This window comes from Rhinolophus hipposideros (genome assembly GCF_964194185.1).
Source record: "Rhinolophus hipposideros genome assembly, chromosome: 2".
In the NCBI taxonomy this organism is placed as follows: Eukaryota; Metazoa; Chordata; class Mammalia; order Chiroptera; family Rhinolophidae; genus Rhinolophus; species Rhinolophus hipposideros.
In genome coordinates, this window is record NC_138048.1 from 81,044,279 (window position 1) to 81,116,367 (window position 72,089).

At 39.8% G+C, this 72,089-nt stretch overlaps 1 pseudogene across 1 annotated transcript; it reads right to left on the reverse strand.

The window, feature by feature from the left end:
* Window positions 1-19,948: 19,948 nt before the first annotated feature.
* LOC308510207 (G2/mitotic-specific cyclin-B2-like) lies at window positions 19,949-29,318 on the reverse strand (annotated as a pseudogene). The gene is made up of 3 exons: window positions 29,219-29,318; window positions 21,562-22,139; window positions 19,949-20,542 (listed from the first exon to the last, which is right to left on the reverse strand). The product of its transcript is annotated as a G2/mitotic-specific cyclin-B2-like (transcript).
* Between the last annotated feature and the right edge of the window lie 42,771 nt (window positions 29,319-72,089).

Consider the following 72,089-nt stretch of genomic DNA (forward strand, 5'->3'; position numbering starts at 1 on the left):
CCTTATAACCAGTGTTTTGAACTCTGCATCTGGTAGATTGTTTGTCTCCATTTTGTTTAGTTCTTTTTCTGGAGCTTTGTTCTCATCTTTTATTTAGGACATGTTTCTTTGACTCATCATTTTGGCTGCCTCCCTGTGTTTATTTCTATGTAGTAGGTACAGCTGCTATGTCTTGTAGTCTTAGTAGAGTAGGGTGGTCTTATGTAGTAGGTGTCCTGTGGGGCCCAGTGGTGCAGTCTTCCTGGTCACCTGAGCTGGGTGTTCCAGGTGTGTTCCTTGTGTGGGTTGTATGTGCCCTTCTATTGTAGTTGAGCCTTGATTGCTTTTGGCATGTCAATGGGAGGGATTAAATCTTGGGCTGATTGGTTGTGAGGACGGGCCATGACTACAGTGGAGGAACTGTTGTGCAGGGGCTGACTTTAGGGAGCAGGATTCACTTTAGTGGGGTTCTGGTGCCTGCCAAGTCCGCCCTTGGTTGTGTCATTTGTGGAGGTGGTGGCTGGTGCTCTGGTGTAGTCTGAAACTGGCCACTGGGTGTGTTGGTTCTGGAGTCTCTTGGGAGGGGCTCTGCTTCAGGCCAAGGTCAGCTCTGTCTGTGCCCTGCCTGGGGCTACTTAGTAGGAGCTACAAAGTGATGGTTGCCACTTGTGTTTGGAGGTGCCTGGGAGAGGCTAAGCTGTGAACTGAGGCCTGCTGCTGGTGCCAGGCTTGGGGCTACTTAGCAAGAGGTACGGGCATGCTGAGGCCAGTTACTGCTTATTTGGGGTTTGTGAATCTTTGAGAGGTTTTAGGAAAATCCACAGCATGAACCAAAATAGGCTGTTTGTATGGAAAAAGCACTGGAAACAGCTTGGGTGGACCCACAAGTTGGATGGGGCGGGCAAATGGTGTTACAGTTAGCCAGGTCCACGGAGACTCAGATATGGCACCCGCTTGCATCTGCATGCTGGGTGGGGGAAGGGCTCAAGAAAGAAACAATGGTTTCTACTAGCACATCTGTCTGGGAATAAGCTGCCCCTTCAGGCCTCACCCTAGAGCCAGACAATTCAGTTCCTTCCGGTATGTCCCTGGCACCTTTCAAGCTGCTGCCCCAATGCTGGAGCTTAGAGTGAGTGAGTCCATTAGTGAGTAAGTCCGTGTGTGAACCCTTTAGGAGGAATGCTTGGGACTCGAGTTGCCCTCCCTCTCATCAGCTATCATCTCCTCTCGTTTTCACAGCCTGAAATTATGGGGACTTCTCTTCCTGGCACTAGAACCCTGGGCTGGGGAGCCTGGTGTGGGCTGGGACCCCTTGTTCCTTAAGGGGAACCTCTTCAGATGAGATATCCCTCCCAATTTTTAACCACCACATGTGTGGGACCATCTTGTTCTACGTCTCTGCCCTTCCTACCAGTCTTGATGTAGCTTCTTCTGTATATCCTTACTTGTAGGACTTCTGTTTAGCTAGACTTCAGGCAATTCTCAATGACAATTGTTCTGTAGTTTAGTTGTAATTTTCAGGTGGTCGTGTGAGGAGGCAAGCACAGTGTTTTCCTACTCTGCCATCTCGACCCTTAGATAATCTCTTTTAACTATTATGTGCACTAACATTATTTCATTGGCTGGAACATTTATAGCCTGTGGCCTGGTAGAGTGCAAAGACCATGGGCTTTGCAGTATTGGGTTAAAATCCAGCCCCTGTCACTTTCTCATTGTGCAATCTTAACTTTTCCTTAACTTTTCCGAACCTACCTATTGTGTTTGTTGGGGAGATTTATTGGGATAATGTATACACAGTGAAACAGGGTAGAGCCCTGTAACACAGCAGCATTGCCCTTAGCCGGTTGCTAGTTTCCTTTTGTGGCATTGCTTTCTAAATAGTGACTAATGAAGTTTTAACAACCCCTGAAGGGCCCATCACATGTCCTTTTCTTCAGTGAGTAGAATGGTTGGGGTTAGTATAATATGATTATACTATATGGCCCATAATATGGAAGGAATCAGAATATTCCTAGTCAAGATTACTCTTTTTCGCTTTTTAATAAACAATGAAAATTTCTCAACATATGAGACCTGAAAGGCAGACTGGCTGATGCTTGCTTTGTAGTCTCCAAACAGATATTTTTTATATAGTCACTATTCATTAATGTTTAGTTTCCAGTGTTTTCCATTCCTCCACATGTACATGCTCTTCTATCAGAGATCATGTTCCTTCTGCCTGAAGAACTTCTTTTAGTCTATTTTTAAAGCACTGGTCTGCTGGCAACAAATTCTTTCACCTTTTGTTTGTCTTAAATGTCTTTATTTTGGATTAATTTTAAAAATATATTTTTGCTTAGCAGTTGTTTTCTTTCAGTACTTTAAGACAGTTGCTGTTTTTTTGTTGTTTTTTAGTTGTTGCTCCTCTGAAGGTAATTTGTTTGGGAAGATAGTCTGGCTGTTTAGGATTTTCTTTTTTTTTTTCTTGGAAATTTGGTTATGACATTCCTATGTATGTTTTTCTTTGTATTTATCTGATTGAGGTTTGTAGTACTTCTTGAATTTGTAGCTTGACCCCTTTAAATTGGTTTTGAAAAATTTTCAGTCATTACCTCTTCAAATATTGTTCCTATTGCTTCCAACTCAATCTCCCTCTGGAACCCTTCTGAAACTAATTACACATATGTTAGACCTTTTCACAATGTCCTTTATGTTTTTAATGCTATCTTCTATCTTTTTTGGGGGGTTGGGAGGTCTGGGTGTTTCCATTTGTATATTTTCTGGCAGCCAATCTTCCAGGATATTAATATTTTCACCACCTGTGTCTAAAACTATTGTTAAATTCATTTATTGAATTTTTAATTTCAGTTATTGCAGCTTTAACATTTCCTCTTGGCTTACTTTATAGATTTCAGTTCTCTGATGAAATTCTCTATCTTGTCATCTCATTTCTTGAACACATTAATCACAGTTATTTTGTATTCTGTGCCTGATAATTCCAGTATCTGGATCATCTGTGTGTCTGTTTCTATTATATATTATTTCTCTTGTCCCTGTCCTTTGTATGCCTCATAATTTTTGATTGAATGCCAGATATTGCATATCCAAAGCTGTAGAATCTCTTAATGATGTTATCTCTGACAGGCAGTCAGATTAGAAGCAGAACACCCTAAACCAATTAGGGAATAAGCTGATTTGAGGCTGGATTTCAATACTTACAAAGGCTGGTTTATATATATTTACCCTTATTTCTAGGAGGTAGTTCCATGAGTTCCAAATGAAAGTAAGAGGTGTTTACCAAGGCCACTCTGATTTGGTAGGTTCTGAACATTAATGTTTATTTATCCAACACTATGGTACTGTCATGCATTCTGTTTAATTTCTCAGTCTCTTAACAGCCACTTTTTGTTCTGCCTTTCTAACTCTTAGCTTATTCTGTTTACTAATCAAATATGGAGAGGCAAAAAGCAGCTCATTCTATTTGAATCACTTCTCTGCACTTTCTTTCACTCTAGAATCTTGGCATTTCAAGTCCTGGTTACTCTGGTGGCCCTGAACTTCAATATTTGTCTCTTCAATGAGTCTGCCAAAACCTCTATTCACCTTCTCTACTTTTTAACAGACACTTTATGCTCAGCTTCTCATTCCTGTATTCATTATGCTTCTGAGTCAGCAAATGACTCAGTCGGGAGTGTAGACTATCAGACTTACCTCAGTCAGTTTTCCTTCTTTCAGGGATCTTGATCCTTCCAGTCCTGGCTTACTTCTTGGTCACTCTTTAATGTTTTCAAACTTTTTTTTAAATTTTATTTTGCTCTGGTAGTTCTCATAAGAGAACTCATAAGAGGATGTTCTCATAAGAGGATTTTCCTGCTACAAACTAGCCTGTCATGGTTGGAAATAGAAACCAAATCACCATTTTAAAAACCGGGTCTGCTCAGAAGTCCAAAGTTGAAACTCAACTTCATAGTGATTATGACAACTGATGGTGTCCTTTTTTTTCAAGTTGAAATTTATTGGGATGACAATGGTCAACAAAACTACAATTCTATAAACATCATCTATATATTGTATTATGTGTTCACCACCTCTAGTCAGTTCTCCTTCCATCACCATATATTTGACCCCCTTTTCCCTCTTCTACTATTTCCCCTCCCCCCACAATGGTGTCCTTTAAAAAAATATATATATATACACACATATATATATTATACATATAATATAATATACATAATATATATTATACATATATATTATATATATGTGTGTATATATATATATATATATATAGTTCTCGGTACTAGAAGAGCTGTGATGGAAACAAAATAATAATAATTATTAGTAGGTTATTGCTATTATCCTCCCCATTTTTCCAGAAGAAAAATGAGGAAACTGAGGAACAGGGACTCTAAGTCAATCACTGAAAGTCATATAACAAGTAAGTAGCTCTGCTGGGATTTGAATCCGTGTTGTCTGACTCTTGAGGTCACCTTAACAGAAGGGTAGACTTTCAAATAGTTCTTCTTATTGAGAAAGTAATATGACAGCTTTTCTCTTTTCCTATCCCCAAAGCTTATACAAGCAATGAGAAATGTACAGAGATTTTTATACCATCATCATCCTTCAGAAAGTAGTAGAATCCTTCTTCTCCCCATTGCAGCTCTTCTCCTATGTGCAGATTCACAATAAAAACATTTTGGTTTCTGGATTAGAACTGAGGTCTGAAATTATATTTTGTCATTTGTCCCTGCTACTTTTCTTATGTTATTATAGGAATTCAGCAATATACATAGCATTTGTGAGAATGAAATTTAGGGTGCAGAGTATGATTATGTGGGCCAAAGAGGCAGTTTTTGGCAAAATCTAGCTTGTGCTTTGCTTGTCAAGCTGTGACCCTACTGCAGCATGGAGGAAGGAGTGCCTTTTTTTCTTATTCAGGTTTCTTATTCTGAGCATCTTTAAGTAAGAATTTTTCCCTCCCTCACAGGAGGAATTACGCATCTTTTCTGGCCAAAATAGTTGGACAAGAAGACATCTAAACCCAACTGTTTGTTATCATAAAGCTCTGTTTATTTGGTGACTCACTGGATGGGAAATTTACAGGTCTGATAACACTGATCTCAGAATAAGGAGAAGGAAAATAGGACAGGAAAACACTGGGCATATTTGTACTTCAGAAAGGGAAGAGTTGAATCAGTTTTCTGTTCCCAAATGCTACTTTTGGCGTCAGATCAAAGCTTTTTTATTTAGTAGATTTCCAGAGAAGAAACTCCAGGTGAAAGCAGCAGCAATTTCATTTCCTCTGTTTTTATAGCATGAAATGCCCCAGTGTTTCTTTCCTAAATAATGACGCAAATTTACCCAATATCAAGGAACTCCAAAGAATGTAGAACATGTTCTGTATATTTATCTCACTGATGGTAATATCCCTTTAGACAATGGATACAGAATTGTTTTGAGTAGTTTCTCTCTAGAAGCTGAATACTAATGTTTCCACACCTAATAAATATCTAGCTTTACAAAAAGATTAAGTGAATGTATTTTCATAAAGCAATCGAAAATGATCTATTTTGGATTTAAATAGAACTAAACTGATTTCAAATAACAGTTTTAGGGCATCCATCTGATAAACAACCTTTTGCAAGTGTTTTCTTTTATCTTGGGATCATCTCAACCAAAAATTCTGGGGCAAGCCAACCCAAAACCTCACTGAATTCTACACAAAGTTCCAACAGACCTTTCAAATTAATTGGAATGGCTTTTTGTTAGTTAAGTTGCTTAGGGACATTAAATAAAAATTGATCTCTTTTGAGAGGCTATGATCAAAATGTAGTAGATACCCAGGAGGCCCATTTATGATGATGAATTAGGAAGCTATTTACGCTGAGTTCCTCTCTTTTTGGAAAAAAAAATATTTTCCAAGTTGAAGCCACTGCCCCTTAAAAAATTTGTTTCCCTTGAAATAATAAAGAACAATATATCGTTGTTAAGATAATGTATAATGGACAGAAAAACACCTTTTGGAAGATCCTCTTTGTCTCCAGATGGTAATCAAATAGGCTATTATTTTTAGAATATGAGGCTTTGTGTGTGGATGCCATAATTGAATGATTTCAGCTATTGAATAATTTTGTTGAATCGGGAAGGTTGGTACTTTTTCCGACTATGGTTAGGGGATTTTGCACCCATATATTACTCTGGATAGGCGAGACTTGGGGAAGAGTGATTTTACTGGTTACTGGTAGCAGTTGCTGACATTTATTGACTACACGTGGTGTGCCAGGGACTGTACTAGGCAACTTTATGTTATCATTGCATTTAATTCTCATAACAACCCTGTGAGCTAGATACCATTACCAACCCCATTTTACAGATGAGGAAACTGAGCTTTAGTGAAATTAAATAACTTTCACCTAAGATAGTGAAGCTGGGATTTGAACCCAGCATATCTTTGTTACTCTCTTAAAATGGGGAAAAGGAGATGGTTGAGGGTAGTAGGAGGGGAGTGTAAATTAATACAACCTTTTTGGAAAGCAGTTTGAAATACTTATCAAAAACCCTTTGAAAATGCCATATATTTTTGACCAAATAACTACACTTCTGAGATGCTCATTTAGGGCATTTATCAGATATTTGGACAATGATTATCTACAAAAAGGTTCACTGCAACACGGTTCACAAGAGTTTATAATATAGGTTGAAAATAACTAATTGTCCACAATAGGCACATAATGTAAATGGTGACAAAGATAAAGTTGGAATATTACATATCTTTTAGTAATAATATTAAAAGACATATTAGGAAAATGTTCAGAATTTGTTGTCAGGTGAAAAAGAAAGATATAAAACTATACTTCTATGGTATGATCATAATTATGTTTAAAATGGAAGGAAATACAGCCAAATGTCAACAATGGCTATGTATGGATAATGGATTATGGGTAATTTTTATGTTTTACTTTATGCTTTTCGGTATTTAACATTTTTTCTATAATGAGTACAAATTAATTTTACAGCCCAAAGAAAATATTATGAACTTTTTAAAACTAAAGAATAGTAAATTAAACAACGTTACAATTTCCATTGTTAGCAAAATCACCTTTCTTCCTGGGGTTAATTTTTTTTGTTCTTAGTCTTATTATTTATTTATTTATTCTGTGCAACTTCTAAAATGTCACTGTAGAGGAAATTGTCATCTCAGGCAGATATCTTGGGACAGAGTGAAGCACTGTGTTTACTCAAACTTGTGCTCTAAATGCTGTTTGTAGGTACTCTCATTTGGCACATTTAAATTCCCTAGACCTTCCCAGCAGATGGATAAGAAGACACCCAAAGGCCTGGCTCTGGGACCTATAATCAAAGAGCCTTAAAATCAGAGAACACAGTCAGAATGTGTTCTCTGAAACTGATGCTAATCAAATTAACAGAAGAGAGCACCTACTAAGTAAAGCGACCATGAGAGGAAATTTGTGAATGCAGTTTTGTTTATCCAGCAGATATTTATAGAACACTTTTCATATTAAAGATTCTGTGTCAAATGGCTTGGGGAAAGTTCATACATCAGCTCTGATGAGCCCAGGTTACTGCCTGTTTTTATTAAGACACTGGGTTTCCAACCAGGGTAGCAGTCTCTCAGTTTAGTTAACAGGCAGGCAAGAGGAGCTTTCAAATCCAATTGCAGTTAGGAAGTATAATAAAACCTCACAATAATACGTGCAACAAAAGTTGACATCACCTCTAGATAGTTTTACCTGTGTTCCATCCTTGCCAGACCCCAGGTATAAGTGAGGAAGGGAGTGGAGGAATACAGACATCCATTAAACAGTGTCTAATACATAGAAGAGAAGACCGAGATGTGGTGATTAAACAAATAAAAGCAGAACTGGTTCCATCTTTCTCCTTCTCCTTTTAATATCTTAAGACTAGAATCTCAGATTCCTTTGGCTAACATCACAGTGAATCCAAACACTGTGCAAATTGTGTCCCTCTGCAAATTGCCATGAAACCGCTCATGGACATGCTGGGCTCTAACGTGCACCCTCTGGTCTGACCTGGCTACCTCTCCACCTCCATTTCTCAAGACTTCCTCTTGTTTGAGTCTCTCCAGAGACACTGCCCTTCTGACCATGAAACATGCCAGGCCTTGTTCCCATGTCAGATTTTTTGCACTTCCTGTTCCTTCTCTCTGTACCCCTGTGCCCCTAGGTCATTCACGTGTCTTATCCTATGTCTCTTCCTCATAGTCCCCTCAACCTTATATAAAACACACTATTCCTTTTCCCTTCCCTGTCATTCCTCTGCCCCTACTCAGTTTTATTTTGCTTTCCTAACCCTGACCATCACTTGACAATATATTATATGTTTAGTTTTTTGTTTATTGTCTGTTGTCTTGCATTAGAATGTACACTCCGTGAGGGAAGGGACTTGTCTATTTTATTCACTATTATATTCCCAACATATAGAACAGTGCTTGGTACATAGTAGATGCTTGAGAAAAAGTTATTGTGTAAGAAAATGAATGGATGTACTTTTCTGGAAAGCAGTTTGGAAGTATGTATCAAAACATAAAGTGATGCATACTTTTGACCTAGCTAATTCAGCTTCTTAGGTTTGTACTAAGGAGATAATTATGCAGGTGAGAAATGATATGCATAATAAGGTTAATCACAGGATTGTTTATGGTAACGCACGCAGAGAGGATCTAAATATGCGTTAATGGATCATTGTGATATAGGCAAACTCACTGACATTATGATATGTAAATCAATGTCTATCAACATGGAAAAATGTTTACAACATATTAGGGGGTAAAGAAAATTGATTCTGGAACAGCATTTATGGGATGATTACATTTTAACAAGATTCTACTATGTATGTATTTCTGCATACAAGAAAGGTATTCACCAAAAATAATAACAGTAATATTGGTGGGTGAGAGTGAATTTGGTGGTGATTTTTACTTGTTTCTGTATACTACTATATATTTTTTAAAAAATAAATGAACTTGTTTCTTTCTGAAAAAGATTTTAAACTAACAGAGTTATTTTAAAAGGGAAAAATGCTTTTTTTTTTTTCTACTTTAGAATTTAATCTAGTCCACCTTATGTCAAAGCAGCCCACAGTTAACTGACTTGCTTCCTGCAATTCCAGCGAAAGGTATTGTAGGTTTACCTCACAACTCCCACAGGGGCTGTTCACTGTGCTTCTTGATGTTGTTATTCCTTTTCTCCGTTGCCCCTGCCTGCCCTAATTTAGACTCTGACTTGGTCATGTGGCCCAGATAGCAGCTGCCTTCTGTCTGGTCTTCTGGCCCCTTCCTACCTATCTGCTCCAATGGCACAAAGCATAATGGCTGCCTGCCTGTGACCTGAGGGAGAATCCAAGCTCTCAGCTGACTGTCTCGCACTTCTGTACAGAGCCCCAGCTTCTTTTTCTAACCTCATTTTCAACCACTCCGTTTTCCTGCCATTTCACCTGCCCAGTGTCTTTGGCTGTACCTTACACATTAATGCCTGTCTTTCTCTTTCTCTGGAATTCTTTCTTCTCTGCCCCTCCTTCTCCTAAGACTCATCTCACCTGTGACTTTTGCATCTGTGTCCTAGAGAGCTAACTTCCAGAATAGCTACAGTACTTACAATCTGTACTAATCCTTTGCTTCTTAGAAAACTGGTTTCTTTTAATTTATGGATTATGCTTGTATGACTGGTAAACTCTTTGAGGGCAGGAAATATTTCTTATGCTTCTTTGCATTATCCAGAGAATGCATTTATTTGTTTATTCAACAAATGCTTGTTTAGCACCTGCTCTGCACCTGACCCTGTGCTAGGTCCTTGCATAAAGCAACGAATACACCAGAGCTTCTAGTCCAGGAAGCCACTAATGAAGGGCCTTGCTCATTCGAGATCTCTTGCTTGATAGTTTTCATTCCACCTGCACATCTACTGGTAAATTTTTCTCTGTCCTTTCAGCAAGGGAATGATTTGTAAGGAAGAGGGATCAGGAACTAACACTTGATTCTCTCTATTATCAATACAGACTTACCAAAGGGTTTTGAAAGGAACTGGTCTCTTCTCTTGGTCCTTCAGGGACCGCAAGCCCTAGGCTTCCTAAAAGGAAGCCTCCCCTAATTTCTTGAAGAAAAGAATGTATTGAATCAGATAAGCTTCCTGCTGAAGAGAGGATAGTTATAATACCTAGAGGTGAGGTCTTGAACATTCCTGGGCCTTTGTGAACCTGTCAAATGGATCATTCTAGGATATCATTTCCTCTATAAAGTGCAGCAAAATATATGATCATGTCATATCATACACTTCCCAAGTTTTTCATGGATGTTAGAGCCCATGAAGTTAAATCTAAGAATGCTAAGACTACTGTTTTTTTTTAAATACAAAATATGAAGTTATTATCAATAAGTTTGAAAAGTTGATAAATATGAGTAAGCAATTAAAGTTCTCAACTGCTAAATTAATGAAATGCACATTATCTCAGTACTTGCCCTAAGTGTGTTAGGGGGATTCTTGGCCAATAATTCCTTTCACTTTGCCCGGCCATAAAGTAAGTGTATGTTCTTTTTATTGAGAAGTGAATGAAAGATTCAGAACTCTGAGAGACAAACGTAATTCAAAAGTCTTTCTCAATAGAATCCCTTTTGCTATCTTCTCAAGGTAATATTAAATAATAATCAGTAATGTTATTACTGGATTTTTTTCTTTTTCCCCAAAAGTCCAAATGGGGACAGTCTCTTAAACCCTTACTCATAACCAAGATGATTCTCAGTGGTCATCCGATTACAACTTTTCCTTTCTAATTTAGCTACTGGAAACTCAATATACTCTATTTTTAATAGAAATATCACAAAGTAGCAAACATCCATAAATCTCAAGACGGAGCAAGATATAAAATTTTTGCAAAAATGTCTTATTTTGCATTAATTCCCTTGTGGTAACACACATTGTCCCTTGGGAATGAGATATCTTGCACCCAATGCCCATACCATTCTCTTCTGGAGGATTCCAGATAAAAGAAGTATTGTCATATGGTAAGTGAAACAAATGTAAAAAAAAAAAGTTTTGGTCTGTGGGTGTAGGATTTTTCAAAAAGCACCTTCATCCTTTTTTTCCCCCTATTGCGAAAAATGGCCATAAAGATCGCCATGCATTGTATCATTAAGGATGTAAATATTTGTGTTATTTTAAAGACAAAAGTAGCAGTAGCTCAAATAAAATAGACATTTCTCTAGCTCACTTTCCTAACAATGTGGGTAGAAGCAGTCAGGGTGGGCTTGGTTAGGGATCTAAGTTTGTTCATCTTCTTGCAGCTTCCACAGTGCGGGCCAGTATGACTGCTCTGGCTCCAGCCATCACATCTGCATTTCAGCCGTTGGGAAGGGGATGAGTGGAAGGGGAGCACACAGTTCTTTCCCTCAAGGATATGACCCCACAGTTGCAGGCATTGTCTACTTACATCCCACTGGCCAAAACTTAGTCACATGACTACACCCAGCTGCAAGGGTGGCTAAGAAATATCAACTTTACCTAGGCGGTCATATGACAAGCTAAAAACTGTATTTATGTGTAAGAAGATGAGAATGGACATGAAGGGACAAATATGTACAAACAGGAAGGAAAAATAAAGGAGAACGAAGAATTTGGGAAGTTAAGAAAGGGAGAAAGGGAATGGGAGAAGAAAAAGTCAAGGGTTATGTTAATAAGGGTAGACTATATTTTAAGGTATTTTCCTATTTTCTGTTGTTCAGTTGATCCTAGACTTGAGTTTATTTTTTTATCACTGCAATTTGTAGTGTTATATAACCAATTCAAACTTCTGTTTATCTCTTCTCAGTTGCTAATTATTGAACTCCATTCAAGGAATACATATTTGTGAGTGCTTTCTGCAAACCTGAAACTGTGGTAGTAGGTGTGAGACATAATGGAGAAGAAGAAAGATCAGTTCCCGCCCTCAAAGAATCATATGAAAACATTCGTATGGTGGGGGAAGAGATACTGACCAAGTTATTAGAAAGTGATTAATGGTATAAAATAAGGAGTACAGGGAGCTATAACAGCATAGAGGTGAGCACCTAGGCTATGCTGGAGAGAGAATAATTTCCCTTATTAAATTTCTGTCTGAGTAAGATACCCACAGAAGCCCATTAGAAAGAGAATTATTTTTCTGGATTGCATTGATTCCAAGAATGTCACACTAGAGGCTAAAGAGTCAAGCCCATTTAATTTAATCTAATGAAACTACCATATCCTGAGTATCTACTGTGTCTGAGGTCTGGGCCAGACATTGTGAGAGCTACAAAAGAGAATAAGAGATGGTCTCGCATCTTAAGCAGCTTATGCGCTAGTGAAGGAGACAACAGTGTAGCCCAGGGCATCCGTCACCAGAGCTACAGCAGAGATGTCCACAAAACCTAAGGGGAAAGGGAGATGAATTCTGAGCCTTGACTAATGTGATTGGGTAGATGGGTCTTTTAGGGGGACAGCGGGAACAAAAGGCAGAAAATGCAGGGTGTTTTTATGCATTGACTTCTAGTCAAATCTAGCTGATGGAGTATAGGGCGAAGACGGGTATTGTGTGACACTAGAGGCATGCATAATAGATACTTCTGGAAGGACAGGGGGTAGACAACGAAAGGCCTTGATCATAATACCAAGGACTTTCTTTTGTAGGCCACAGGGAGTTGAATGATCAGTTGTTCTCTGCTTTTAGAAGCTAACTATGGAGTGAGGGAATCTGAGGGCAAGGAAACTAGAGAGGAGGCTTTATAAATTGGCTGGACAGAAAGGATCGAAGAGGAGGCATCTTTAGGCTGAGTAGCTGACTGGGTGTTTAGGGGTATGGGTGGGAAGGAGATGTACAGAGGTGAGAAAACTGAGGTTTTAAGCCTGAGTGGTTGGGAGGGTAATGATGACAGTTAGTGGTTTCGGGAAGAAAAGGAGAAAAGAAGCACTACTGGTCGTGTACCCAAAAGACATGTTCCTGTTCTTCATAGAGCTCTGATTTCCTCAAATGTCTAACCCATCCTTAGCCCCTGTGGGGTGTCCTGATTGGTGTACGCCAATTAACTCAGTGATCCTCTACCCCTGACTGGTATTGATCTGGGGTGGGGGGAACATGGCACTTAAATGGGTCCTATCAGATTGAGTGCATAGTTCATGGTATAGGGAATGTGTACTCCACATTGTAGGATGAATACAGCAGAGTGGGGTAACTAAACACCCAGGCTGAAAAGAGAAGTCACCCAGGGAATTGAAAAGCATCAAGGAGATCACGGAGAGAGCAGATCTCAGGAGATCATTACATTTAAAGACAAATCAATGGAAATTATCCAAACTGAAGCACAGAGAGAAAAAAAGATTTGGTCAGAGTAGGAATTGCATGACTTCTCTCCCTGAGGGAGAATACCAAAAGGTCTAACATTTGTGCCATCAGAGACCCAGAAAGAGAGTAGAAGGAGGAAACGTCAGAAAAATTTGAAAGAATAATGACCGTAAATCCCCCAAAATTTGAAAACAAGCAATAAAGATACGGGATAAGAATTAGGAACAAGGCAAACAAAATGTCATAGAAGACAACTGAGGATTGAAAAGGTTTTAAACATATGAATGTCCAATACTGCCCCTTACTTATTGAGTGACCTTGGGGAATTTTGCTTATCTCTCTAAGTCTCAGTTTCTTTATCTGTAAAATGGGTTGCATAGAATCTACCTAAGATAAGGCTGTCATGATGGTTGAATGAGATAGTCTAGGTAAAGCACTTAGCACAATTCCTGACTCACAAGAAGTGTTGCATAAGTAATAGCTTTTTAAAAAGGAGAAGGAGAGTAGTTAGCAAAGATGTCAAGGTCAATGAGGACCGAAGAGACACCACAGGGTTTTGCAAAAATGAGATGCTCTTCTGCCATGATTTTGGCCAGAGTAGCAGCCAGGCTATTATGAATTGAGGAGTAAATGAGGGCAGAGGAAGTCGGTGTAAACAGTTTTTGACAAAGTTTGGTGGTGAAAGGAAAGCGAGAGAGAAAATACTTGCTTGAGAATACAAAGCTGCTGGAATATACCCTTCCTTTTTAAGATGGAGAATTTTATCCTATTTTTTATGCTGAAGGGAAGGAGCCCAGGAAAAGAAGAGATTAATGTTCCAGAAGAGAAATAGGATGGTTGACAGCACATGGCCTTGGAGAACACAGGAAGTGAATGGGGAAAACCCATGTTTTTTTTTTTTTTTTAATTCTTGTTGATGCAGTGGCTTAAAGCAAAAATAAAACGTCTATTATAAAAGAAGGTGCATGATTATCACGATTTGCAGATGATATGTTTCCTGTTCTAAAATATTCTCAACTTTGTTCCGCATTATGGCCCACAGAGAAAATGATAATATCTGTAAGATATATTGAAGTAAACCGTAGGGGATTTGGAGTCAATTTTCAGTGCTTGGTGAAATATATAGTGTTTTTTTTTAAATATTATGTGATAATAAAAATAAAATATAAAATATTAGGGAAGATATTAAATATTGAATTTTTGTAAAACTTCCATGTAAAATATTCTCAGATGATTTACTTAGAAACTTAGGCTTCCTTCTGGGACATAACTTTAACATAAGATTATATGCCTGAAAGGGCTATTAAACATTTCTTGGTGTTGCCTTTTTAATTATCATCTCTTGCTAGTCAACATGAATGAGAAACTTTGTTCACATAAGTGGCTGATGTAAAATATTTAATTTTTTTAATCTTTAAAACTTATATTAGTTGCCAAGAGCATCTACCAACTCTTTCGTTCTTTCATAGACAGCTGTGATATTGAAGTTTGTGGTGATGATTTTTCTAAACAATAGAGATTTTTCATATCATGTACTTCAGAATAGTGACGAAGCTCTAATATAAAGGAAAGGCCAGTGTTATTGGAGCAATCACCTTGAATGTCACTAAAAGAATCCATCAGCCACAAAGAAGTGGCAGCATCTGCTGTGTGCCAGGACCAAGATTCCAGGTTCCCTGGTGGAGTGTCTGCCCTGAGCCCCCAACCTAGTGCACTGTGGGCTGTGATCTGGGCACAGTGGGTACCTGGGACCCACAGTCCTCCAGCAGCTCCTTAGGCCCATGAGCACGAGACAGAGACGTGCTCTGCAGCTGGTGCTGGAGGATTGTACTGGCTGGAGGGTGCCCCTTCGGCTGGGTTTAGTGCGATGCCACAAAGCAGGGCAAGTCGGATGAGGCAGTTGTGTGCATTGCACACCATGAGAGCCACTCCGCTTGGGGCATTCTCTCAAGCCCTCAAGGAGCTTCATGATTGTCAGTGACCAGTCCCAAGTGGCTGCACAAGCCCTCCCTTGAGCACCAGGAGCCAGTCCCATTCTCAGCACACTGGTGAGCCGCAAGCAGCACCCCAACTGGCAAGCTCCGGGCTAGAACAACCTAGGCAGAAAGTCTTGCAATTATACAAGAGTGAAAAGAGAAACTTAATATAGGAAAGATACACACACATAGGTAAATATCTGAAAGTTACTGGGTTTTCTATATACTAACTATAGTGAGCAAACATGATGGAAAAACATAGCGCATTCCCAATAGTAACAAAAGAGATGAACTACCTAGGAATAACTTAACAAGAAACGTGACAGATTTATATGAATAAATGACACAATTTTACTACAAGATATAAAAGAAGGCTTCAATAAATAGAACCGTACCATGCTCTTGGATGGGAGAACTGAATATTATAAAGATGTCAATTTCTACGAAATTAATTTATAGTTATAATATAACTCCAATCAAAACCCCAACAGGAATATGACAGAATCGTTCTAAAGTGCATCTAGAGGACAACAGGCCATAGTAAGTAATACATTTTGAGGAAAAAAAAAAGAGGGGGCAGGGGGGGCGGAGAGGAATTAGCTTTCCCAGAAAGTAAAAGACAACAGAAAAGAACAATAATGTTATCAATATGCTTCTACCATGAGTATAGTTTAGTGAAACAGAAGAGATAGGCCAGAAATAGCCCATAGAATATTTATGACGATGATTAAAAAAAAGATATCATAAAACAGGATGGAAGTGAAGGATTCTCTAGTGAATGGTGCTAGATATTGGTGGGGGTGGGAGTGGGGTGGGAGGAAGGAATGGAGAGAAAATGTTTTCCCGAGTGTGTGTTTTTTTGTACAGTGTCTTCAGCTGGACTCACGCTTCCCACTTCTTTCCCAAAGCCCTCGTTTTCTCCTTCTACTCTCTGCCCTATGGCCCTTAATGAGGAAGTCCCTGCCCCTGTCCTTCCAGGATTTGTTGGAAGGCCAGCAGGTCCTCGGTTTGGGTGGCTGAGGCAGCTTAATCCAGAGGTGAGGTGTGTTAGCAGACTATTTTGGCTGTTTATCTAAAATTACAGGTTCTAATCGAATTCTTAGAAATAAGACACCATCTTCCCACATTGTGTCTTTATCTTTTAATTGGTTTCTAACTAATGAGGGGGAAAGGATGTTATTTGTTGGTCCAGCTAACGCTCCAAAACTGAAACAAGTGGATGGCTAGTTGGTGGGAAAATTTATATCCTAACACATGCCAATATAGGAAGAATAACTTTTATAAATGTCAAACTGTTGAAAATAAAACCTAGAAGACAACATTAAATTTCTAGATCAGGGAAGACTCTTTAAGGCTGAAGGTAAACATACATTGCTTTAACAAGATTTAAAAACTGTGTGTACACGTTAAAAAGCAAAAATGAATGAAAAGGGAATTATCACACTGGAAAATTATTTCCAGTAAATGTTACACATAATTACTACATGAAATCTATCAAGTACACACAAAAAAATGATCAAGAACATGAATACCTCAATAGATGAATGGGGGAAAAACAATAATTGGCAGTTCACAAAAAGAAAAGTACAAATAGCTAATGAATATGTGAAAAATGTCATGTACATGAATGATCAGAGAGATGCAGTTGAAAGAAAACACCATTGTTTACCTCTACGGTTTGAAAAAAAAAAAAAAGATATAACAAGAATACCTAGTCCTGTTGAAGGTATAATGGAATGATCTTTGTGACTTGTAGTAACTAAATCAGTACAACCTTTCCAAAAAGAAACTTGGCAAAATTTATCATGAATCTTAAAATCTTACGCCTTTTAAAAAAAACGTACCTTTTTTTAGCCTTTTTTTTCCCCTAAAGATTTTATTGGAGAAGGGGAACCGGACCCCATTGGGGAACAGTGTGTACTTCCAGGACTATTTTTTCCGAGTCAAGTGTTGTCCCCTCAATCCTAGTTGTGGAGGGAGCAGCTCAGCTCCAGGTCCAGTTGCCGCTGTCAGCCACAGGGGGTACGGCCCACCATCCCTTGCGGGACTTGAGGAGTTGAACTGGCAACCTTGTGGTTGAGAGCCCACTGCCCCATGTTGGAATCGAACCAGCAGCCTTTGGAGTTAGGAGCACGGAGCTCCAACCGCCTGAGCCACCGGGCCGGCCCAAATCTTATGCCTTTTGACCTAAATAAATCTAGGTACATACCATAAGGAATTTGCCGAAATGCAAAGTAAAAATTTCTGTCCCTAGGTTTTTAAAACAAAATGAATGGAAAAATATATGTATGTCCAACATCAATAAATGTTAAGTACATACCATATAATGGAATATTATGTGGCCATTAAAATTAAGTGAGAAAGAGTTTTTAAAAATCACCTTAGAACATTAAAAAGAAAACATAAAGCCATCTCTGTTAAAATGATTTAAGGCAGCTTGTGAATAGACTTAAACTTCAGCAAGATTGTCTGAGTTAGAAATAGGTGGGGGAAAGAAGCCAACAAAACTAGGGACAAAATGAGAACTGAAAAGAACCTACTGCAGAAATGAAAACCAGTTGCTCAAGTCTGAAGATTGGCTATGGGTGGACAGCAAATCTTACTCCATGCAAATTCAAAGAGGAAAGTTGTTTTAAAACATCACAGCATGGAATTTGCTAGGGAGGCAACATGAGATAAAAAGATTGTATTAGGCAGTATGATTTTGTGGTGGATCCACTTGGCAGAAGTCTGTGATTTTCTCCAGCAACTCTCAGCAGCCTGAAAATAGAAGCCACGGCATCAGAGACTGAGAGAATGAGTGTTGGGTAAATTCAAGTTTAAAAATTGACACAATGAAGGTGGGAGAAATCTGAGGTGATAGATGTGTCTCAGGTGTTTGTTGAACAATTATTTATTCATTCAACAAAAAATTATTGACATCAGGCACTATCCTAGTCATTTATGGGATACATCAGTGAACATAACAAAGATCTCTAAATTTGGGGGTTTGGTGGGTAGGGAACACAGAATAAATAATAAACTCAATACATTTGTGTAGTTAACAACAACACAAATTATTGAGCAGGGTATTGAGAGTGTGGACTCTGCGTGTGTGTGTGTGTGTGTGTGTGTGTGTGTGTGTTTGTAACTGGTCAGTAAAGACTTAAAGGAGTCGAGAGAATGAGTCACAAAGATATCTTGGGGAAGAAGGTCAAAGGATGAGGGCATCTGGGATCTCAGAATCCTTTCTTTCCAAAGAAAGATTACCTCACCTTTCTTACCTTTCTTTCCAAACTGCCCCACGATCTAGAATGGGCAGTTTGGAAAGAAACGTGAGGTAAGGAGTTCCGTCTTAGATGGAGCGTAGTGAGGGCCTAGGCACAGTTCGTGAGAGAAGAAGACACAGAAAAATCAGGAAGCTATCCCAAGAGTGGGGATAGCTTGGAATCTTAGAGTTTCACAACTTTTACCAACTGAGGCCAACTGAGTGGCCTTAAACTCATTTCCTTTCCTCACAGAATTATGTTAAAAAATTTCAATTCCACATGTCTTCCACAAGATCCTTTCTCTGCCTTGATTTCAGAGCAAGTGTTATGTGAGCATAGTGAAAATTAGGGTATTACAGTAGAGAACTACTTGCTAATTTTTTTTTTTTTACATTGAGTGGCTCACATTCAAATGTGCCTTCTTTAGAGGTTTAAAAATAAAGATAGAATTGTAAGGCACATAATTGTATAAACAGGATGAATTCAACTTTATCAGACAACAACACAGTCCAAAATCAATTACATAGAAAGAAAAAAAAGAGGAAGAAAGAAAAGGAAGATGGAAGAAAACAGCAAAATATCTACTGTGGCTAGCTGTCTTTGGGTGATGAGACTATACAAGTTCTTTTCTTTCTTTGTTTCTTCTTGTTTTACTTTTATAATGGCTGAAGAATCTTTTATTTAAAAACAGGATAAGTTTTTCTCTCAATTTTGGCTTCAGTATCGTCCTGCTAGCAAGGAAGGGAATGCAATGGACAAAGGATATGAAAAGATAATTAACATAAGAAATACAAATAATAAAGATAGTATGAAAGATACTCAACATCACTAGTAACCAAAGAAATGAAAACTGAACCCTTTAAAATTTATAATTCTTTGCTCATTACATTGGCAATAAAAAGAAAAAGATTTATAATGTAGAAGAAATGGCAGCAAAGGAATCATCAAGGAAATGGTTCAACAAAATTGCCTAGAATTAAAGAAAATCAAAAGAGCCAACTGAGTGGCCATGAATATAGGTGAAAATAGGCTCACATAAAGGCATAGTCTCATGAAATTTCACAACACAAGGGACATAATCCTACAAGTTTCTAGAGAGAATAGAAAACAGCTTATGTATAAAGGGATCATGAATCAGAACAGTTCTGGATTTTTCAAAAGCAAAACTGGAAACTAAAAAGAAGTGAAGAAATATCCTCAACTATGTCACAAGCAAAATGGTTTCCAACCTCTAATTTTATACCCACCAAACTATCAATCAAATGAAGATACAACAAAGACATTTTCTTTTTTTTTTTTTTAAGAAAAATCAATAGCCTTATTTTTCCTCAATATACATTTAGAAAATAGGCTTGAGAAGAGGTTTCATGAAATAGATCAGAGGATTATGAACAAACTCAAGAGTTTCAAATCAGCGAGACAAAGTGCACAGACAAATCATTTTTCCCTGAGGGCCCTGGCAAGCAGATAGGATTGTCCCATCAGAGGTGAGGGAAGCTTTTGAATGGCTTTTCAGTTCAGATGAGAATTCGTGCTGATCTTCAGGAGTTTGTGGCTTGCACATTTATTCTTGATGGCGATGAATTTCCTTAAGTTTTCGTTCACTTTCACTCATTTTTGGCCACTTTCTCTCATTTTCGCTGCAGGATTTCCAATACTTCATTCTCTGTGTATCCAGTGTAGCGTTGCTGCTTTAGTTCCATTTTTCTTGGCCTAGAACCTTCTGGGAGAGGCGGGTAGCAGCCACTGCCACCTTAGGAGGGTGATAATGCACCATGGCATAGTCAGTGAGAGACAGCTCCATCAAATATTTGGATAAGTGTGCTGTTCAACATCAGCCTTCCGGCTTAAGAAATGTAGTGGCAAAGATCGACCCAACTCAAATTTCAGTTCTTTGAAAATTAGAGTTTCCATTTCTCGGATTTGGGAACTGGTGTACAAATTGTCTGTGATGTAAACAAAGTCTTCAATATTAGGAGAAAACATCTCCTCATACTTGGAAGCCAAGAACAGAGCCATAATCTCAACCAGCTGAAGCTTCTTTTTTTTTTTAAGGTTTTTATTAAAAATATAGCTAACATACAATATTATATTAGTTTCAGGGGTACACCATAGTTTTTCAACATTTCTATACCTAAAGAAGTGATCACCGTAAGTCCATCAACCATGTGACATTGTACCATGCTACCACAATATTATTGACTATATTCCCTATGCTTTACTTTACATCTCCATGACTATTTTGTAACTGCACATTTGTACTTTTTAATCCCTTCACCTTTTTCATCCTGCCCCCAACCCCCTCTCATTTATCATCCCAACAAATTTAGTACTCATTTGACACCATACATAGCTTCTATAATATTATTGACTATATTCCCCATAACTACTTTGTAACAACCAAATTGTACTTCTTAATCCCTTCCCCCTTTTCACCCACCCCTTCAACCCCCCTCTCATCTGAGAACCATTATAATATTTTCGGTATCTATCAGTTTGTTTCTGTTTTGTTTGTTAATTTTGTTCTTTAGACCAGGTGGCCTTATGTAATGGGTGCCCTGTGGGGCCCCTGGCACAGTCTCCCTGGTCACCTGCTCTAGGTGCTCTAGGAGTGTCCCTCGTGTATGTGCCCTCCTGTTATAGTTGAGCCTTGATTACTATTGGCATGTCAGTGGAAGGGATTGACACTCAGGCTGATTGGCTGTGGGGTTTGGCTACATTCACAGCTTATAGGCTGCTGTGTGGTGTCTTACCCCACTGAGTTGGATTTGTCCCACTGGGTGTCTGTTGAGACTGCCCTTTGTGTATGCTGCTTGTAGTGCTAATTGAGTGGGGATCTGTTGTGGTCTGAAGCCAACCTCCAAGTATGTTAGTTCTGGGTCTTGATGTGGCTTCTTTATATTTTCAGTTGTGGGACTTCTGCTCGGGTAGACTTCAGATGATTCTCCAGATTGATTGTTCTATAATTTAGTTGTAATTTTAATGTGCTCACGGAAGGATGCAGCCACTGTGTTTATCTACTCTGCCATCTTGGATCTCCTCTAAACTAGCTGAATCTTCTTATGAGAGACTGGCTGAACCTGTAAAAGTCGATCCACAATGGCAATGCACGAGTACAATTTCCTGTAGCAGCCTAAACTCGGAGTGGACTTGCACTAGACAATCCACCAGGATGGCATGCATATGTCTGTTTATATCTCTTCCATCTAAGAAATGTGTACTTATGGATTGCAGAACTTCAAGCTGCCTTGGATACTGGTAGATATTCTTAACGTCGTCACTGCAGAGCTGGGGGTTCTCCAAATTTTCATTATCAATATCCTTGATTTTGCAGAGTAAGGCATCAGAGAAAGCTTGGCAGAAGATCTCTTCCTTCCTGGATATCCTCGGTATGGGAGAAGGATTTTTTGGAGCCAACATTTTCACCAGTTCTGATTTCACAGAAGCCGTAAGTTTTAGCTGTTTGTTGACATTTGTTTTGGAGTGTTGAACAGGTACTTTGGTGTTTGAGCTTTCTTAGCTGTTTGCGTAGCTCCAGTTGTAACTCTATTTCCAATTTCTTCTAACACTGCCTGCTGGAGTGTCACATGAGTCTCTGCTTTAGAATTGAGTAAACCAAGAAAGAGAACTGTGAAAGAAGAGACAGGGAAAGAGAACATCGAGAGCGGTGTTAAAGAAAGATTCCTGAATGAATCTGTCAGAACAGGTCAGAAGTCTCCAAGAGAAAATTCTTCAGGAATATAATTTGATAAACACTCAATGTTTCCAAACATCTTGAGGGGAATTTAGATGATTAACAAGGAATTTGTGGTTGAAACAGTAGTAAATATGTTGAAAAATAAGCAAATACCATAGATAATTAATAACTCCAGGGAAAACATGAAGTTGTAGAGGAAAGGCACTATAAATCATAGTATATCTTCTGATTCAGTTCGAATAATGTCTAAATAGCCCTCGGAATGTAAATATTGATCATCTCTCTCATCAAAATTGCGATGTGAGTCTTCTGGGAGGATAGAGGACGGGGAAGGGGCTGGTATGTCGTGGGGGGAAGAAAGCTAAATCCTTTTTCTTCATAGAGGGAAGTTAAAAAATAATGCATAAGCCAGACACCTCTCATCCCTATGTCTGCATGGGACACCTCTCATCCCTATGTCTGCATGGGACACCTCTCATCCCTATGTCTGCATGGGACACCTCTCATCCCTTTGTCTTCATCACCTCTCACTCTTTGGTCTGCATGGGAAGTTATCAGAAAGCCAAACAGCCCAAGGATAAAGGTAGCATACTGAAGATAGCCGGATGGAAAGATAGAATCTCGATCCTTGGTTATCTAGCTCTGAATTCACCAGTCCTGGAATCTACTGCAATCTACTTGGTGTGCAAAGACCTCAGTGATGACACTGTGAGCAGCTGTGGTTTCCACTTTCAAGTACTTTGCACTGCTACCCCTACAAGTTGGCTCATCTTCTATGTAAGATTTTCGATAGAACTCTAAAAGCAAAGACAAAGTCTATGTTAGTGATAAGATACATCATTATTAAGCACTGACAATGTGCCATGTCCTTCAGGCTACCTGAAGATTAATAGTCATTTCAGACTATGAATTTTACTGCCTGTGGTCTTAAATCTTTGCATACACAGAATTATTTAAGAAAAAAAACACGACTTTACTTAAAATAGCCCCTAATGTTTGTATAGTAGTTTATACTGTTAAAGAATAACTTTACACATGACAAGTTACTATTGTAAAGAAACACATTATGTGCTAACTACTCCAGAAGTGCTAAACTAAAAAAATGAGTAAGACCATGTAAATTTCTACAAGGACTTTCAAATATATGGAATTACAAAAAACAAAAACAAAAAAACTTCACCAGATGAAAGGAAGGAAGGAAGGAAGGAAGGAAAAAAGGAAGGAAGGAAGGAAGGAAGGAAGGAAGGAAGGTAGGAAGGAAGGAAGGAAAGAAGAAAGAAAGAAGATAGCTGGAATTTTTAAAGAAATCATGAAGTTCACCTTTAAAATAAACATATTATAATCACAACTGTTGCAATTAATCTTATCAACATGTTTGCTGGTATTGGTGGCGATCAAGGAAAATGACTCAATCTCTTTTTCACAAATAGCCAAAAAGGAATTCACCTATAGCCTAATATACAATGACAATAGTTAATAATTATTTAGTTCTCTGGATGTGGTAGGCAGTATATTCAGTACTTTATGTGCATCTTTTCATTTAATTTTTGCAATTATCTTAGGAAGGGGGTATTATTATTGCTACCATTTGGCTTGAGAAAAGTATCGTTCTTGGAGGCAGGATTTGAATCCTGATATGCTTGGTTCCAGACCGAGTCCTTAACCCTGTGCTATCTGCTCTTTTATTAAATGTGAAAAAAACCTGATATCAAATGCAAGAATAATGCCTCAACAAGTTTTGAATAGATTTCTATATTAAATATTCAGTGTCAGTATGTTAACGTGGGCAGTGTTCTCTGACTTCAGGTACACACCTGGTATTCCTCTCAGCTCTAAAGTACTTGACCTTGGACTGGATATACCATGGAAATACTGCTTTCTTATTTGTTTGGGGTTTTAGTATTCTGTTTGTAGGCCTTCCACTTATTCACCATAGTGCAATGTCTGGTTTTGATTGCATGCTCCCCTAGACCAATGAGCATGTCTGTCTCACCTGCTTATTAAAGAGTTCTGTCACGGTCCTGAGTTTGCCGATCATTCATGCAACCTGCAAGTCAGAAAAATGAGGGAGTAAGAAGTGCTGAGTAAGGAGGAGGCAATGATCAGGCCCCACTCAGGCACGGAGCCCAGGAACTGTGTGGACCAAGTGCACAGAGGAGCACAGGTCCTCTCGGCACCAAACAGAGAATTAGAGTCTGAGTTCTCCTGACGTAGCCCCCGTTGGCCTGCCACCCTCCAGAGGTATTTCATTTACTTGCCAAGGTATTGGTACAAAATGGCTTGTGAACAATGTCCCAGCATGTGCCTGATAAATCCCGGAATGGCACTGGAAAGCATTAAACAGGATTGGATTATCAATAAGTGATATATAAGAACATCAACATAAAAAGCTTTTATGTCTGTCTCAATTATTTAATCTCTGCCAGTTCAGAGGTGTATCTTCTCTGCCCTGCTATTAATAAACACTGTCATCTGAAGTGAAGCGAGCTGTTTCCATATCTTTTGGAAATGCAAATGGAGGTGTCCAGGGAGCTCAGAGAATAGAAAGGGGAAACGCTGTTTATCATAATAGTCGCTAATTAAAAATGCACAATAATACCGCCAGGGTCATGAATTTGTACAGCAGGTCTTTCTGATGATAAAAGTGTTTGTCAGCTTAGGCCTTTTGCATTGTGGTGCCAACAGCCCAGCTGCAGAGACTGTTTCTGTAGGTATTTTTTATTTTTTAACGCTGGATGTTTTCCCAAATTTCCCTTTTATGGCAGTTTTAAGAATATGGATATTCCATACTGGAAGGGATGTTAGAAACGACCATGTCCAAAGGAGGGAATGTAACTAAAAGAGAGGGGGCAGCTTGCCAAGGTCAAAGTGATGGTGACATCAGTGTCCAGAATAAAACTCAGACATTCTGAGTTCCCACAGGAGTTCTTTCCTCTGTTCTACAAGGCCTCCCCTGGTAAAGTACCTTGTTGTTTGTTAACTCCCTGACAAGAATGGTGCAGACAAGCACATGGTTAGTTGAGGGAGACACACGAGTACCTATCCTGTGAAAGACAGGTCCAGTCTTTCTCCCAGACTCCTGGGGACAGACGTGCACAGCCATGTTTTGTTATTTCTGGAGGATGGGACCATGGGTAATTTTAATTTTCTTTTTGTCTCTTTCTTTTTAAAAGAAGTTAATAGTATTTACATTTTTTTCTCCTCTGGTGCGTCTGTATTGTGTTTGTGCTTTCAAAATCAGATAAAGTATTTAAAAAAGGATGTCAGGATTCAGGGAATGGGTTGCTGGATCAGAGCAAAGAGTGTTGAAACTGGGAGTGGGGGTGGTGGCAACAATTTAAGGCCAGCTTGTCGGTCTGGCTATGTAGATGTTGAAGTCATTCATGATGATGGTGTGAGTTGGGTCAGAGAGAAAGCTGGGAGTCAGGGGCCAATGTCTTCACTAATGAGCAGAGGTGGCATGGGGCGGAGGGGCCGTGTAGAAATCATGAAGGACAGTAGGTGACTTAGCATGGACTTCAGTGGAAAATAAAAGACCGATGCTCTGAAAGTAACAATAAGACCCTAAAAGGGGAGAAGGGATGTGAATGAGAGCCAGAGCACCACCAAGACAAGGAGACTGAGTGAATATTTTGTGAAGAGCTTGAAGGTGTAGGGGAGTTTCTTTTTTCATTTTTTTTCATTATCAAATATAACACACATAGAAAAAAGTACATCAAAACCTACAGGTACGGAGTCACACATAATTATACAGCATATGGTCATGTAACAACCAACTTGCTGAAGACATAGATCATTGCCAGCACTCTAAAAGTGCCCTACTCATTGCATCTTCTTCCCTTACCCCTGGAGTTAACTACTATCCTGACTTTTAGGGCAATTCCTTCCTTCCTTTTTGTATAATTATTGAGTATTTTTTTATTCCACTTTTTTCCTTCTACTTGTTTGGAAATTATATGCTACCTTAGATATGACAATTTATATTCTTAATGTATTAAAGTCTGGATGTTTCCCTCCCCAAGGACAATAAAAAAGAGTAGGATACTTTCATTCCATTTGCCTGACCTATATGTTATTGTTATGATATATTTTAATTCTACATGTTTTAAAAGCATTAAGACATTATCATTATTGTTTTATACTGTCAATTTTCATTTAGCTTTATGCATTTACCACTTTCTTTACTTTTCTTTGGTTCTAGTAGCTTAGAACTTTTATTTGCAATCATTCTCCTACTGTGCAAAGCATATCCTTTGGAATTACCTTTAACTTCAGTGTGGTGATGGTAATATCTCTTGGTTTTTGTTAGTCTAGAATGTCTTAATTTCACCTTCTTTCTTGTAGGATATATTTTTTGGGTATAGAATTCAAATGGCAGTACTCTTTTAACACTTTGGAGACAGCGGTCCAATGCGTTTTGATTTCCATTATAGCTCTTGAGAAATTATCTGTTTATTTAATTGATGATCCTTTGAGGTTAACGTCTTTTTTCTTCTGGATGTTTTTAAGGTTTTACATATCTTTGTCTCTAGTTTTCTGTACTCTCAATATAACTTGTTTAACATTTTTAGTTATATTGCTTGGGGATTGTAGTGATTCTTGAATCTTTGGATTGTTATCTTTCACCAAATCTGGAACATTTACAGCCATTGTATCTTCAGATATATTATCTCTATCCCATTGTATCTAGCTTCTTCTGCCACCAATTAAATATAGATTACACCTTTTCACTCTATTCTTCTATGTTTCTTACCTTCTCTTCTGTGATTTCCTTTTGTGTGTGTGTGTGTCTTTCTGTGCTGTATTGTGGATAATTTTTTCTGACCCATATTTCAGTTCACTAATTCTCTCTTCAGTTGTGTCTTAATCCACCCACTGAATTTTTATTTGTTATTGCATTTTTCTTTCATAGAAGTTCTATTTTTCTTTTCCAAATATTTTATGTTGCTTGTTATGTGTTTCTATTCCTTGCAGGTATCTTCAAGCTTTCTTTCGTTACTTTAAATATCATAAACATAATTATTATTATACAGTCCTTATCTGATAATTTCAGTATCTGAAGTCAGACATGTGAGCTTTTGTTTATTTTATTGCTATTGCTCTGGAGTTGTTAGCTGTGATTATATGCATGCCATTGTATTTGAAAAAAAATTTGTATAACAATTCAAGGCCTAGGATGAATCCTCCAGAGATTTTGTTTTATTTTATTTTGCTTCTGCTTGGGTTCTTAGACAACTAATAGTCTAGGACCACCTTATCAAATCAAGGATTGAGGTTCCCAGTGTGGGCCAGTTTAGCCTCACCCTGAGGCTCACCGTAGCTTACTATGGAGCATGTCTTTGTGTCCCCTGTGAGACCCTCTGCCTTGTGCAGGTCCTGAGTTGGTAAATGTGCCCTTCACCCCACAAAGCCGTTAAAACCAAAGTTTAAACTTTTCAGAATGGACAAACGCTCCTAGTAGCTTTTCTGCTTATTTAACTCACTGGCTTATCATTTTCAGTTTTAAAATTCCTTGTTGCCTTTTCAGGCCTTTGATTCTTTTAAGAAGATTTAAATTCTCAGGAGAATAGAATTAAGAATATGTGAGTTACCAGAAACCCAGGGAGGCTTGCCTTTTGTACTATGGTTTAGGGATTAAAGGAATTATGGGATTAACTGGCTTCTAGTTTCCAGAGAGTAAAGGCAAAGACTCCAGTGACGTCAGTGCAGTAACTGGTTAAACTTGGAGACTGGGGCTATGGGCATCACCTTTGCTGGGAATACAACAAAACTCTAAAAATCCGTTGTTCTGGGGATCCTGGAGATTTCTCTTCTTGGATGGTTGGAAAAGGAACTCTTTATTTCCAAGAATGCTCACCTCTTGAAAAAGTTGGCAGTGGTGCTCTGTGGCTTGGAAGCCTCAGTGTACTCACTGTAATTCGAGATAGTCTCTAGGGTAGGAATTGTGCACATTTTAGAAGACTGAGTAATCATTTTATGATTTTAAATTGTTATAGAAGTTTGTCGTTGTAGCTATGTTTTATGGCACATCATTTGTGGCCATTTCATTTCAGCATTTCATACATCACAGTGATGTATGAAATCATATAGTATGATATATGAAATGCTAAAATCCAGATCAGAAGGCAACCCCAACTGTAACGTTTCCTATGGGAAAATAGACCATGCTTCTTAATATTGTAATTACAGGTATGTTCATATATGTACAGAAAAAAAATCCCTAAGAAAACACATCAAATATTGACAGAGGATTTTAAATGTTTTGTTTAGACTTTTCTTTGTTTTCTAAAATTTATACAATAAGCATATATAATTTGTTTAATCAAAAAAAATAACAGAGGTCATTTGGGAACAGAAACAAGGTGCTGTCTACTCTTCAGCTGAATCAGAACAATCCACAAATCCTCTGCAACATGGAGTACAATTATACCATAATTTAAGTAGAAGACACTACAGAATAAGTACTGGGGATATGGGAGATGTCTTCAGTTTTAGGTGTAGGAACTAAAGTCAAGAGCCAGCAGCTCCCAGAGAAGTATGTCTTTTCCACTGGGATTTTAGTTTAGGTGGAGTCATCCTTTCCCCTGGGATCGTTTATGGAATCCAGGAAGACCTCTGATAGCTTCACTCACTCGCTCCGGAAGGTTCTGGACAGAAATCTGACCTTGTCTCAGTAATGAAAGTAAGAGAGAGAGAGAGAGTCTGAGTGAACATGAGAGGTTAACTTGCTCCTTGACTCAGTCTTTCTTTATAGCAACACTTAATAGAAACATCTGTTTTCAGATAAAAGATAAGTATTTTAGCTACTCATGCGTCTAACTCTATCAATACTTTTGGTTTAGCTTTTAGAAATGAAAATTTCAAAGTCTCATTTGGCAAGTTAGAGGGTTCCACTATGGTTCCTTCCAGCAAGTCAGTGAGCAGCAGTTGTGTCAGGAGCTTTGTTGTGGAAAGACTTCGCTAGAGTTTTGCTTTGACTTGCCTCACCCCAATGATTCTGAAAAAGTCACCTCTCCTGGTCTCTGTTTCTGACATCTGCTGTAAGAGCTCCACGCTCTTCTCCCCAGCACACTTCATTACTTCCTCTGTTACAGTTGTTAGCAACTGCATGGTCAGTTACGAGGTCAGTTGCACGCCTGTTCCTGGTGGCCACAAGGGATAACAAGGCAGGGACACTTGTCTTTGGTTTCTGTTTACTTAGCCTAGAAACAAGGAGCTAGCAAGCCAAAAGAAGACATGCTTTGAATTCTGTTCTGAAATTAGCCAGAGAAAATATTTTTGTTTTGCATTTTCATTTTGTACCAACCACAAGCCATAAACTCCCCATTGTCACTGCATCATTGCAAGCTTCCTCGTTGGGTGACTATCAAGCAACAAAACTAATTTAAAAAATAGTAAGTAGTTAACATTGCTCTTTAAAATCCTGCCCTGAATCATCATGTAGTTGGTTGTTGTCCTTCCAAGGCGTCCCCCAGGTGGCTATACATTTATTCTCAAGATCTTATAGTTGGCTAAATCATTTTGAGATGACCTCTTTTTGAACTGGATTTTACCACACATGAGATAAATCAATCTCTATTCCACAGTCATATGTTGGTTGCGTTTCTGTGGACTTAGAACAAAAGCAGATTGCTTCGCTTGCTCATCCAACTAATTCACCAGACTTGAGTTCTTATCTTTTTTGGCTGCTTCAGAATCTCCACTAGATTTTGATTGCATCCAATATAATAAGTTAAAACTTCTTAGAATGATACAAAACTCTTTAAAACTTGAACTCAGCCTCTTGCTCTCCCGTATCTCTTGCTACTTCCCAACTTCACCCATCTCCTACATCCTGCTCCCCATACCCTGAGTGCCAGCTTCAGAAACCTGACTTCCCTACATGCACCATGTCCTTTTGTCTCTTTGCTCCTCTGCCCACAGCAACTTTCCACACATTATTTGCCTCCTTATTCTTTAAGTTATAAGTCAAATATCACCAGATCCCAGTTGTTGCTCTCTTTAAGCTCTCTGCTTTAGCCTTTGTGCTTTAGCCTTTGTGCTCGGGGGAATGATTTTTTTTTTTTTAATTAGCCTGACTTCCCCGCTACAGTGTATGTGCCTTTAGGACAGGCTCCAGGGGTGTGTTGATATTCCCAGGGCTTAGCACTGCACTGGGCACATGGTAGGGAAGGACGATTACAACACTAAGTCCCCTTCAAAGGATAAGTGTGTGCTACAGACTCTGAAGGCATTCACATGTGTATATTTTTTTAAGTTAAATGTATTGGGGTGACATTGGTTAGTAAAATTATATAGGTTTCAAGTGTTCCATTGTATAATACATCATCTGTATATTGCAGTGTGTTTTTACCACCCCTAAGTCAAATCTCCTTCTGTTATCATGTATTTGACCCCCTTTACCCTCTTTTATCTCCCCTTCATACCTCTTTCCTTCTGGTAACCACCAACCTGCTTTCTGTGTCTGTGAATTTTTGTTTGTTTGTCTTCTTTATTTTTGCTTTCAGTTTTATATCCCACATATAAATACAATTATATTATATTAATTATATTCTAGAGTGAAATACAATTCTCGACTTTTTCCATCTGACTTACTTCACTTAGCATGATATTCTCAAGATCCATCCATGTTGCCACAAGTGGCAGTATTTCATCCTTTCTTATCCATGGCAGAGTAATATTCCATTGTGTATATGTACCACATCTTCTTTATCCAATCATCTGTCAAAGGACACTTTGGTTGTTTCCATGTCTTGGCCACGGTGAATAATGTTCCAATGAACATATGAATACACATATCTTTACAGATAAATGTTTTCAGATTTTTGGGGTAGATACCCAGAAGAGGGATTCCTGGATCATATGGTAATTCTAGTCTTAATTTTTTGAGGAACCTCCATAATGTTTTCCATAGTGACTGCACCAATTTACATTCCCACCAGCAGTGTATGAGGGTTCCTTTTTCTCCACAACCTCTCCAACACTTGTTACTACTTGTCTTGTTGATAATAGCCATTCTAAGAGGTGTGAGGTGGTGTCTGTCTCATTGTGGTTTTGATTTACGTTTCCCTAATAGCTAGTGAAGTTGAGCATCTTTTTATATTATCTGTTGGCCGTTTGTATGTCTTCTTGGAAGAAGAAGACATTCTGTTCAGGTCATCTGCCCATCTTTTAATTGGAATTTTTTGAGTTGTATGTGTTCTTTATATATTTTGAATATTAGCCCCTTTTCGGTTGTATTGTTTGCAAATATATTCTCCCAATTGGTTGAGATCAAAATCCTGGGTTTCTTCTTCCTTGGTGTCTCTCACATCTGGCGCTTCTTTGGACTTTCACTGTCACCATTTTAGTTCAGGGAACAGCCTCTGAAATTATCTTCTCATCTTCAGTCTCTCCTCACTGTATTCCATCCCACTGCCCAGTTAATCGACTGAAAACAGTTATTTCCCTATTACACAAATCTTCAAAGATTTGCCCAAACTTTTAATCTAATATTTAGGGGTGTTCATGAGCTGTTTCCAGCTGACTTTTCTAATTTACTGTGGCAGTGAATTAGTTAGAAGATAGATCAGGCAGCTGTAAGAAAAAGCCCCCAAGTATGGTAACATAAACAAGACGGATATCCATTTCTTTCTCATTTACAAATCTAAGTAAGTGGTCCAGCACTGATTAGGTGGCTTGATAGTGACAGAGACTGTGGTAGGCTGCCCTCAAAATGACCTCCAATAATTCCTGCCTCCTCCCATTCATTTCTTCCCACCAAATTAAATGGGGAGAAGTTTTTTATTGTTGTTTGTTTTTTTTACATTGTATATATAAGAAACTGGTACTCAAAGTTAAGTTAGTGACTTGATTAATATAATGGGCTAAAGGGACAAGAATCAGATATCCTGATACCAAATGCAACACTTTGTTCACCTTTGATGCTGTTCCATGGAAGAAGAGGAAATGGAATGAATGAAATCAAACATTTTCCATTCATTTGAATGGCTGCTCACAAAGTTAAGCAGCGCCCTCACACCCAGAGGTAATGATGCACAAGAACATATTTACCCTTCAAAATTCTTTTCAGTTAAATACACTAATAAATGATGCGTAACATCAAGAGGGATGTGGACTCCCACCCCCCTCCTCCTCTATCTTTTTAATTAGTCAACCCACCCCCTTTTTTTGCTGGCTCAGAGATAGAAAGATTTGCATAATATCCGGGTTGCCATAGCTGATAACATGCTTTGTTAGTTAACTCTTAGAGGAGGAGCCATGTAAAAGCCTGTAAATGACCACATGAATTATGCATAAGGGACTCAGCTCAAGTCATGCATACAAAATGGGCATTAAGAACACAAACTTGACTCTCTTATTCTTTTATAAAGACCCCTACACAGGGCTTGCTAGCCTAGTCTGTAGCCTTCTTGTAGCATGAAATGGAGTTTGATTTACTAGTCAGAACAAATTTACAAAATGGAGAGCACTAACCAAGAAAAGAAAATTTTATAAACACAGTTGGCATCTGACAAATAATACTAATACATCTTTTCAAATTTCTGTATATCTTGTAGAATGTTATATAATTTTCTGTGCACACAGTGACTGATAAATCTAACTCCTTCCACCAGCTAAGAAGGACCAGTTTTAGACTGGTAAATAATTTGCTGAAGAGCTCAGAAGATACCAGAGGAGATTCATATTCAAATCCCATCTTCTGTTCTCCAACCTTATTCTCTATAATACCTTTGAAGGCAAAAGTGGGGATAGTCTCCATGGGGATAATCCTACACCAGGTGGACAGACTATTGCTAATTTAGGAAGAAGGAGATGCAGGGGAGACACTGCTCTTCACTACAACAGCCTAACAACCTTCAACTTGAGCTGTCCAAGACATTGTCCAGCTAGTTAAAACCCATCTTCTCACCAAATCCCCAGGCTATTAAAGATTCAAGGATACCTCAAGGGGGTGTCTTGTCTATCCTTTTGTCTGAAATTCTAAACTCTAGCACAGCCTGTTGGAAAAGAGCACCCCTACATGGTTCGACTGAATCTTATCTGGGAGAATTATTTTTGTGTTTTAACCACATGTAACTTAAAAACAGCTTGCTGATGCTTTCCCATAGTGATAATGGAAAAACCAAGATTTGGGTCAGCTGGCATGTGTGCCTAGTCCAACAATCCCCATCTCTCACCAGGCTACTAGAATGGCTCCCTGCCTCCCCTCTCTGTACAGCCCATTTCCCACATGGCAGCTGAAGCCACCTATATTTAGCTTCTCATCACACTTAGAACAAAGGCCAAGCCCTTTACCCTGGCCTATGAAACCTGCCGTGACACGGTCCTGCCTAGTTTTCCTAACTGATTTTGTACCTCCCTTCTTCTTGCCCACCACTTTCCAGCCCTTGTTTTCTTTCAGTTTCTTAAACACATTAAGCTTGTGTCTACCTTAGGTCCTTCACACTTGTTCCTTTTGCCTGGAACAATCCCACCGCCCTATCTTTGCTTTCCTAGCTCCTTCTTGTCATTTCCATTTCTTATTAAATGTCACTCCCCCCCCCAGAGAATCCATCCCTGACCACTAATCTGAATTAGTATTTCTAGCACATGACTTGGTTTTATTTTCATTTTATTGCTTCCTGATATTTCCTTGTTTATTTGATCTGTTCTTGTCTGGCTTCCCCCTCTTGAATTGTAAGCTCAAAAGGCAGGAACCTCCTCTGTCTTTTTCTCCATTGTGTCTTTAGTGCTAGAACATTGGCTGGCACTAACAAATACTCAGTGTTTGTCAACTGAACAAATGAATGAATAAATGCCTTTGTTTTAATTTGGATCACTCATGTTAGAAAAGTATGGTACTTTATTTCCATTTGAATTGATTCAGTCATTTTATAAAAACAAACCTTTCCGAATAGTCATAGGAATGGCGGCAGCGGGGCACACTTTTTGAGTTCTCCTCCGGATCTTATCACAAACGGGACATATAACCCATCAAAGGACTCTCTGCTCATCACGCAGAACAGCTAAGTGACTCATGCAAGGATTACTTGCAGGTGGGCAAATTGGGCCAGCAGGGGAAGAGGGAAGGGAGCGGAGTGGAGGCACAGCCTCATCTGTGGCTGTGGAAACGTGGTCCGCACCTGTGGCTGTGGGGACACCGCCCGCACCTTTGGCTGTGGAGATGCGGCCCGCATCTGAGGCTGTGGAAACTCAGCCGGCATCCGCAGCTGCAGAGATGCAGGGGATCCCAGGACGGAACAGAGAACACAAAAGTCAGGAGGTGGGCTCTTTCCCTGCGCCCCACAGCTGATCTCTCCCACTGAGGGGGCAGCATATTCAGCATTTGAGGCAATAACCTCAGCTGGGTCCTCCAGTTGGGCCCTAGTCTGGACAAAGGACACAAACTCCATACCTGGACCCCTCACCACCGCTCTTCCAATCCTACTCCCGCCTTTCCAGAGACTTAAACTGGCCCCTGAACTGAGGAGTAGTGTCAGATTACAGAGGAGCCGTAGTGCTCAGGATCTGGGAAGACTGGCAGACAACACTGACCCAGGGAAGAGGCTGGGAAGAGTGTGATTTTTGCTGGGCTACGAGAGAAGAGACTCCTCCATCCCCAGCCACCACCACCTTTGCTGGCCTGCGGGAAGAGTGTGACACGGCTGGGCTGGGAGAGAGAAGACCCCTCCCTCCCCAGCCCCCACCCTTTCTGGCCTGCTTAGGGCGGGGCAATTACAACTTCGGAGGCACTCCCAGGGATCAGCAGTAAGCAGCAGAGACAGCGCTGGGCTTTCAGCAGCTCAGAAATCTCCCGCCCGCCACACACACACACACACACACACACACACACACGCGCGCGCGCACACACACTGAAGAAGTGCCCTAAGACTCAGGAGAACTGGACACAGGGCTGGTGGTGCTACTCTCAGTGTGCATATGTGCAGGCAAGGGCAGAAACTGCACTGACTTTGTAAAAACTACCATCCAGACCCCTCAGCCCACGCATCTAAATCTGCAGTCCCAACGTCACTTTGGGCACCAGTTGACCGGCTCTGCCTGCACAATATGCAGGGAACTCTTGGGTACAGCAGAGGACAACCTGGAGATTACTTGGTGGGCTTAAGCCAAGACTGGCACTCCTTTTTGTTTTGTTTTGTTTTTTGTTTTGTTTTTTCTTTATATCTTTGATATCTTTGCCTATGTTGAGTGGGGGTTGTCGGTTGTTTTTACTTGTGAATGTATTTGATTTTTTCTTTGTTGTTGTTGTTGTTGTTGTGCTTGGTGATTTGCTTTGTTCTGAAATTGCCCTACCAGGGCCCAGCTTAAGAGGCACAAGATTCAACATATCCAGAGGCCAACTCCAGACCAAACCAGAGTACTACCGGGTTTGACCTACAAGTCACACACCCAGAGGGAATGCTCTACAGGCACAAGAGCCCATAGAGTCCAAACCACATTTAAGCAGTCAACCCTCAAGCAGCAGAACACCCTGCAGTGGGCAGAGCCAAGTCTCACAACTAGTCAGCCTAGGAGTTAACCCCACCTACTCACAAGCAAAAAGCAGTTAAACATCTTCTTTAATGGGACAGTATACACAACACAAAAGTCACCTTTGGAGCACATGCAGAGAAGAAGAACGAAGTAGTGCAAGTCAAATATAAAGGACTACATACTACATAAAATAATCCAGCAAGAACTAAGAACTCTAGGGGATCTACCTAATACATGAAAGCAAACACAGAGAGTCAGCCAGAATGGGTAAACAAAGAAACATGTCCCAAATAAAAGAACAGAAGAAACCTCCAGAAGTGGAACCAAATGAAACAGAGGTAACCAACCTATCAGAGACAGAGTTCAGAACACTGATGATAAGAATGTTTAAGGAACTTAGAGAAGACATAAAGAAGGATATAGAAATCATAACGAACAACCAGTTAGAACTAAAGAACACTATTACCGAAATAAAGAACTCACTTGAAGGAATGACCAGCAGGTTAGATGAAGCAGAGGATCGAATCAGCGACTTAGAAGACAAGTTAGCAGAGATCACCCAAACAGACCAACAGAAAGAAAAAATAATAAAAAACAATGAAGATGGTTTAAGAGACCTCTGGGATAACATCAAGTGCAACAACATGCGCATCATAGGAATACCAGAAGGTGAAGAGAGAAAGCAAGGGATTGAGAACATATTTGAAGTAATAATGTCCGAAAACTTCCCTAACCTGATGAAGGAAACCAACATACAAGCCCAGGAAGTGCAGAGAGTTCCAACCAGGGTAACCCCAAACAGGTTCACACCAAGACACATTATAGTTAAAATGGCAAAGCTTAAAGACAAAGAGAGAATCCTAAAAGCAGCAAGAGAAAGACAGAGGGTTACAAGGGAACTCCCATATGACTATCAAATGACTTCTACAGAAACATTGAAGGCCAGGAGGGAGTGGCAGGAGATACTCAAAGTGATGGAAAACAAAGGCCTACAACCTAGATTGCTTTATCCAGCAAGGCTACCATTTAAAGTTGATGGAGAGATTAAGAGCTTCCCGGAAAAGAATAAGCTAAAGGAATTTATTACCACCAAGCCAGCATTGCAAGAAATACTAAAAGGACTTCTGTAAATAAAAGAAAGATGAAAACAATCTAACCATAAATTTAAAAATGGCAATAACTATGTACCTATCAATAATCACTTTAAATGTAAATGGATTAAATGCTCCAATCAAGAGACATAGGGTGGCTGAGTGGATAAGTAAGCAAGACCCTTGTATATGCTGTATACAAGAGACTCACCTCAGATCAAGAGACACAAACAGCTGAAAGTGAAGGGTTGGAGTAACATATTTCATGCAAATGGAAATGAGAAGAAAGCTGGAGTTGCAATACTTATATCTGACAAAATAGACTTTAAAATGAACAACATATTAAAAGACAAAGATGGGCACTATATAATAATAAAGGGATCAATCTGACAAGAGGACATAACCCTAATAAACATCTATGCACCCAACATAGGAGCACCTAAATATATAAAACAGATATTGACTGACATCAAGACAGAGATCAACAGCAACACTATCATAGTAGGGGACTTCAACACACCTCTGACAACAAGGGACAGGTCTTCCAGACAGAAAATCAATATGGAAACAACAGCCTTAAATGACACATTGGACCACTTGGATTTAATCGATATTTTCAGAGCATTTCACCCCAATGCTGCAAAATACACATTTTTCTCAAGCGCACATGGAACATTTTCCAAGATAGACCATATGTTAGGCCACAAAACAAGCTTTGATAAATTTAAGAAAATTGAAATCATACCAATTGTCTTCTCTGACCACAGTGCTATGAAATTAGAAATGAACTACAGGAAAAAAAACTGGAAGACACACCAATTCATGGAGGCTGAATAACATGTTACTAAATAATGAATGGGTCAACAAGGAGATCAAGGAAGAAATCAAAAGATATCTCGAGACAAACAAAAATGAAAACATGACGACACAAAATCTATGGGATACCACGAAAGCAGTCCTAAGAGGGAAATTCATATCATTGCAGGCCTACCTAAAGAAACAAGAAACATCACTAATCAACGGTTTATCTTCACACTTAAGGGATCTGGAAAACTCATTAAAAAAAAAGAGAGGACCCAAATTAATAAAATCAGAAATGAAAGAGGAGAAGTGACAACAGACACCACAGAAATACAAAAAATTTTAAGAAATTACTATGAGCAGCTATATGCCAACAAATTTGACAATCTGGAAGAAATGGACAATTTTCTAGAGGTGAACAACCTTCCACAGCTAACTCAAGAAGAAACAGAAAACCTGAATAGACTGATTACTACCAGGGAAATTGAATCAGTAGTCAACAATCTCCCAACAAACAAAAGCCCTGGACCAGATGGCTTTACAGGTGAATTTTACGTTCAAAAAAGAATTATCACCTATTCTCCTCAAGCTCTTCCAAAAAATCCAGAAGGAGGGAAGACTCCCAAACACTTTTTACAAAGCCACTATCACCCTGATCCCAAAATCAGACAAAGACACGACAAAAAAAGAAAACTACAGGCCGATATTGCTAATGAACATAGATGCAAAAATACTCAACAAAATACTAGTGCACAGAATTCAGCAATACATTAAAAAGATCATACACCATGATCAAGTGGGATTCATCCCTGGTATGCAAGGGTGGTTCAACGTCCGCAAATCAATTAATGTGATACACCACATTAACAAAATGAAAAATAAAAATCACATGATCATATCAATAGATGCAGAAAAAGCATTTGATAAAATCCAGCAGCCGTTTATGATAAAAACCTTTAAGAAAGTGGGAATAGAGGGATCATATCTCAACATAATAAAGGCCATATATGATAAACCCACAGCTAACATCATGGGAGAAAAGCTAAAACCATTCCCCCTAAGATCAGGAATAAAGCAAAGTTGTCCACTTTCTCCACTTCTATTCAACATAGTGCTGGCAGTTCTAGCCACAGCAATCAGACAAGGAAAAGAAATAAAAGGCATTCAAATTGGTAAGGAAGAAGTAAAATTGTCATTATATGCAGATGACATGATACTATATATAGAGAACCCTAAAAACTCCACCAAGAAACTATTAGAGCTGATAGATGAATTTAGTAAAGTAGCAGGATACAAAATTAATAATCAGAAATCAGTTGCATTTGTATATACCAATAATAAAACATCAGAAGGAGAAATTAAAAAAGCAATCCCATTTACAATTGCTCCAAAGACTATAAAATACCTGGGAATAAATTTAACCAAAGAAGTAAAAATCTGTACTCAGAAAATTATAAGACACTGAAGAAAGAAATGAAAGAAGATACAAATAGATGGAAACACATACCATGTTCATGGATAGGAAGAATTAATATAGTTAAAATGTCCATACTAAGGCAATATACATATTCAATGCAATTTCTATCAAACTACCAATGACGTTTTTCACAGAAATAGAACATATAATCCTGAAATTTATATGGGACCATAAAAGACCCCGGATAGCCTCAGCAATCTTGAGAAATAAGAACAAAGTGGGAGGTATAACAAAACCTGACATCAAATTATACTACAAGGCTACAGTAATCAAAACAGCATGGTACTGGCATAAAAACAGACACATAGATCAATGGAACAGAATAGAGAGTCCAGAAATAAATCCATGCCTATATGCCCATCTAATCTACGACAATGGAAGCAAGAATGTACGATGGGGCAAAGACAGTCTATTCAATAAATGGTGCTGGGAAACCTGGACAGACACATGCAAAAAAATGAAGCTGGACCACCTCCTTACACCATATACAAAAATAAATTCAAAATGGCTTAAAGACTTAAATGTAAGATCTGAAACCATAAAATACCTAGAAGAAAATATAGGAAGAAACTTCACAGACATTTACCGGGTGGAGTAAGATTTTTACTAATATATCCCCTCGCTCGAGGGAAGTAAGAGAAAAAATAACATTACATCAAATGTAATGTTTGATTACATCAAACTAAAAAGCTTTTTTACAGCAAAGGAAACCATCAATAAAACAAAAAGGGATCCTACTGAATGGGAAAAGATATTTGCCATGATATATCTGATAACGGGTTAATATCAGAAATTTATAAAAAACTCAGTCAACTCAACTCCAAAAAAACAATCAACCCAATTAAAAAATGGGCAGAGGACAGGGAGACATTTTTCTAAAAAGGACATACAGATGGCAAACAGACATATGAAGAAATGCTCAACCTCACTAACCATCAGATAAATGCAAATAAAAACCACAGAGAGATACCACCTCACCCCAGTCAAAATGGCTATCATCACCAAATCAACAAATGATAAGTGCTGGCATGGATGTGGAGAAAAGGGAACGCTTGTGCACTGTTGGTGGGATTGCAGATTGGTGCAACCACTATGGAAAACAGTATGGAGGTATCTCAAAAATCTGAAAATGGAAATACCGTATGATCCAGCAATTCCACTCCTAGGCATCTACCTGGAGAAATCCAAAACTCCAATTCAAAAATCTTTATGCACTCCTATGTTTATGCAGCACTATATACAATAGCCAAGACATGGAAACAACTGAAATGCCCATTGGTAGATGACTGGATTAAGAAGCTGTGGTACATTTATACAATGGAGTATTATGCAGCCATAAAGAAGGAAGAAATCTTACCATTTGCAGCAACATGGATGGACCTGGAGAACATTATGTTAAGTGAAATAAGTCAGACAGAGAAAGACAAATACCATATGATCTCACTTATATGCGGAATCTAAAGAAAAGAGTAAGTGAATGAACTAATCAGAAACAGTTTTGGAGACAAAGGAAAAACTGAGAGTTGTTAGATGGGCGGGGGGGTGGGGATAAGGGGGAAGGTGAGGGGATTAGAAAACAGTCGGTAACCACAAGATGGCCACGGGGTTCTGAAAATTAATTTGGGGAACGTAATCAATAATGTTGTAAAGATTTTGTAGGGTATCCGATGGACACGTGTCCCATTTGGGAGACCACCTCAGGGATGATGTAGATGCCTGACCACTGCACTGTACACCTGAAGCTGAACAATAATGAATGCAAACTATAATTATGTGTGTGTGTGTGTGTGTGTGTGTGTGTGTGTGTGTGTGTGTATATACTTACAAGAAGCGGAGTACAGCATTAGGAATAGAGACAGTGGAAATGTAATGGCTCTGTGCGATGTCAGAGGGATAGTGGATGGGGGAGGAGGGTTCACACAGTGTGAGGAATATAAATGATAAATGTCTAAGTATTACTTTGTCTTGTGCACCTGAAACTAATAAAAAAAACCTCAATAAATGCAAACTAAAAATATATTTAAGTGTTGGGGTTTTATAGGGTGCTTTCTCCAAAAAACATACTTACAGAATTTTCTTTTGAAAGCAACATCAATCCCTTTGCCAGAACTTGTGCAATTTCTTGGTTGTTCAGAATGTTAGTCATACTCATGGTGTCAAACATAAACTGTCCTGTGAATATAAAACAAAACAAAACAAAACAAACAAACCTTTCCTAGTTAACATCAATTCCTAGGTTAATAAAAATAATAATGTGAGCCAGCTCAAGCTTCAGTAAGTTAGTGTGATTCCCCTTACAAGTATATTTCAGTTCCCTGACTCAGACATCTGAAAATGTCGTTTGAGTTATAATTGTTGGTCCTGGAACTGCGTCATTTTACCTTTTTCAGGTCCTCTGGACATTTTCTTTGACCCCGCAGCCCACAGAATCGCTCTTCTCCTCGGCTCCCTCCTCTTTTTCTAGCATTTAGTATTCTAGCCACTCATCAGGCCCTGGATTGAGGTGGCTACTAGATAGTCTCTGCTCTTTGGGGTGAATTTGAAGGTAGGTTCCTAACTCTGTGAATGCAGGGTGCGGGTTTGTGTCCCTTTATTTCTCCTGGGCTCCTGTCTTGGACTTTTTAGCATAGCGTTTGTTCTGTGGATAGTATGTTGAATTGCAGACCCAACTCCAGAGGTTTCTTCTCCAATTTTGTTTATTTTTAAATGCTTGTCTGCTTCTAGCAGGGTGGGGCCGCAGGACAGGCCCTAATTTTGGCCGCAGTCAGTGGCAATGGGCAGGGCAGTGTTCAAAGGGGTCTCTTTCCAGAATGCTCAAAATGTGCAGGGTGCTTCCCCCTTTTCCTTGTAGTTGAGACCATCCAGTGAAGTCAGAAATGGGTTGTAAAAAGGCAAGAGCTAGATTCCTTTACATCCCATAATAGCTTTCCACAAAAGAAGGAGATCCTCCCAATTGAGGTAAAGCCTGACTTTAGCTAATGCTACCGTGTAACCCACGACAATCCCCCTCCATGGCCAGCAACCCATTAGCATCTCTTTACCAGATAAATGATGACACATGAGCAAGACTCCGGACATCTCCTGAAAAGGGGTTTGACTTTTGGGAGAAATCATGTCCTTAGTGGAAAGATGATAAAAAAATAAAAATTTACTTAAGAGCAGATGAACAGTCCCTTCTCCAAAGAGAAACCTGTTACTGTAAGGTGATTCTTTTAATGAAACACTTAGCATGAGGGTGGGACAGTCTTGGGGCATGGCACTGTTTTCTAAGGAGTCAGGTGATTGAAAAGTGCAAGGACATTCCTGCGCCCAAATCTCTCTCACTGGTAAGAAGATTTAATTCCTTTTTTTTTTTTCTTGAAAGTCTTTCTGCCTTTCAGAAATGTTATTAAAACATAACGCTCCCCAATAGGGGTAAACTCTGAGCCATTCATCAGGTGGTAGGTTACGGTATCGACCCTCATGTACACTCCGTGGATTCCTATAATAATATGATAATTCTGGCAATAGTATAGAATTAACCACATTGCTTTTTTCCCCATGGTTGTGACCCCACCAGGTGGACAGGGACCCTAGAAAGCAAATGTATCTTATCCAACTGTTCTCCCCCAGAGCCTAGTAATTCCTTGATAAATATTTCCAAATAGTAGATAGAAATATTAGATTTATTATTTAATATTCAATATTATTATTTGTTAAATAGTAGATCCTTGATAAATAGTTCCAAATGAATGACCAAATTGCTAGATGCTTCCAAGTCTGCAAGCCAACTGAGCTGAGGAGTAGGAGGAGATGTTGGCCCAAGAATAGTTGTGGGGAGAGGGTCTCCATAAATTAAGGGAAGGAGATTCCCAGCCTTCTGAATCTTTTACTCTTGGCCACACAGAACACAGACAGTGACAAGGAGAGTTACTTCAGTGGGGACAAAGTGAACGTTCTTGGAGGAGGCCATGAAGGTTTTTGAAGCACTTACTTCCTCTGTCCTCTGTGACTGTGACAACTGAGCGAAGCCATTTCATCTCCTCACTAGTCAGTAAAATTCTCTCCTTGCTAAAGCATTTGGACTGTGAATTCTAAAGATAACCCTGGAAACCACTCCTTCAATAAGCTCAGGGAATGAATGCAGGTTTCAGGGTCGGCTGTGCTCGAGATCATGGCAATTTGATTTTCTCAGATCACGTCTCTCCCCGAAAGGAGAAAGCAGTGTTTCCTTGCAGACCCCATGTAGGAAACTAAGGCTTGCAGTGGCTGCATGGCTGTGAGATGATCCCCACAGTGCATGCTGTGATAGAACACGGGCTCCAATCCTGGACAGTCCCCCACGGCTTCCCACTAGATAGTGGGGCACGACTGAAGCTGGCAGGATCCTGGAGCCAGGTCCCCTAAAACACAGCGCAATCAGCTCAGCAGAAGGCATTCCGAGAGACTTGCTAGCAAGCTGTTAAGCTGCATATTTGTCACCAAGTGGTGTGTGGGTTCTTCTGGCGACTTTCTTTTTAGGAGCTGTTGCTGCTTCTGTCCAGGATTAGAAACCACAGCAACAACCATGAATCCTTATTAAGCACTTACTTGGTGCTGAGCATGGTTCTAAGTGATTATACACATATGAATTCACCTAATTCTCATAACAACCTATGAGGCAAATACTACTGTCACACCCACTTTGCAAGAACTATGTAAAGAGAGGCACAGTTTAAGGGCTGTCCCTTAGCAGTCCTCTTCCCATTTGACAGTGGTGCTTTATGAAAAGATCTCAGGTTTTGGATTTCCCACATCAGAGGGTCTCCATCTTGCCAGTTCTGTCTCCTGATTTGCCTCTCTTTTCGTGGCCCCTTCAACTAGACCCTTCATTTCCATTGTATGTCTGGCAGTTGATTCTGACCTCTGTCTGTCTGGGTTCCCTGGGTTCTGTACTCACGGCACACAAACCAATCCTGCCTCACTGCAGCACCCAGCTGGCCTCTGGTACCCCTACCTGAGGTCAGATGGGTGGTTCCACAGGCTGCCCTGGTCTGGGAGTAGAGCATATGGTTGGTGGAAACACCACTTCCTCCTGTGAAAGCAGATTCTTATCACCAGGCAGGTCTCCATAGGAAGCATATTAATGTTCCATTTTCATCATTGAGAGACGTCTCCGTTTCCTGAGTCTTTAGGGAGTAAAATCAAATCTATAGATAGTAGAATTATTTCTTTGAAAATCCATGTTCCTTACCCTTTCAAAACATCACTCAGAATTCAGTCTCTAAGATAACTGCATTTGAATCCCCCCCCCCAGACAGTCACTCCGCCCACCAATTCTGCACCTTTTGTCTTTTATTTTCTGCACCTTGCATCATTTAACCACCACTTCAGCCACTTCTCATACTCCTCACTTACTAGTCAGTCCACACCCAAAGTCGTTGCCACACATTTTAGCAATCCATACCCTTATCATCCTGGGTTGTATTAGTTGCTCTTTCTTATTCTCCTTTTTGTGTGTTATGTTGTTCCCTTAAGTAGATTGTAGATCTGGGAAGTCATCTATAACTTTTGTACTCTCAGTATCTAGCCTAAGACTGGGCAGAAAACAAACAGCTCAGAAGCAGACCTTGCTGTTGACGAGGCACCATTTTGACTCCTCATTGCATGGGCATCGTATCCTGGTGTTGGACGGAGGCCCTCCTTCAAATTGTGGACCCCCGCCACTGCTATCTGCTTCTCTTCCATAAACCTATAAATGTAGACTAACCTCCTACATTTTTTAAGACTTTATATTTTAGGTTTTAATAGACTTTTTTGAAAGAGTAGTTTTAGATCACCAGCAAAACGGAGTATGGAATACTCCCATATACCCCTGTACCTACCTACACATGCTCTGTTTGTTCCACTGTCAACATCCCATAGCAGACAGGTACTTTTGTTACAGTCGATGAACCCACATCGACACGTCATTATCACTCAGCGTCCACAGTTTACATTGGTGGTGTATATTCTGTGGGTTTGGACAAATTCATAATAACATGTATCCATCATTACAGTATCATACAGAATAGTTTCAATGCCCTAAAAATCTTCTGTGCTCTGCTTAGTCATCCCTCCCTTGCTCCTAACCACCGATCTTTTTATTGTCCTGTAGTTCTGTGGTTTTGCCTTTTTCAGAATGTCATAAAGTTGGAACCATACAATATTTTTCAGATTCAACCTCCTACTTTTTGTCTTTCAATTACTTCCTTTGTTGGACTGTTTTCAAATCAAGAGTTTGGGTCCCTGGGAGTCTTGGGTGTTTAGGGAATACTATGAGTGCAGTTCTAGGGATCTCCAAGGTCCAGAAATTCCCCTCCCACTTGATGTTGAGATTGCCCTTTAGGTTAAGCTGTTGAAGTTCCCCGTTAAAATGCAAACATAGTATCTAGAAGGGATGACACACATCATTAAACGTTAACATGCTGACACAGTTAGATGAGCAGAATAGCTAAAGGACAACATGAATCTGGGGGTGGGGATGGGATGTGCCCAAAAGATAGGGCTTCTAGGAGCCAAGGAACTGAATGAAGGATTCTCAGGGTTGTATGTACTTGCACAGTCTGGACTCCTGAAAAAGTGGAGAAAGATAGAAAAATGTGTGGTGTAGTGGAAAGAATACACAGGATGAAAGGTTTCCTAGTATATTAGTTATCTGTTTCTGTGTGTCAAATTACCTCCCACATTTAGTGTTTTGAAACAATAAATATTCGTCATCTCACAGTTCCTCTGTGTCAGAAATCTGAGAGTGACTTAGCTGGGTGGTTCTGGCTCAGACTCTTATGAAAGTTGCAGTCAAGATGTTAGCAGAGGCTGAAGTCGTCTGGACACTAGACTCAGGCTACATCTCCTTCCAAGACGGCTCAGTCACAAGGCTATTGACAGGAGCCCTCAGTTCTTTCCTGGCTGTTGGGGGGCCTTAGTTCTCTCCAAGGGGCTGCTTGAATGCGTTCACAGCATGGCTGCTGGCTTCCCCCAGAGGGAATGTTCCTAGGGAGAGCAGGGTGAAGTCCACAGCTTTATGACTTGGTCACTACATGGTCATTTCTATCATATTCGAAGTCCAGTCATGCTGAAAGGAAGAGGAGTTAGTAGGCTGTATTTTTTTTTTAAAGGAGGAGTTTTGAAGAATTTATGGGCATATTTTAAAACCACTGGGCCTTTGCTGTATGTACTTACACAGTCTGGGCTCCAAGAAGAGTGTAAAGAGAGAAAAAGATGGTGCAGAGGAAAGAATAATCTATTTGACATCAAAGACCTGGCTTGAGTGCCAGCTCTTCCACTCACCAGCTGGTGGCTTCTAGAAAATCACAAGTGCTCTGAACCTTAGTTCCCATTGCCAGAAATATGTGTATACTGCAGAGAGCCTTACAGACAGTTACGGGTGCCGTTTGTGAACAACTATTTGTATATCATAAAACGCTACGCAGACTTATGCTGCTTTTATATTTGGTCTGGCTTTATGTATGGTTGAGGGAAATATCCATGGCAAAATTTCTCTTCACACAAACATTTCCTCTTCCCCTGTGGACAGAATCTAAACCCCTCCCCCTTTCTCCTCCTAAAGTGCACAGAGTTCCGACCCAGTCCTATTTCAGGATCAGGATCAGGGAGGAATTCACAGCGTTAGGGCTTCTCGTTACTTGCCATTTCCCGAGCTTCTGTAGAGGTCTGCACGAAACATTTCACACAGGCTGTGTCCTGTTTCTTGTAGAAACAAGTTGAAGACTTCTATAATTAAGGTCAGATAGACTCCGATTCAGAAAGCAGATTTGCATTTTGTGCCCTTTCTCTCTATTGCTAAGCCATACTTGATTTTCTGTTTTATTTACTTACATGGCAGCAAATTTTCATCAAAATGATGTAAAGACAGGTTTGTGTATTGGGGATGCTATGTTTTTCCTTCCTTTAAACTCCCTTCCATTAGTTATTGCATTTCAGGTCCCTTTAAAGAATTCTTTGTGATTGAATCATCAAGTGCTGAAAAATATATGTCTTAGAGGCTTATCATGAGAAATTCAAGTCATGTGCTTGTTCCAAGGGTCTCCATGATTTCCACCTCTACCCACCTAAATATTTTCCATGTTGGGAAGGATCTTGGAAATGTAAAAGAGAGTAGACATTCAAATTTTAAGAAGCAATCAGTGAGATCAGCCGCCTGAGCAGGCATCATGTGAAATATTCTCCAGATGTACACTTAAGAGGGAAGAAAATATAGCTTGCAAACTGGAAATGGGCTCCTGCAAACTTCAACGTAATCTTTTTCTCAACCAGGTCATAAACACCAGTGGATTCTACGTGGCTTTCTGTGGTTGCCTGAACTTGACAATATTTTTTTAGGTTCTTGGTCTACCCAGCATTCCCACTCTTCTGCAGTATGAAGGGTCATAGTAGATTGATCTCAGATTATCTTCAGGGCAAATGTCCCATTGCAACACAGGCAGGGGACACTTCCGTTTTCTCAGGGTATTCAAAACTCTTACAGTAAAGTTAGTTTAAATCCTCTAGAAAATATTTAATAATAGATAATAAATTATTTAAAAACAAAAACATAAGGTTGAGGAAAACAGAGGTAGTGAGGGATTAGCATGGCTCTAAATTGGAAATCACTTATTTCCTACCCATTCCCCTTTCTTTTCTGTGGCAGAGATTGCCAGTTGTTCTGATATCAGATCTTCTCTACTTTTACACTCCAGAATCTATAGAAATATGCCTCTAGTTTTTAGATGGCCACAAAGTCACCCAACATCTCTTGCAGCTAGTTATACCCTGTGGCTAAGTTCTGGCTGGTGGTACTTTCTAGAAAGTTTTCTTGAGAGGAGGGGTCCATGCTCTTTTCTTCTTCTCAACGACTGGAATGCAGATGCGATGGCTAGAATTGGAGCGGCCTTCTTGGATCAGGAGATGATGTTAGAAATGGAAACCATACACAGCAGAGCCACAGGATAAAAGGAGCCTGGGTTAACACTAGGGAGAATGATGCGAGTCCTGGCCCATCCATCAACTCCATACAAGCAACTGAACGGTGGTCCAGCGGGCATCCTCCCCTGCCATGTTGCCTTTTGGTGTTATAGCCACAAGAGCAGTGTCGGTTGGAGTTAAGAATGCTACCTTTGACAGACAGACAAATGCCATATGGTTTCACTTATATGTGGAATCTAAACAACAAAATAAATGAATATACAAAACAGAAACAAACTCATAGATACAGAGAACATTTTGATGGTTGCCAGATGGGGTTTTTTTTGGGCGGGGGTGGGTGCAAAAGGGGAAGGGATTAAAAAGTACAACTTGGTAGTTACAAAATAGTCATTGGGATGTAAAGTACAGCATAGGAAATATAGCCAGTAATATTGTAATAAATACGTATGGTGTCAGATAGGTACTAGATTTATTGAGGTGATCACTTCATAAGTTTTAGAGATGCCTAATTACTGCATTGTTCACCTGAAACTAATATAATATTGTATGCCAACTGTAATTGAAAAATAAAAAAAATATTTTAAAAAATGAATGCTAGTGTTCAAACTCATGTGATTTGGGGTTGAAATCCTGGCTTCACCACTTACTAGCTGTATGACCTTGGGCAAATTGTTTAACTGTCTGTTATGATCATGTATTGCCGTGTAACACATTTCCCCCCATTTTGCATACTCATAAATTTTAGGGTCAGAAATTTAGATGCAGCAAAGCAGTTTGATCTCTGTTCCCTGATGTCTGGGGCCTTACCTGGAAGACTCACAGGCTGAGGGGGTAACAGCTGGGGGCTGAAGTCATCTGAAGGCTCATTCACTCACATGTCTGGCTATTGTAGCTGGCTATCAGCTGGGACCTCAGCTGGGACTTCGGCCAGAGTAACTATACACGGTCTCTTCGTGTGGCTGGAGGTTCCTCTACATGGTGGTTGTATTCCAACAGTGAGGGAGCCAAGAGACAGCCAAATGGAAACTGGATCGTCTTCGCTGACCTACGTCCAGCAGTCACACAACATTGCTTCTGTCATTTTCTGTTGATCGAAACAGGCACACAGCCCCACCCAGTTTCTCAGGGAGGGGAGATAGACATCAAGTTTTGATGGAGAAGCAACAAAGTTATTGAAGAGTATGCATGGCTGGAAATATTGTTGTAGCCAATTTTGGAAAAGAGAGTCTGCCATACTCTCTAAAGCTTTAGATTCTTCACCTGCAATTGAGGATAGCCATAGCTACCTCTTAAGCGAAAGGGTGACATTAGAAATATTTACCCGAGAGTCACTCCTGGGCAATGACTAGTCACAACAGTCACAGGTAGTAATGCTTTGGTCCTGGATCGTGGAACAGTTGTGGAAGTTCCCAGGGGAGAGGAAAGGGTATAGGGGGACGGAGGGGCTGTCACTCAGTGGTCTCTGGGCAGTGAATACAGACCACCAGGAAAGAAGCCTTTCCATAGCTTAGTCTACTGTTGCATATTGGCTGGATGTCAGCTCCACTCATATTGTTTTGAGGATTAAATAAGACACTGCTTATAAAGCACTTGGCACATGGTAAATACAAAGTAAACAACAATTGTTGTTATAGCTCTTTCTGGTCGTTTTCCATTTTAACATGCAGCATAGAAATCAAATCTGAAAAACACGAGACCCCTACTGTTTTCTGTGTCCTTTAACATGAGGACACACTGTCTCCACGTGCCCCAAGAGCTTATAGACCATGTGAGTATTGAAGGTCTTTAACAAAACAAGTGGATGACCTTTCAATGGATAGATTATTCTTAAGAAATAAGGAGTCTGGTGTTTTTCCCCCCTCTTATTGGAAACCATGAGTCAATGGCAGTATTGTTCTGTATACACCTCTTTAGCTGTTTTACAAAACTTGAAAATTTCCTAGATGTTTTGGTACACACTGTCAGTGAATTGAAGTGATAATGGAATAGAAACAAAAGAGTATTACCCCACTGTAATTTCAGAAGGGATTTCTGTGGCTTCATAGAGAAGTGTGCTTTGCACCGTGGAGCGCCATATCCTAAAATTAGAATAGACCTAAAGGAACAGAGGCCAGAGCTATACTTCCTCATAGAGTAGGAACCTTCTTTAATAATGAAATTATGCTTACAGGGCCTGACTCACCCGCACATTTCCTGGACATGAATAAGCCCCCCAGGGTTAGGCTGGCAGATATCTGAATTCTCTAGAAAAAGACTGATTGATGCTGAAGAATTTTCCGCAATGCTGGGTAGCCCTATTTTCTGCCAAGCCACATCAGCTGGCAAAGGTCAAATGACGGGTTGGCTAATAATGGTGCCAGGAATGAAAGCTAACTTTAGCTTTGAGCTGCTATCCAACAATCTGGTCCAGAACACCCCTCAGGATTCTCCTTTCCTCTGTCTCTGAGCAACTCTGTCATTCTCCAAGGTGCCTTTTAGCGTGTAGGCTCCACACTCTGCTCATGTCAGGGGTCCTGAACAGGAGCTGCTGCAGCCTTCACCTTGCGGATTAACTTCAGGCTTTCTCTGTGATGCCATTACCCTCAGGAGGTCCATCCAGACTGGACAGTCACTCCCCTTAGGGTTACATCTCCTGACTTAGCACCTACAGGGTGTTGTATAATCTGGCCCTAAACTCCCTTGGGGAAAAGTTAGGGAATGGCTGAGAAGTGTCGTCTGGGTGGCACCCAGAAATGTGTCTTGTCATCAGCCTTCACTTGGTTTTCAGTGTGGCAGCCCAGCATCTTCTTTGGCTTCTGGGTGAGTTCTTGATCTCCCCCACGCAGGGGTTCTCTCAGAGAGGCCAAACCTCCCTCCCTCCTTGTTGAGCAATCTCCATCCCAAACACAGAATTCTTTACCCTCTCCCAGGTATTCTTCGCCTTTTCAGGCAAATACCTGGCCTCCTGACCACAGTTGCCAGAAGACACCTTTTATGATATGGAAATGCACATATCCTAGATCCTTGACTTTAATTTGGAGACCTTCACTTAACTTTGGTAATCAGAGGAAGATGAATTTTAATTGGGTTCAAGGCCAGACATTTGCTATGCAAGCAAATCTCATGAACCCCTTGGTTAATGAAAGGCCTTAACAAAGTCAATTGTGGTACTTCCCCTAGCTGACCTTAACTGACAGTGGATAATTCACTCGCTTTTTATGTGCCAAACATTTACCAAGTGCCTACTGCATACAAGGCATTGAGTTGTGGGGACACAGCGATAGTAAATAGTTCCAAGCGCAAGAGGCTTACAATTTGGTGAGAGAGAGAAGTGAAGAGGTTGTGACAAATCCTGCGGTCAGGCTGCAAGGGGAGCAGCGTGGGGTCACTCAGCATGGGCTCACCAAGAGTCTGCGTCCCAAACGCAGTGCCCCGCCCAAGAAATGATCAGAAATTTAAGACAGTTTGAAGCCTTCTTAGGTGGTGAGGAAAAAGTGTTCAGGAAATTATCCCTCATGTGTTTTCTGTGCCTCTGACGATGGAGGATAAGGAGGGAATTTTGGAGACACAGTAAGCAAACCTGAAAGGTTCTTGAACTTCTCCAGTGAGTTAAGCTAGGTTAGTAAGCAGCAAAACTTTGGAAGTGTCTCCACTTAGCCCAGTAATTGTGGAAATCCAATTGTCTGTATTTTGAAGAAACATTTTACTTCAAGAATCAAGGCCAGTATTTCTCAAGTGGTTTTTAGACTGTGATTTTTACATCATATTCCAGTAAACATATGTATTAAAAAATGATTTCCAACTAAAAATGTTTCACAAAACAATACTCAGTCATACATGGTGGAATGCACTCTATTTTCTCTTTTTCTTTTCCTTTTCCCCTCTCTCCTTCCCTCTGCCCTTCCTCCTTCCCTTCCTTCCTTCCTTCCTTCTTTCCTTCCTTCCTTCCTTCCTTCCTTCCTTCCTTCCTTCCTTCCTTCCTTCCTTCCTTCCTTCCTTCCTTCCTTCCTTCCTTGTTACCACTCACTGAATTGATTTAACAAATCATTAATGCATTTCAAAAGTACAGCTAAAGAACACTGAACCGAAAACCTTAAATTGACAATCATCCCCTCACAGCAGCTTAGTGACTCATAATCAGATGTTATCTTCATATCTCAAGCCCTGCCCATCGTGTCTACAATAAAGGCAATTACAGCCCAGAGGTCAAGGTGGGTCAGGCTGGCTCTCCTGGAGCGCCATTTTGTTCTGCACAACTGGGTGAAGTAATTTTTCTGCCTGGTTGAAGTTTTCAAGATTGGCCAGAGCAGGAAGTTGGTCTTGCTGCATCATATAACGACTTTATTCTATAATCCTTGGAGCTTTTTTCATACAATAAAACTGAATACTTGGAAATTACTTCAAATTGTATTTGGAGCCATTTTAGAAAAATGAACTTCAGAATCAGTTCACACTCATAAGGAATACTCAGCTCACGTTTAACACATTTTTCTTTCTTGGACTTGAGCCTCACCTCAAGTGAGGTAGCTGTTGGAGAAATCCATTCAGTGTGGTGTAGTGGTTGGGTGTATGCTTGGAGGTCAGTCATGCCATTAACCAGCCTGAGTCTCAGTTTGCTCATCTGTTAAATGGGGGTAATATTATTCCTGCTTTCATGAGCGTGTTCTGAGGATTAAATGATAATGTGATTGTAATGTACTTTGCAGAGTGCCTGGCTTATAGCAGATACACAATGGCAGTGGACATTCATTGGTGTTACCATCCTGCCCTGCTCCAAACTCATTGCCTTGCTCACCTTTCTCAGGTCGTCAGTCTCTGCCCATGGCTCTGGGAGACAGTTCTGCTGACTGTAGATACTCGATATAGTGAGACTTCCTTGTTTGGATTCTACTTGGTTCCTCCCCAGATGACCTCCTTCATTTATTGAAAGATATGAGAGAACTTTACAATAACATGGAAGTGAAAATCCACTGCTCTTCAGGAGGGTGCATAAGTAAGAGTGCCAGGTTCAAACTTCCCATAAATATCTTTATTTGAATTTTTGTGGGGATGTCCTCCACTCAGGACACTTGCCCCTAAGTGAGAGGTAATGAGAGAAGACTCTTAAATCTGCCTGAATTTGGACTAAAGAGTGACAGTACTGACCTGTGATTTGGGGAGGGGGAGAATGGGGAGAGGTAAGGTCCCAGGAATAACTGAAGTCTGGAGTGCATTTAATACAAAACATGTGTTGTGTAGCTCTTATACACATTACACTGTACTAAAAAACACAGACTCAGACCTCCAAGAACTTGCCTTCTAATTGAGGGATGGGTCAGAACGTTGCAGGTTATATGTGGTACCTAATGGAAGAAGATGAAGATACTTACAAGAAACAATTCTCTCAATACATAAAGAACAGTGTAACTCCAGGTATAATGGGGGAGATGGATAGTATAAGAAAGCTCATGCTGCTTGCTATACAAGAGTCTATGAGAAGAAGCCTAAGAAAGCAGTTAAAAAGAAGAGGTGGAACTGTCCCCAAATGTCTCTTGCCCAGAAGAAAGATCAGGTAGATCAGAAGAAGGTAAGCCAAGCTTCCTCAGAGCTCAGGCACGGGTTACTGAGAGCTACTGTGTTTCCCTGAAAATAAGACCTAACCAGAAAATAAGCCCTAGAATGATTTTTTCAGGATGACATCCCCTGAACATCCATCCTAATACATCTTTTGGAGCAAACGTTAATATAAGACCCGGTCTTATTTTCTGGGAAACACAGTAATAAAGTAAACCACAATTGTCTATGAAGATTTTTCAGACCAAAACAATAATAAACTTATTGACCAAGCATAAAAATAACCAAAGAGAACTCATGGGCCACTGGATAATGGCACTCCATGACTATTACTTGGCACAATGTGTTGAAAGTTCTAGACATTTTGGAAACAGGCTCTGTGTAGGAGACTAGACTGAAGCTGAGTTCACCAGGGGTAAACTCTAAATAAGTGAGTAGGATGGTGAGGAAGTCTATACTGTGGAGGGGAGTGCTTTGGGGAGAAAGTGAGGGTCACAGTGGAAGTGGAATGGAGTAGAGGGATGGGTGCATGTAAGGAAAAAGACTGAGCCCACAGACCAGGGCCAAATCATACTTGATAACCAAGAGGACTCTTTTTATCCAGATGTTTCATGTTCCTGCAACAAGTCTTTCACCAGAGTTACTAACAAGTAATGAAAGGACCAGAGCTCAATTAAGGCCAACTGACGCCCTACACATAGTCCAACAATGGTCCCCTGCTACCCTCCTGGCCCCCACCACCACCCGGCCCGGCCCTGAAATGAAGTGGCTGTGAAGTGAAACTCTCACCCCATGAGTTGGGAACAAATGAGATATTTGATGACACCCTCGAATCAAACTTAAATTTAGTCACTTACCATGCTGAAAAAACTGTTTTTTAAAGATGCTGATTAAAGTCGATCATAAGCAGGTAAAGACAATTACAAAATAATTCCACCCTAGAGTGGCAGTGAAAGACTTAAAGGCATTGAGAGCTGGGGGAAAACTCCAAGGTGCCCTGTTCCCTTGGGCAATTGAACTGATTCTGCTTAAAGTTTAATCCAGGGCTGGAAAGAAAAAGGAAAAGAAGGGCTTGAATACTTCCCAGGTGTACTGTGTTTCCCTGAAAATAAGACCTAACTGGACCATCATCTCTAGTGAGTCTTTTGGAGCAAAAATATAAGACATGGTATTATAATATATTTATTATATTATATTAAAGATCCAGTATTATATTGTATTGTATTATATTGTGTTGTATTGTATTGTATTATACCCGGTTTTATATTATATTATGTTGTATAAGACTGGGTATTATATTATGTTATATTATAAAGACCCGGTCTTATATTAATTTTTGCTCCAAAAGATGCATTAGAGCTGATGGTCTAGCTAGGTCTTATTTTCGGGTAAACACGGTATGTAGTGATAACTGGCAGGGGATAGCTGTGAGCTCCTTGAAGCAAGGCCTTGTCTTACTCATCTTTTTATTCCTGTATCTGACCCAAGATCTGTCACACAGAATTCAAATTAATAAGCATTTGATGACTGTCTACTATACACTGGTATTTGGAAATAGAACTAAAAAAAGTGATCAAGACTGGATCCTTCCTTGAAGGTACTCAGAGCCTAAAAGGGGGGCAGGCCTGTGACCAGGTAAAACACGGTGTGATAAGTGCAATGAGCCATTATTCACAGGTAAGGGAGCCCCACGGAGGCGATACATGTGCTGGCTCTGGAGGACAGGACGGGGCAAAGGGTTTTTGTTATTAAAAAAAAAAAAGCATTTTAGGCCAATCTGACTCATTGGAGGAGATCAATGCATATTTGGTGAATGAATAAAGGAGTGATTAAAGATCACATGTACACAGGTATTGAAGGCTGTACAAACTCAGGGGGAACAGACATACAGTCTAGGGAGTGTTAGTTTAGCTCTTGTGGTAAGTTTTCTACACAGGGAAGCACTGAGAAAGCTAGTCTTGACCTAAGCTGCAGTGTTGCTACACGTAGTCTGTTTCCATATACATTGGTCTGGTAGAGAACTAGTTGGTTAGATACTTTGATTGGCCCATCAACAGAGACATCAAAGTTGCTATGGAAGTACAAGGTGACCATGATTCCAGTGAAAGGACTCGCGTGACACCAATGCAAAACACCTGATTTTATAGATCTGTATCTAAGTATCCATATCTTCTATCTGTATTTTATATCTATATCTATTATCTATCTATGTATCTATCATCTACCTGCCTATATATATACACACAGAGGGTGTCAAAAAAATGTATACACATTTTAAGGTAACATCTCTTAAAATGTGTACACATTTTTTTTGCACCCCTATCTATCTACATCTATATCTATATCTATGTCTATGTCTCTGTCTCTGTCTCTGTCTCTCTATCCCTATCTCTATCTCTATTTCTATCTCATCTCTGTATACCTTATGTATAAATACTTTTTTTAGGAGCAATATATGGAGCAACATAAAAGCTCCTTATCTTGCCCATCCTTCCCAAGGTGGACTGTTTCCAGAGCTGAGAGAGATCATCGAGACTTATAGGTAGAAAGTGGACGTCCCGGGAAAGGATTGGTATTAACATGGCAAGGCTCGTAAGAATAAGCACACATTGCTTCCTTCCATTGCCATTTACTTTACTTTCTCTCCTCAGGGGCTGGTTGGTGGGCGCAGAGTTCTAGGACCACAGGAAGCAGAAAAGGACAAGTTGAGTCTCTCTCCCATCCTGCCAGGGTCGGGGGACCTTTCTCCTTTGCAGATGAGGCGGGCCTGACCTTCAGTGGCTTCCTAGGGGTCTTTCCCCCTGATCTCCTGACCACATTTACCATAGCACTTAGCTGGAATCCCCACCCCATGGGTAATAACAGAACTCGTGTTTGTATAGCCCCTCTCAAAACACTAGCACGCACATTCTGTCATTTGAAACTGACAGTAGCCCTCGTTTTGTGCAAACGCAGCCCAGATCTCCAGACTCTAAAGGCCTCTGTGCTGAACCAGCTAGTTTGACTTGGCCAGGAATCCACTGGTCCTCTCCCCAGAGGGAGACATATATGCCTACACACACAGAAATGGGCTACTTTTTCCTTTCATAAAGAAAACATGTTTCATTTTTTTCCCTAGTGCCATAGAAACTAAATGCTTGAGCATGTTTTTATATGCAAAAATATCCCTGTAGCAGAGAGAAATAGTTAATTCAAGAAGCAAATATGTCTACCTGTAAGTATATAGAACAAAGGTGGCCATATAACCCAGATTTTAAAGGAAAATTCCAATTTACAGTGTTTAAAAATTGGATAGCTGAATATATATATATATATATATAAATATATATGTATATATATATATCTTCAATAAATATAATTTATTAAATGTGCCACTAAATATGATACGGAAATCAGAAAATTATTTGTCATTAGACTTTGTCCTAATTTTTGTGTTTTAAAAAGAGTCATTATACTTAAAGGAAAAAAATATCAGCTTTCAAATTAGAGTGTCTTAAGGTACACTGGCCCCAAACTGACTTCATAGGAGACCAGACTGGGTGTAAGGCAGGGCTATACCTCCAGAACATTGTGAAACTCACATGATGGATAACTGGGGCACTACTGTCAGAGCAGGACTCTAAAACCAGCATGATGCTCACCCACCAAGGTACCGGCCTGAGCTCCTTACCTTGCCCATCATCGTTGCCCAAGGAGGACTGCTTTCAGAATTGAGACATCCACTGGACTTACAGGGGTAAAGAGATAGAGCTCACAGCTATCGGAACAAAACAGAGGCCAGGACAAGGAGTAAAGTGGATCGTTTTAGTAGGCCCGTTCATCCATCATAATCGAAGCACAGCTATGTTAAATGCTGTTCTGGCATTCAAACTTCTAGGAAAAATGGCCCTTAATGTAAAGCTGCTGTGTGAAAACCATAGTGATATTAAAAACTGTGGGCACCTTATTTTATTTGAATCAAGTATTTTTGACCAAAAAATAACAACAAACCACCAAGTAGCTCCTATCGTTTGAGATCCAACTAAGCAGCAAAGATCTTTAATGCATATGACTCCTCTAAAGGACCAATAATTCTTTCCTGAGGTGCTCTTTTTGGGGGAACACATGAACAACTGATTACACAGGGAGGAAACTGTCTTTCACAGTTTGAAGAAAAATATGCATTATAAGGCATAGTTATTTATTTTTAAGTAGCTTTGACTCCAAAGATATGACTGGCTAAAACAAAGCGGATAAATCACATTGGAGGGAAACAAAAGGAACTAGGTCAGTATTTTCCAGACTGAGCTCCCTAGTATAAGAGTGTTTCATGAGATGTTAACTGGTGATCATTGAAAAATAAGAGAGGGATTTCTTGAGGAAGTGTTGAGCAAATTGTCACTCTCTTAGAGACTTATAACACACACTAGCACTTTAAATGTATTGAGAAGTACTGCAGACATGTATTTAATTTGTGTGTTCAATCAACAAGACTAGTACATTCATTGTGTGTCAGGCACTGTTCTAGGCACTGGGATAGAGTGATAAACTTGAACCCAGCATTTCCCCCTCTTATCTGACCATAGAATCCTCATGTTAGTGTAATCTACTAAGATGACTTATTCCAAAGAGTGCCATTTGTGAAATGTTGGCAGGGTCGTCCTGATTTTGTTAGTGTTCCAGCCATGGTCCTTGTAAGCTTTTCTTCCTAGAAAATAGGAGCCTTCTTCAGGAAGCGGAATTGTAGTATTGGAGTTGATTGCTAATGTTGATTTGCTCATAAGCTGTAAAATATGAAACCGAAGATAAGACAGTAAATGAAGGCTGTAAATTAGGCTGAAACAAGAAACAAAACCCAAGTTTCAGGGCAACTGAGTCATTTATCCAGAGGCTCTGTGGAGACTCCAGGTTTGGGGCAACAAAATGGCGTTTTAGGAAACCAGACTAGAGCGAGAGGGCTTGAATCTAAATGTGATGTGAGGGAAGCACAGAGAGTTCTTGAAATCTTTGAAGCCCGTTAATATATTTTTTTTCTAAGTCACCAGTGACCTTAGCCATGAGTAGTGAGGGGACTTTTAAGGACAGATAGCTAAGATAATGTGTTTACTCCTGTGAAATCCTGTATTTTACAAATGATCTCATATTCTGTTGTGGTCAATAGTTGTTTGGCAGCCATTTTGAAAAAGGATAGCTACAGAGATAAAGCCATAGAACGAGTTGAGCATATGTGGTCTTGAACCAAAAACAAACTTCAAGTTTCTCTAAATAGCTTTTGGAGCAGAGGATAGATAGTAGTTGTGGGGAGGGCGTGTGCAAAATGGCTTGGAGGACTGAGTGGCTAGTTAAGTGCATTTTCTCATTTTTCCCTGAGGATTTAAAAAGACCTTGCTTACCATCTTTCACATAACTTTTTGTGTATCTGATGAACGTTGTCAAGTGCTCTCCTCCCCAAAGTCTTGTCAGCTTTTCCAGGCTTTCCTTTTTCAACCTATTTCTCCAGAACAACAACAAAAGATAACTCAATTTCTATAGCCTTCCTACATAATGATCAATTTCCCAGCCCAGTTGTCATTTTCATTGATCACCAAAAGCGTCCCTTGGTTTATGAACTTATTTTAGAAGCCAGACTTAGTCAAAGCTGGTCTATGCTGACTCATGTGAATCTTACCTGCATCAAGAAATACTCTCTTCTCAGAATCCAAAGCCTGGGTGGACCACTAACCTGGGCACTTGTGTTGAGGAGTTAGAGATGGGAAGCTATGCTGCCATGGGACGATTTTTATTTTACAGACATCGGTAAATAACTGCTAGTTTCTTGCTTGAGAAGTGCTCATTATTCAACCCATGGTTAATATTTACATTTGTCAAGTTTTCATCAGTCTTTTCAAAATGATCTTTCAGGGTGAAAGACTAATGGAGACTTTTGAGCCTTTGGGCCTCATTTCTTCTTTCAGGGCCGCTGGGGATGGAGCCAAGCACAGTGCGATGGGGATGAATCATTGCTTTCTGTCTTGTCTGGAGACCTGCCTCATGAAACTCTCATTCCTGAACAGCAAGAGGAAATTCCACTCACCCTGGCTCTACTCACATAGCCACAATTCATATTTGTGGGATTCTCAGTTTCCCTCTTTGTGAGGTGACCAGCTTTCTTCCAAACAACTCTGTGTTGACACTGCTTCTTTATTTTGGTTTCTAAAATGAGTGCCAATCCCTGCTCTTCCAGAAGGCTGTGATGGACTTCCTGCAGCACCATCCCTACTCGGGATGAGCTCACAGGTCTTCCTTTCACTTCTCTCATGGTTCTGTTAAGCCCTGTGGGGTTTTTAAACCATTTGCTTGAGTAATGAGACTCTATCAGGGTGGTTTGTGAAAATAACCCTGTTTCTGGTGAAAAGGCTCAGTGTTTTGGTGTTGCTGTTCATACTTGCCCCAAGGCCAAGAGAAAATGAAAGTACGTGCTATCCTTTTATGTGAAATGCCCACACTCTCCTCAAACTTCTTCCTCAAAGGCCTGGCTTTGGTTCCCTCTGCTGTTTGCTACTGCATGGGGGCCACATAGTCTCTGACCTTGTGGAACTGGTTTGAGTGAAGAGCTTCAACCCATCGATTATAAGTTGGAAGGCTGCGGTTTTTCCAAGAGCTGTGACTAACTGAGACCTTTTGAATCCATCTTTAGCACTGAGGAAAGGAAAGGACTCTTTCTTAAATGTACAGAAATTCAGTTTTCTTTTTGTTGACAGGATTCAGCCCAGCCAGATTCCATAATTGATCAATTATGGTCTAGGTCAATCAAAATTTCCAATCTTCACTCACATCAGAGCTCTGTCTCTCCTCCCCATGTAAGCTCAAGTGCTCAGAGGGGGTGACATATTAGCTGAAGGACCAGGTCACTTACAGACCTGAATCATGGCCTGTAGTATGGTGAGGGGCAGCCAAACACACTCTTGCTTACATAAAACCCAATGATGGCTTCTATTGTCTTCATAAATCCAAACTTCTACCTTGGTCTACAAGCCCTTTGTAATCTCTCCAGCTTTTCTCCACATTCCATTGCCATCCTGCCCCTCATGCTTTTCACAAACATTCCTTCTTTGAAAGCCAAGCATTTCTTCTTATAATGGCCTCTGCGTGTACCCCTGTCTCTACCTCAAATACTTTACTCGAGTCTTCTTCCTTTAATTTCTGCTTGCTTTAATTTCCCCATTAATCTTTCAGACCGTAGATTAGATAAGTCTTCCTTCAGGAAGCCTTCCCTGACCACACAGATGAGGCTAGGTTCCCTATCCCTGTAATTGTTTGTCCTTGTCGTGATTGCCCATGTCCCCATTGGATCGTAAGTTCCTTGCAGAGACCGTATTCATCTTATTTGCCTCTTGATCGTTGGCATTGAGCACAATGCGTGGCACACAGTAGATGCTCAATAAATAGAGGGCAAATGGTGACATGAAAGCAACTGTGAGGTCACAAAAGCAGCAGCAGAGTCAGGGGTCTTTTCAGACCAGGGCCCTTGCATTGCAGGTATGAAAGGGGTTGATGATGACAGAGCTGGGACCTGGAAACATCAGCGCAGAGGAAACTGGAGTTCTTTCTTCTTTTGTCAACAGGAAAGAGCTGCAGAAATGTACTGATCGGGAGAAGAGAGTGTGTCTGTAGCAAAGGGCTGGCAGGTAGGAGGCCTCCGTCCAGATTATATGGGCCTGCCTTGCTCAGGGCCCGCTGCAATGCTTTGCCTGAGAGCCCCCTGGAGGGGGCTTTTGACACCATATTTCATGAGCCCCCCAGATCCAATCAGCAGATCTGCCTGAACCCATCTGTTAAAGTTCCTCCACTCAAATGTCAGTCTCATTGGAGACTGATGGTTTGTTCCCTCACAGTCAGATCAAGGGCAAAGGTGACTGCAGGATTTGAGAGAGGAGTGGAGAGGACTTGGCTGGGAGGATGGGGATGGGGCTGTTTGCTTGGTCCCCATTTTGTCTCAGGGGCTTTTCTGTGTAGCTTGGGAGATGCCGGGAAACCACACTCTCAGGCTGACTAAAGGCTAGAAAAACCAGCAGAGAACAAACTCCTCTCTTGTTTGTTCCCTGGGTCATCCCTGAGAGCATCTCTGCTCTCTGGCTCAAGACTGGGCCTTGTCTGGCCTGCTGGGTGATGGGGGGGATGGGGGGCATCCTGACAGGTGTGTGGGGGAAGGGCTGCGACCTGGCAGAGGGACCTGAGGCCTGCAGCTCCCAGAGGGCCTACATCCTACTCCTCATTCTGTAAGAGAGGTTGAGGGTGTGAGTGCTGAAGCAGGAAAGCCTGGGTTTTAATCCCAGCTCTGCCACGTATGCCTGGCTGTGTTATATTAGGCAAGTTCCTTAAAAGTACTTTGCCTCCATTTTTTCCTTTGTACCTATCTCACAATTTTAAAGTCTTTAGAATACTGCCTGGCACCTAGCAAATACTGAAGCAGGATTTTCATCTGTAAAATGGGAGAATTGGGCCCAGTGAACTCTGAGAATCCTTTCAATATAAAATTCATGATCTGTCTGGTTTCAACTCCTAACTCCATCACTGACCAGCTGGAAGTTCCCAAGGTCAGGGTCTGACTGTACCTGGGTCAACTCTGTACCCCCAAAGGGCCTGACACAGTGTAGCAGGTACTCAGGAAATTTTCCAGATATGCATGGATTGCTTGGAGAGGATCCTGTGGAGAGGCATAAAGAATTACGAAGCAATGAGTGCTGGTTTCCCTCTGCTGCTAACAGCTGGGCCTCAGCCCAGGGGCCAAGGCCTTCAGGAAGAAGGAGAGGCCTCCTTTGTCTTAACAGATGGATTTGTAGTCTTGAGGAAGATGTGAGAAAACCCACCATACACTATAGCCTGGACCCCTGAGCAGGGAGTCTGCTCCCTGCTGACCTGGAACCCAGCTGCCCAGCAGAATGGAAAAACTGGGGACTCGGAACCCAGAGCCCTGAGTTTGAATCCAGCCCTGCTTTGCTCTATTATGTGCCTTGGAAAATCAATTTTAATAAAGTAGGCAATGAATTTTAAATACCTCTCACAATATTGGGAGAATGAATGACTAGAAGCATCACTAAATTCAGTCTTGTCCTTTCTCAGGATGCCAAATTATATGACTTTTTCATGGAAAATTTTAAGTTTCAGGGTGTTTTTAAACAGACCTTCCCCCACACAGAATGCCCCTGCAGGGCAGGAACTTGTGTTATGTCCATTTTGAAGATTTGATTTAGAGCGGCTGCTAAGCTCACATAACTAGTTGTTTGTAGATGGCAGATTTGCAGATGACAGATCTTGCTCTTTCTTTTCCCCTCTGCTTCCCAGTAGTCTGTGCAAATCTCCAGACTAACATGAAATCTGATTATGCTTGGATGGTTAAATAAGAAAGCACTCTGGAGAACATATATGTGGGGCCCATGTGATTATGGTTCAAACTCTCAGGCTGGTGACAATTATTCTTAGTTAAGGCTTCGTCCTAGACCTTGAGGAACTCCCAGCTCTGGATGCTGTAGTCAGGCTTGGAATTCTGGCAGTCTGACTCCATGTTAGAAAATACAGCTTCTTAATCCATTCACAGTGTGAGGGATATAAATGATGAATGTCTAAGTATTACCTTGTCTTGTACACCTGAAACTAACAAATTAAAATTAAAAAAATAATAAAAAAAAAGAAAATACAACCAACTCAGCCTGAAATCAAGAAAGGCTTCTAAGAAGAGGTATCACTTCTGAGCTGAGTTGAGTTCAGCAAGTGAATGAAGAGGAAAGGATGTTCTAAGGGAAGAAAATATGTTCAAATGCTAAAAAGTATGAGGAGAGAAAAGCATATTCAAGGAACTACATTATTATGTGGAATGACAAAAGTAACAATAATAACGATGAAAGAAGGTCGAATGTGTACAGGAAGTGGATGGAGATAAGGCTGGAGAATAAAGTGGGGCCCAAGCCGCAGAGCACTTTACACTCCACGCTGAGTTGTATTTTGTCTCAGTGGTGCTGAGAAGTGATTGATGTGTTTCAGGCAGGGTAGTGGCATGACCAGCAGTGACATGGGACATTGTATTCAGGGGGTTCAGTGTTTTCCAAGCCCAATCATTGATTTACTAATGCAACAATTTTTGAACCCACTCCTTCTCCAGCCTTTCCCACTGAGGTAAATGGTACCCACAAATGTCTGTCTCAGGTCCAATATCTTGAGGTCATCCTTCATACCTCCCTTTCCTGCACCTCCCACAGCGTGCTCTCTGTCTTCTACCCCCAAGAAGTATCCTGAGTCCATTCACGGCCCTCCATGTCCATCATCTCTGGCCTGGATGATTGTGCTCACCTCCTAATTAGGTTCCTCTGGCCTCCCTGTCATCTAATCTCCGTGCCGCAGCCAGCACGGAGGGATCTTTGAAAAAAATCAGGTCATGTCACCCTCCCCCACCCGTACTTAAATTCTCTTAAAAACTGTTCCCCATGAAATAAAATCTAAATTCCTTGGGATGGCCCTCTCCAGCTATCTCCAATTCGTTTACTTCTCCCTTTGTAAACAGGCTCTGGCCAGCTGGCCCTCTGACAGTTTCTAGGACTTGCCAAACTCTTTCTGACTTAACACTTTGGACTTGCTGCTTCCTATTCCTAAAACACCCTTTCCCGAGCAGTTCCTATGACCTGCTTCTCCTCCGCCTTCCAGCTTTCATATCATTTTCAGAGAGGCCATCTGCACATCTCCTGAAGTTATTCTTTTCACAGCCTCTGATGCCCTTCTTTCATAGCTCATTAAATATATATATATATATATATATATATATATATATATATGGAATCTTTCTAGTATAAATTTAGTTGATTATGCTTTCTTATTTGATATGTGTTCTGTCCTGGGAGAACATGAGTGTCTCGAGGGCAAAGCACACCTCTCCCTCACTGTGCTGCCCCACACCTTGCACAGGAGCTGGAGCCCGAGGACACGCGATAAAAAATTGAGTGAATGGTCGAATGAATAAATATACGCCATTTACCCCTCTAGAGCAAGACTTTTTTCTCTCTCATTTTAATAAGGGAAGGGATGCTGGAAAAACGGAAAACAAGAAAACCCAAACAGATTTTTATTCCCTTTAGTCTTGCCATTCTTTTTTTGCTGCACTTCACTTATAGGTTATGAAGATGAATTTCTGCCGTTGTTGTTATTGTTTCCCAAGGTGCTCGCTGTGAGTGCAGACAGCTTCAGGCCTGCGGCCACAGCTGTTCATCAAGTCACAGAGCTGTTCCTCGCTCCTGCTGGTCAGAAAACAATGCTGTGTCACAGCACGAGAGAAAAATTAATTCAGACCACCACGCAGTGCAAACCGCAGAGCGGAAGGGGCTGGAGTGAGGTCTCAGGCTCAGCTCCTCTGTTGTGAAATGAGGAAGCTGAAGACTTGAGAGGTCAAGGAAACAGAATCCAGTCCTGTTTCTCCTAAAGTCTCTGACCTTAGTCTCTCCAAAGCACCTGACCTGGCTCCTAATGAGTGCCTGGATCTGAGTTGGCAAGTGACATCATCATCACCCTATGGTCTGTTCCTCACTAAGGTCTGTTCTGATGGAGACACGAAGGGCTGTGTTGTCAGCAATCTGCTTGTCCTTCTCCAGCACAGAGGAAGGTGACTGACATCCTTGAGTGTGCCTTCTGCACCTCTAATTTTGGTTGTTTTCCACGAATTTAATGAGACATTAGGGGAAGCTTATTTTTATTGTCAACCTAAATCATGCCCTAGGGGTTAACGAGCTTCCCGTCTTTATGACTTGGTATGTAGTAGTGAAATATTTCTTCATTTGTCTTAATTTGCTTCTTGCAAGATTGAAGGCAGGGACCTCCACAGGTACCTTGAGCGTCTGGTGTGGCTGGAGCATCTCAGGGCCCTGCAGCTGTGCTTTGTTGAACCTGCACAATTAATTTTGAATGAGTTGCCAACGTTAAAAATGGGGGCATTTTTACCTAATAATCTGAGATTATGACTTCTTTTGGTGTGGGGACAGAGTCCCAGAGAGCATTTTCCAGGCTGTGGGCCTCATGTGGAAAGGTGTTGGCTCAGTTATTAGATGGCCATTCACTGTAATCCAATGGCCATCAGCTGTGGCTAGTTGGCCATCAAATGTAACCAGTGAGCCATTGGCCACTAATATAACTGCCATGGCTACGCTAGGGGTTTGGTTGGTTGGCAGAGAAGCAGATGGCAGATTACGGCTAGCAAGTGCGGTTAGCAAACGGATTGTGGATTGCGGATCGTGTTGATCCTACTTCCTATGTCTCGCCTGTCCGCCAGTGAGACTGGGGTGCGGGAGGACCCCTTGTTGGGGTACTGGTGGATGTTTCCTTTTGTGTCTTGACCAGCCGCCATCGAGAATATAGTGGTGGAAGATATAGCCCCTACCTATGTCTCCGTGGGTGTTCCTTTTTGGCCTCACCATGTCCGGCATTTTTGCGCCGGGAGCGGGAACTGAGACCCTGCATTACAGAGCATAAACAAATAATAATTCTGTCTTTACCTACTGATTGAAAAGACTTTTATTCTTCTTCCTTTTCATTCTCTCTCCCTCTTCCTGTGCACCTCTTTCTTTGCATCCTTTTTTTCTTCTCTTCTTCCTTCTTCTTTTAAAATTTTTGGTCTTACTTTCTTATTTTTAAATAATCTGAAAAATTTTGAATAATGTTTTCTTTTTGTGTTTGTAGCGGTTTTATTCAAATATAATTTACATACCATACAATTTCCCCATGGAAATTGTAAAATTCAACGGCTTTTAGTATATTTACTAGTTAGGTAATTATCACCACAATTAATTTTAGACCATTTCATTGCCCCATAAAAACACTGCATACCCCTTAGTCAGCAACCCTCATTCCACCCCTCCCTCTAAGCCCTTAGCAACCTCTAATCTGCTTTCTCTCTCTATAAATTTGCTTATTCTAAAATTTTACATAAATGGAATCGTACAATGTATGACCTTTTGTGACTGGTTTCTTTCATTTGGTATAATATTTTCATCCATGTTGGAGCATGTATCAATATTTCTTTCTGTTCTTGTGGTGGTAAAATATACATAATGTAATATCATTCTAACTGTAAGTGCACAATTCAGTGGCATTAAATACATTCAGTGTTGTGTAACCATGACTGCTACCTATACCCAAAATGTTTTTATAATCCCCAACAAAAACTCTATACCTATTAAACAGTAACTCCTTCCTTCCTCCCTGAGATCCTGTTAACCTGCATATTACTTTCTGTCTCTATGAATTTGCCTGTTCTATGTATCTCATGTAAATGAAATCATGCAATATTTGTCTTTCTATGTCTGGCTTTTTTCACTAAGCATAATATTTTCAAAATCCATCCATGTGATAGCGCATTAACATTTCATTTCCTTTTATGACTGAGTAATATTCCATTGTGTGTAAACACCACATTTTGTCCTTCCATGCATCTGCTGGTAAACACTTGGATGTTTCCACCTGTTGGCTATTTTGAATAATGATGCCATGAACATTGATGCACAAATATCTGTGCGAGTCTCTACTTTCTAATTTTTCCCAAGTCTCTAGGAGTGGGGTTGCTGGGCCAGGCGGTAGTTCCACGTTTAGTCTTTTGAGAACCCACCAAACTGGTTTTCACAGTGGATGCACCATTTCGTAGTCCCAGTAGCAATGCACGAGGGTTCCAATTTCTCCATATCCTTGTCAATACTTATTTTCCATTTTTGTTTTTTTTAATCATCATTACAGCCATTCTAGCAGGTGTAAGGTGGTATCTCATTGTGGCTCTGTCTTGAATTTCTCTAATGACTAATGATGGTGAGCATCTTTTCATGTGTTTATTGGACATTTGTATGTCCTTTGGGGAGAAGTCTATTCAAGTAACTTGCCCATTTTTAAATTTTTTTTTATTGTTGAATTTTAGTGCTCTATGTATTCTGGATATTAATCTCTTATTGGATATGTGATTTGCAAATATTTCATCTCATTCAATAGGTTTTCTTCCGCTTTCTTGGTAGTATTACTTTGATGCATAAAAGTTCTTAGTTTTGATGAAGTATAATTTATCTATTTTTTCTTTTTGTTGTCTGTGCTTTGTTGTCATATCTATGAAGTCCCTGTCAAATCACTTCCTTTCTGTATATTGCCAAATAGTATTCCATTATATAAACATGCCGCATTTTATTTATCAATTCATCAGTTAGATTTTTCAGTTGTTTCTGCCTTTTGGCTATTATGAATAATGCTGCCATAAATATTCATAAATTCATGTTCTTGTGTGGAGATATGTTTCTACTTCTCTTGGGTACAAATCTAATGTAGAAGTACTGGGTCATACAGTACCTGTTAGAAGAACTGTCAGATTATTTTCCAAAGTGGCTGCACCATTTTGCATTCCTTCTATTAGTGTATGAGGGTTCCAATTTTTTTACAGTCTCACCAATAATTGTTACTATGTAAGTTTTTGATTATACCTTGTTTCCCTGAAAATAAGACCTAGGTGAACAATCAGCTTTAATGTGTCTTTTGGAGCAAAAATTAATGCAAGACCCCGTCTTATTTTATTATAATATAAGACTGGGTCTTTAATATAATATAACAATATAATATAATGTAATGTAATATAATATAATAATGTAATACTGGGTCTTATATTAATTTTTGCTCCAAAAGACTCATTAGAGTTGATGGTTGACTAGGTCTTATTTTCGGGGAAACACGGTAGTCATCCTACTGGGTTCCAAGTAGTATCTCATTGTGGTTTTGATTTTCATTTCCTTAATTACTAATGATATTGAAAGTCTTTTCATGTATTTATTGGCCACTTATAAATCTTCTTTAGAGAAATATCTAGTCAGATAGTTTGCTCACTTTTAAATTGGGTTATTTGTCTTTTTATTGAGTTTTAACAGTTTTTTATATTTTTTAGATACAAGTCTCTTATCAGGCATATGATTTGCAAACTTTCTCTCCTGTTCTGTGGGTTGTAGTTCCACTTTCTTGAGGGTGTTCTTTGAAGTACAGAAATTTAAAATTTTGATAATATCCACTTTTTGTATTTTTTATTTTGTTGCTTGTGATTTTGGTGTCACATCTAAGAAATCATTGCCTAATCCAAGGTCATTTATGCCTATGGTTTCATTTAAGAGTTTTATAATTTTAGCTCTCACATTTAGGTTTTTGATTAATTTTGAATTCATTGTTTTTTAATGTGGTGTGAGATAAGGGGTCCAACTTCATTCTTTGCATGTGGCTATCCAATTGTCCCAGCATATTTGTTGAAAAGACTATTTTTCCCCATTGGATTGCCTTGGTACCCTTGTTGAAAATCAATTCACCATAAATGTGAGGGTTTATTTCTGGAACTTTATTTAATATAGAGATGATAGCAAGCATCTTGACATGATCCTGATTTTAAAAGGAAAATTTTTAGACCTTCACCTTTTTCTGGTGCTGCTATCGTGTTTCCCCGAAAATAAGACCTAGCCGGACCATTAGCTCTAATACGTCTTTTGGAGCAAAAATTAATATAAAACCTGGTATTATGTTATATTACATTATATTATATCATTTTATAGCCGGTCTTATATTAAACAAGACTGGGTCTTATATTAATTTTTGCTGCAAAAGACTCATTTTTGCTCCAAAAGACTGATAGTCCAGCTAGGTCTTATTTTGGGGGAAACACGGTATTAGTTTCTGATAGCCTTTCTTAATAAAAGGGCATTTCTTTGTATTCCTAGTTTGTTAAGAGGTTTTTGTAATTTGTGAATGAAATTCAAATGCTTTCTCTGCATCATGACAATGATAATATTTTGGTTTTAGTCTTTAATCTGTTAGTGTGTTAAGTCATTCTGAAGGATGTTACTAATGATGAATTCTTTCAGTCCTTATTTAAACCCTTCTTGGACTTGCTTACGCTTTATTTAGGATTTCTGTATCTATGTATATAAGTGAGATTGGCCCATAGATTCCTTTCCTTATACAGTTTTGGTGGCAAAAACCCAAATCTGCTTTGGGGTTTTGTATTGGACATTTCTTGAGCATGATTTAAAACTCTCTCCAGCCTCACCTCCTACTCCCATCACACGCTGGCTTTGTCTCTGGCTTTGGACAAGTACAGCCTAACCGTACCTGTTTCTCTCACATTCTTCCTAGGGTTTCCCCAGCGTACAGGCATGAGCTGCCCGTACATCTTGCTCTGCACTCACACACGTGCACCTGTGGGTGCTGGGGAGCGAAGTGTGAACACTGGTGGGCCGCCCCTGACCAGTGGTGGGTCTTGACCACGGCACTCAGGATGGCTTGTGTACCCTCCTTTCTTTCCCCAGGCTGACAGTCCTGAGAAGCAATTACTAAGATCCCAGTCTTTCCCCGTGGGGGCCAGCCGAAGGACGCACCCCGATATTACTTTTCCTCTTTCCCTTTTTCAACCATCTGTCCCTCACTTCTGCTCTGGGGATCACAGTCCAAATAAACTACTTACATAGCCTGTGTCTCAGGCTCTATTTTCAGGGAAACCCAGGCTAAGACAGTTTTGTCTCAGAAAATAGCTTGGTTGCTTTCTTTCTTTAAAAAAAAATCTTTCAGGGAGGCCGGTTGGCTCAGTTGGGTAGAGCGCAGTGCTTGTAACACCCAAGTCGCAGCGTCGATTCCCACATGGGCCAGTGAGCTGCGCCCTCCACAACTAGATTGAAAACAACAACTTGGCTTGGAGCTGATGGGGCCTGGAAAAACACACCGTTCCCCAATTAAAAAAACTAACTAAATAAAAAAAATTTCTTAGAAAATAATAATAAATAAAAAGTTAAAAAAAGTCTTTTTTCTGTGATAGATGTATTTGATAAAAATAATTTATTGAAATTTGTTAAAACCTGCCCATGAAATCATACTGTGCCATTTGTGAGAGGAGATGGGAGAACATTTTCCCACGGCAATTTATTCAAGTTTTTAAATAGTTGTTGGTTTATTCAAGTCTTCTATTTCTCTTTAAATTTATTTCTGTAATTTATATTTTTCAAGTTTATAATGTTGTTCTCTTATAGTTTTAAATTGTTCTACTGCATCTGTAGTTATGTGTTCATCTCCATTCCTAAAGCTGTGCCTAATTTGTGGCTTCTGTCTTTTTTCTTAGTCAGTATTTATTTATTGGTCAGGGTTTATTTATTGTCTTTTCAAAGAATTGGCTTTTAGTTTTATTGATGATCATTAATTTCTGCTTTTGCATTTAGTTATTTTTTCCTTCTTTCTTTGAGTTTACTTTGACTAAATTCTTCCTAAATTAACTTATTTATTTTTCTTAAAAAGTTTCAATAACTTTGTAGTGCATACAAATTTCAACATATAACAGTATACACCTGAAACTTATATGTGTATACACACAAGATATATAGATATATGTGTGTATATATATGTATACACAAGATATATATGTGTATATATATCTATATATCATATGTGTATACACGATATATATACACACATACACATATATATGTATACATACTTATATATATATATATATATATATATATATATGTGTGTATAAAATTTTAGTATATGGGATATCCCAAACACCCAGAAAAGCAAAAACAAAAATATATATATGTAATAAACACCCATGTAGCTATCACCCAGATTTTAAAAATCAGATTAATTATTTTCAATGTTTTTTATGTACTAAAGATTTCTTATTTACTAATAAACACATTTAAGACTACAAATTTCCATATAAATAAGACATTCATTTCATCATACATTTCTTGATTTGTAGAGCTTTGGTTATCTTTTACTTCCCAACATTTTGAAATTTTCATTGTGATTTCTTTTTGACCTCATGAATTATTAGAATAATGTCTCTAAAATTCCACAAGTATTTTCCCCTCCCCCTCCCATTGATTTCTACTTTTGTTACTCTGTGAACAGAGAATATTAAATCTGTTCTTTTAGATCAGTTGATATTTCTTTTATTGATTAGGAGAGATGCTCATGACATATTGAGAGAAAATATTATGTTCAAAATTATTGCATTGGGAAGGAAAAAATATGTGTGCATGTTTACAGGGAGAAAAGATGAAGGGGATACAAACTGAAATGCTTACCTGCCAAATAGTTATCTCCCAAGTGAAAGGAGATTATGGAAGGGTTTTTTTTTTTTTTTTTTTTTAATTCTTTTTGCCTCTTGGATTTTCAATAATTTCCTCAATGACCATATTCTCTTAAAAAATCAAAAATGAAGGAGCAGGCACAGCAAGGCTAATTTGCTGGTCTGCACTCACACTGTTACTGGGGGAAGAGCAAGTCTTTGAACCAGGCAGTCTGTGCTCACTGGCTACACTCCAAACCACACGCGCACTGCCTTCTTAATGCTCTGTTTTGTTTTATTTTGTTTTTGTTTGGTTGTCTTAATCTTGATTTTGTCCCTTAAACCTATATAGTATAAATCTGAGTTTATGTTTTATAGCATAAAAATAGGAATTCAACAGGATAAGGACTCTTAGGGTGTTTAATACTGAGTTCTCCAAATGAGATTGGCTTATATTTCTAAGAGACATAAAGAATAATTTAAAACACTGTTGTGGCTTATGAACTGAAGTCAAATTTTGG